Source organism: Colletotrichum acutatum (assembly GCF_030867785.1).
Source record: "Colletotrichum acutatum strain CBS 112980 chromosome Unknown BDZ83scaffold_169, whole genome shotgun sequence".
NCBI classification, from domain to species: domain Eukaryota; kingdom Fungi; phylum Ascomycota; class Sordariomycetes; order Glomerellales; family Glomerellaceae; genus Colletotrichum; species Colletotrichum acutatum.
In genome coordinates, this window is record NW_026849163.1 from 11219 (window position 1) to 72418 (window position 61200).

The 61200-nt window shown below is 51.8% G+C and overlaps 18 protein-coding genes across 18 annotated transcripts in view; 7 read left to right on the forward strand and 11 right to left on the reverse strand.

Moving 5' to 3' along the window:
* Positions 1-793, reverse strand: part of BDZ83DRAFT_591304 (steroid monooxygenase) — a gene marked incomplete at both ends in the record, with an annotated part of 1740 nt that extends 947 nt beyond the window's left edge. Inside the window, one exon of the mRNA XM_060506422.1 lies at positions 1-793. This exon is cut by the window's left edge and continues 22 nt beyond it. Coding sequence (XP_060358854.1) covers positions 1-793 — 793 coding nt within the window.
* Positions 794-6062: 5269 nt separating this feature from the next.
* Positions 6063-7588, reverse strand: BDZ83DRAFT_124733 (uncharacterized protein). Its single transcript, XM_060501174.1, has 2 exons — positions 6538-7588; positions 6063-6316 (listed from the first exon to the last, which is right to left on the reverse strand). Exons 1-2 carry the CDS (start codon positions 7217-7219, stop codon positions 6225-6227), a joined length of 774 nt encoding a protein of 257 aa, XP_060358855.1. The 5' UTR covers positions 7220-7588; the 3' UTR covers positions 6063-6224.
* A 1778-nt stretch (positions 7589-9366) lies between these two features.
* Positions 9367-10700, reverse strand: BDZ83DRAFT_640376 (S-adenosyl-L-methionine-dependent methyltransferase). The gene is made up of 6 exons (XM_060509483.1): positions 10522-10700; positions 10461-10501; positions 10315-10404; positions 9889-10231; positions 9729-9831; positions 9367-9672 (listed from the first exon to the last, which is right to left on the reverse strand). The coding sequence occupies exons 1-6, from the start codon at positions 10591-10593 to the stop codon at positions 9584-9586; spliced, it is 738 nt and encodes a 245-aa protein (XP_060358856.1). The 5' UTR covers positions 10594-10700; the 3' UTR covers positions 9367-9583.
* Positions 10572-11013, reverse strand: BDZ83DRAFT_640382 (uncharacterized protein; the record flags this gene model as incomplete). Its single annotated transcript, XM_060509484.1, has 3 exons — positions 10967-11013; positions 10772-10911; positions 10572-10720 (listed from the first exon to the last, which is right to left on the reverse strand). Coding segments are annotated over exons 2-3 (164 nt in total), but the record flags the coding sequence as incomplete, so codon positions are not given.
* A 10181-nt stretch (positions 11014-21194) lies between these two features.
* Positions 21195-23229, reverse strand: BDZ83DRAFT_124855 (uncharacterized protein). Its single transcript, XM_060501176.1, has 3 exons — positions 23079-23229; positions 22035-23014; positions 21195-21988 (listed from the first exon to the last, which is right to left on the reverse strand). The coding sequence occupies exons 1-3, from the start codon at positions 23083-23085 to the stop codon at positions 21320-21322; spliced, it is 1656 nt and encodes a 551-aa protein (XP_060358858.1). The 5' UTR covers positions 23086-23229; the 3' UTR covers positions 21195-21319.
* Positions 23230-25565: 2336 nt separating this feature from the next.
* On the reverse strand, positions 25566-27383 carry BDZ83DRAFT_724014 (uncharacterized protein; the record flags this gene model as incomplete). Its single annotated transcript, XM_060512615.1, has 5 exons — positions 25566-25623; positions 25662-26086; positions 26139-26498; positions 26556-27256; positions 27305-27383. 5 exons carry the CDS (start codon positions 27381-27383, stop codon positions 25566-25568), a joined length of 1623 nt encoding a protein of 540 aa, XP_060358859.1.
* A 326-nt stretch (positions 27384-27709) lies between these two features.
* BDZ83DRAFT_591305 (uncharacterized protein) lies at positions 27710-29500 on the reverse strand (the record flags this gene model as incomplete). Its single annotated transcript, XM_060506423.1, has 3 exons — positions 27710-28324; positions 28383-28690; positions 28828-29500. The coding sequence occupies 3 exons, from the start codon at positions 29498-29500 to the stop codon at positions 27710-27712; spliced, it is 1596 nt and encodes a 531-aa protein (XP_060358860.1).
* Positions 29501-30089: 589 nt separating this feature from the next.
* Positions 30090-31421, forward strand: BDZ83DRAFT_124832 (uncharacterized protein). Its single transcript, XM_060501175.1, has 5 exons — positions 30090-30240; positions 30303-30330; positions 30386-30724; positions 30773-30868; positions 30973-31421. The coding sequence occupies exons 1-5, from the start codon at positions 30202-30204 to the stop codon at positions 31071-31073; spliced, it is 603 nt and encodes a 200-aa protein (XP_060358861.1). The 5' UTR covers positions 30090-30201; the 3' UTR covers positions 31074-31421.
* Positions 31422-31731: 310 nt separating this feature from the next.
* On the forward strand, positions 31732-33148 carry BDZ83DRAFT_640413 (uncharacterized protein). Its single transcript, XM_060509485.1, has one exon. The coding sequence runs from the start codon at positions 31770-31772 to the stop codon at positions 32826-32828; it is 1059 nt and encodes a 352-aa protein (XP_060358862.1). The 5' UTR covers positions 31732-31769; the 3' UTR covers positions 32829-33148.
* A 7574-nt stretch (positions 33149-40722) lies between these two features.
* On the forward strand, positions 40723-41187 carry BDZ83DRAFT_657041 (uncharacterized protein; the record flags this gene model as incomplete). Its single annotated transcript, XM_060510928.1, has 2 exons — positions 40723-41006; positions 41097-41187. 2 exons carry the CDS (start codon positions 40723-40725, stop codon positions 41185-41187), a joined length of 375 nt encoding a protein of 124 aa, XP_060358863.1.
* Positions 41188-41839: 652 nt separating this feature from the next.
* BDZ83DRAFT_757523 (P-loop containing nucleoside triphosphate hydrolase protein) lies at positions 41840-44089 on the reverse strand (the record flags this gene model as incomplete). Its single annotated transcript, XM_060514909.1, has 4 exons — positions 41840-41987; positions 42038-42208; positions 42254-42445; positions 42495-44089. The coding sequence occupies 4 exons, from the start codon at positions 44087-44089 to the stop codon at positions 41840-41842; spliced, it is 2106 nt and encodes a 701-aa protein (XP_060358864.1).
* Positions 44090-44375: 286 nt separating this feature from the next.
* Positions 44376-45167, forward strand: BDZ83DRAFT_125341 (uncharacterized protein). The gene has a single exon (XM_060501177.1). It carries the CDS (start codon positions 44515-44517, stop codon positions 45103-45105), a length of 591 nt encoding a protein of 196 aa, XP_060358865.1. The 5' UTR covers positions 44376-44514; the 3' UTR covers positions 45106-45167.
* Positions 45168-46431: 1264 nt separating this feature from the next.
* On the forward strand, positions 46432-47136 carry BDZ83DRAFT_125362 (uncharacterized protein). The gene is made up of 3 exons (XM_060501178.1): positions 46432-46872; positions 46924-46949; positions 47006-47136. Exons 1-3 carry the CDS (start codon positions 46533-46535, stop codon positions 47009-47011), a joined length of 372 nt encoding a protein of 123 aa, XP_060358866.1. The 5' UTR covers positions 46432-46532; the 3' UTR covers positions 47012-47136.
* On the forward strand, positions 47019-48484 carry BDZ83DRAFT_591303 (uncharacterized protein; the record flags this gene model as incomplete). The annotated part of the gene is made up of 2 exons (XM_060506421.1): positions 47019-47974; positions 48034-48484. Coding segments are annotated over 2 exons (1407 nt in total), but the record flags the coding sequence as incomplete, so codon positions are not given.
* A 361-nt stretch (positions 48485-48845) lies between these two features.
* Positions 48846-49137, reverse strand: BDZ83DRAFT_640430 (uncharacterized protein). The gene has a single exon (XM_060509486.1). The coding sequence runs from the start codon at positions 49082-49084 to the stop codon at positions 48875-48877; it is 210 nt and encodes a 69-aa protein (XP_060358868.1). The 5' UTR covers positions 49085-49137; the 3' UTR covers positions 48846-48874.
* A 1598-nt stretch (positions 49138-50735) lies between these two features.
* Positions 50736-53100, reverse strand: BDZ83DRAFT_724017 (fungal-specific transcription factor; the record flags this gene model as incomplete). Its single annotated transcript, XM_060512616.1, is given in 9 exon segments — positions 50736-50812; positions 50822-51050; positions 51066-51377; positions 51387-51389; positions 51405-51448; positions 51464-51521; positions 51534-51743; positions 51762-51956; positions 52024-53100. Coding segments are annotated over 9 exon segments (2205 nt in total).
* A 1652-nt stretch (positions 53101-54752) lies between these two features.
* BDZ83DRAFT_657045 (uncharacterized protein) lies at positions 54753-56679 on the reverse strand (the record flags this gene model as incomplete). The annotated part of the gene is made up of 3 exons (XM_060510929.1): positions 54753-55131; positions 55238-55913; positions 55974-56679. The coding sequence occupies 3 exons, from the start codon at positions 56677-56679 to the stop codon at positions 54753-54755; spliced, it is 1761 nt and encodes a 586-aa protein (XP_060358870.1).
* Positions 56680-58164: 1485 nt separating this feature from the next.
* Positions 58165-59192, forward strand: BDZ83DRAFT_657046 (uncharacterized protein; the record flags this gene model as incomplete). Its single annotated transcript, XM_060510930.1, has 2 exons — positions 58165-58382; positions 58607-59192. The coding sequence occupies 2 exons, from the start codon at positions 58165-58167 to the stop codon at positions 59190-59192; spliced, it is 804 nt and encodes a 267-aa protein (XP_060358871.1).
* Positions 59193-61200: the final 2008 nt, after the last annotated feature.

The window sequence follows — 61200 nt, forward strand, 5'->3', positions numbered from 1 at the left end:
CGGTCTCTGTCGCGCAGCGTAGCGAGTCAGAATTTTGATTGTATGGGAGGGCCGAAGACGAGCCGAACTTGGCCTTCGCGAATATGGCATCGTAGTAGTGTTTCATCTCCTCTGACTCTCGGTATGACAGCTGTCTCTGATGCATCGGGACCGCGATACAAGGGTTGCGGACAAAAACCGTCAGCTCGCAGTCGAGTTGAGCGAGCTCCTGCACAATTTGTAGACCTGACGCACCCTGACCGATGATGCCAATCTTCTTGCCCGTCAATGAGAGATTGTCGGGCCAAGCGGACGGGTGTATGATGGGCCCATCGAACAGGTCTTGGTTTGGGACAGGTGGCATGTACGGCTTGTTCATCGAGCCGCATGCGAATATCGCATACTTGGACGTCGCGCGTAGCCCGTTAGACGTCCTAAATCGCCAACGCCCGGCCTCGGTGTCGTACTTCGCCTCGTCTACCTGGGCGTCGAAAATGGTGTCCTGGCGCAGATCCAGCGTTGCATCGACATGGCGAAAGTACCGACGGATCTCCTCGCTACCAGGAAACCGCTCCGTGAAGTGGAAATCAGCCCAGACTCTTGGCAAGCTGAACTGGTAGGCGGGCGTGTCGGAATCGACCCTGGCACCGGGATACCGATTGAAATGCCAGACACCGCCAAAGTCGTCTCCGCGTTCAAGAACCTTGGCAGAGAATCCCGCCTCCCGAATCTCGAATAAAGCATAACATCCACTAAAACCTGCGCCAATGATGATGACGTCAGCCTCGAGTGTATTTGCGCTCTGTCCCTCCATTGGCATAAGAAAGGGAGAAATTCGTGTGGTCGATGATCTAATGATTGCAGTCTCTCGAGCGGTAGTGAGGCTGTGTGAACAACGAGATGCAGTCCAATATGGTGAGAGGATCGTGGCATCGACTGCGTCATTTAAGCTCGTTTGTCTCGCACGTTCGCGTGATACTTGGCGGAGTAGCCATTGTGTAGCATGCTACGACTGAAAGCCGTTTTGGGTTCTTTCGTGTGGGGCATTCATGAGAATATCGTCACGGGGGCGTTTCGTAAAGGCACGCCTCACCAAGGACTTGTAGGCAGTTGCGATGGCCATATCTGCCGCTGAGTTGCAATTTCCGTCACTTCGGTTGATGTGGTGTATTCGTGCGTCCAAAACGCACATGTCGTTTCCTTCGCATCCTTGCTTGTTACAGGGCACATAGTCAGCAAGGTCTAGAACACGCCATATCCAAAACTCGTTCTCAAGCCTCTTTGGCAGTCCCAGCCACCGGCCAGAGAGAGGTGGATCTGTTTCCTCGTGTAGTGGGGTCATTGCGCCCAGACATAGCAATGTGGGGGACCACCCTCGAGCCGATTTCGACTGCGCAGCGCTAATGGATATCGTTGGGAGCGTTTTTGTACTGTAACGTTCTAGAATCCGTCATTCCAAGTGGAGCTTCGGACCATGTCTGCTTCCATAGTCGTCGATCTGGATAAGGAAGTCAACGAGCATCGTTAGAGGCACGCACGAGAGGCAATCGATAGCCGCACTGCTTCTTCGCTGTTGTTCTGACGGGCAAAGAACAATGGACATTGTCTCCACTCTCCTGGCGTGTTTTGGTCAGCCCCAAATTGAAACAGGAGCTCCGCGCAGACAGATCGTTGTATAGAATCGCGACCCTGAGAGTTGCGTGCACTATCTATTGCGTCCTGACGATACCGAACTGCAATTACAAAATTCTGAACTATATAACCATTACTAAAATAAACAGCACAAACGTGAGTCTTCAGTATGTATTCGGTCCACCAACCGCTATTAGGAGGAAGCGTAACGCTTCTATACACATAAGCGGACGTTACTACTTTCAAGGAAACTCCTTAACCGGCTATACAAATACTAAAAGGCTGTTTCGGTCAGAATTGTCACATCAAATCGTTTCGACGCACATGCGGCCACGTAGCGAAGACGACCGAATCTAGATTTAGTCAGAATATTCCCTACATCCATTCTCAAAAGAAGTTTTCCAGGCCATCACTAGAAGTATTTAGTACGTCTCGAGGCTATATATCAGTCACTAGGGTGAGCTAGTTTTCATAATCGCGTCGTAACTATACGATACAACTACCCGAAGAGCCTACCCGAGAAGCAAAGTCGAAGTCCGTCGAGGGCTCTTTGCCAAAGACCTAGTTTCGTTCAATCTGAACGCCTGCCACGCTTAATGATAGGGGCTAAACGAACGGAGACGGACGCATGTGATAAGTAGAAGAATTCGAGACTGTCTGCTTCCATCCCAAGCGAAAAGAGGAATCCGCAAATATGGGTCGTTTAAAGTACGCTTCTGATCCAGCTCCTTTCACGTACTTGAAATCTGACTTCTTGCCAGCCAAAAGAGGCAGAAGAAGGGTAACCCTGGCAATCCCGTTCAGCACGAGCCGATCACGCCTGGGGCCACGTTCAGCTGGGTGACGCATGGCAGACTCGTCACGGAGCTCGTCAATGGTAGAATGGTGTGCTATTTCGCGGCGGAGGATGGTCGTGTGGTGGGCGTCTATCTTGGCGTTTGGAGTTGCCCGCCTGTTTTCCAGTGGTCTCCAAATTGAAGGTCTGCATGTGGTTAATTAGCTTACATCACCAAAAGAGGTCTCTGATATGTATCAAGCGGCTCAGAGCCGCATTGCAATACTATCGGTATCTTGTATGTCATATCGATGGCAGACAAGAATATGGCTATGAATATGCTGAAGGATGTGCAAAATTCCGCATGGCTTTACGAAGATACACTCATTCTTTCAGAGCGCACATTTCTTAATTACATGTCGCCATTTCCCTTCAAGGTCCCAGACTTTAGTAAAGTGAGTGATTTTTGACATCATGGCTGAGCTACTTTGCGAAGATTTGTTTGCTTCGTCCGCCCTGTACAAACTGTGACACCTGAAGCCCGGCTCGGACCTGGTTTAATCTCCAAGTTTCTAAGACTAATCATCTGGCTTGACAACAATGTGGTGTTGACAGGATGAAATGTGCTCTCTGGGCGAAACGGTGAAGGACGGCTTTCTATGACACTGCTGTTCCTAAGTTCGTTCGTTTCTTGCGGCCTTGATTGAGATAGAGTAGGTCCGGGAATCCTCCGTGGATAAGCTGGTGACGGAGACTTCGAGAATATACTTGTGGGAGAAAGCAAAACGTTCGCATAGGCACAAGCATCGGCAAGTGCTTGTTCGTCCTGCACTAAAAGGAATTCTGACGGAGATGATGATGTCATTTTCCGAAGTTGCGAGAAGGAGAAACCGAAGGTTCTCTAGATCTTATGACGCCGGAACTATTTATATTCAAAATGCCGGTCACATCAGCCATATTTGACAGTAATCTCATCAGCTTTAACTCTCGAGACAGATGAGCTCTCGTAGTAAGCCAATACTAGGTGGACAGCCAGTTTTGGCGTCAGGTCACGAATGCGGTATATAACAGGATGGTCCATGAGTCCCTTCGCAACCTTGCGTATACGTCGCACTAAGTCACTCGCAGAACGTCACCATGGAGATCTGGGCGTTTGCCAATCTGTACACTACTTCTCCTACAGTCAGTACCGTTCAGTCGCTCTCAAGCACGGTGACCGAGCTTCCTCAAATATGCACTTGTGCCATGGAAGGGGACGTGTCAACCTTGAAAGCAACTCATACGACTACAACTCATACGACTACAACTCATACGACTAGACTTCCCGACAGGCTAGAATCCACCCATGGATTCTGGAACACTACCATCGACCGTAATACCTCAAGCATCAGCACCGCGATCAGTCTTGTTACAGCAACGTCTGGTGGTGATGTTCAACCGTCATGGACTTACCATAAACCGACGGTGCACACGACCGCGGCAATCCCCGTCAGCGCAACCGGTTCACATGGTGCCGGCTGTGACCACCTTGCAGCCTTTTTTGTCTTTTTTCTCGGTGTATACGTATGGGACCGGCTTTATTAGACCCACTTGCTGCTTTCTAGCAACCACGATTACCAGAAACTCACGCAAGATGGGGAAGTGATGGATAGTATGTAGGGTGGACGCGCCCTTTGGCTTGGTCCAATAAAAGGTGCGAGGTATTTTGTCTTGGTGCGCAACAAGATCTCTCGTGTTGGGTACTGTATCCATCGTGCGGTATCAGGTAGGGTGAAGGCTGTACGTTTTCTTTCACTTTTGTAGTTGGATGGCCACCCAGATCGACTTCTCTAATGCTCAGAGGGTGTTGCCGGCGACACCACAAGAGTCTTGATAAAGTGTCTTCGTTCCCCTTTTCCCGACCCGGAAACGCTATGACTTCCTTTATAAAACTCCCTCACATCTGAGAGACTAGTGCTCGAAGGCAAGCTCGAAGGGAACACAGGGCCTCGAAACGCACCAAATCAAAAAGATAGATCAACTTGTAGGATGCCGCGCAGCAAAGTCAGACATTAAGTAGCATTTATAAACTCCCTGCTTTCTTGTACGTAATGGAAGTAATTGATGGATTTCTGTCTATGTTGTCCTAGCAAAACTTGTTACTGACACTCCAAAACAAGCTTCTTCCCTATCGCGGCTAAGACCACCACTGCATGGTCCAAGACTATCGATTACGATGTCACATTTGCTCTCGTGCATCCAACGATGAGCTTGCGCTGTGATGCGGATTGTTAGAAGACGTAAAACATAAGACTTCCATTCGAACGGACCTCGTCGTTTCTTACCTCGGTTTTGGACATGATGTGGCGAGGGTTGACTGCGTCGAGGTTTCCTCCTTTGGCCGGCTGGTGCGTAGCTCGATCTCACATCCTTAGAGTTTGGTAGGCTATCTTTCGCCCCGACGTGAGAGCCTTCTTCATCAGATTTTACAGCATTGGGCTTGGTCCTACAAAGAGGCAGTGATCCTGCTTCATGTCAATGTATTTTACTAATGAGGTGACATGATTCCTCGTGTTGCAATGGCTACTGGTACTCGAGGTTCGATCCATGATGGATCGATTGCGATCTAATCTCCAATTACAGTATTTCTATGGACTCATTCGAAGTCCAACCTATACACATCGTGGGTGCTTTGTGGCGACATAAGAAGACCACCTTCACAGGCGCCGCTGGAATTTTTCTCTGATTGAAGCATTCTGCATCCTCGTTTTATCGCAAACCCGGCCACTTTTGGTTGTTCTGAGTGATGTGGCTAGCAATTCTTAGCGAACGGTGCGTGCTACACTCACCTCGAGCTGACCCCGCCTCTTTCTTCCCGAATCAAGTAGTTGCTTCCGGGTTGTCTTAGTCGCAGGATCGATCATGGCAAGAGTTATTGACTGACTTTGGGTCTCGTAAAGTCGGCCACTTGGCAGGGTGTTCTTCTTCTTCTTTCTTGCCGTCTTCCTGTCCGCGGGGTTCGTCAGTGTTTAGGATGTTCTAGCTTCTAGAAGTGTAGGGCCAGATACTGTAATCATCTCGTATGCATGCCAGTTGTTGGGGTGAAGTGTTTGTGCCAGGAGCAAATCAGTAATGAGACGCTGTGCAGAGATTCCACACTGTGCAACGTCGCTTCTTGGCAACTATGCAGACATCCTTAAGAATCCGAAATCAATCGGCCATCAGATGTGAACCACCGAAAGCCAATTTTGGCTCCATGCGTGGGACGAATCCAGATACAGCTATTTTACCATCCCCACTAAACACCCTGGACGTCATCAAACATGGCAATTTCGAAGTTTGCGTGTGGCCGCTTCTGACTCTGCCGGAGAAGATCGCCAGAAAGATCAGAAATCAACTGCGATGACGATTTCATTGTCCAACATGACCGGATTCCAGGGTCGGATGCGGCTGCAAAGTGCTGTTGCGGGCTTACCAGCGTTCGGCCTTTTTCGATGTGGTATGATCTGGCCACCGCACCTTATCAAGCAGAGTCGAAGCATCAGACCATTACAGTATCTTCATTGATCCAAGCACCTTTGAAACGTCCAGAATATCTCTTGGCTCAGCAGCAGGATTTAGATCTTGCAGTTGCTAATGTAGTTTTCATGGATCTGTGATGTCGCTTGAATATTTTTTTTTTCGATTGAAGTCTACATGTGACCCAACTAATCAAAATTTAACTAACCGAAAACGACTGCTCGCTTCACAGAGGCCAGCCAGATACATTGCTAGCTGCTCGAACTGTATGAGTTGTATGAAGAAGAGCAGACGTTGGTCGAAGATCAACAAAGAGCTGCGGTCTACGAACCACAAGATGTCAAATTGGCTCACTTCGAACTTCAACACAGTCTGTAATGGCCTCTATTCCATATCGTCGTACTTGAGGGCAACAGAATCCTATCTCGATAGCTATTCTCGGGCAATAGGCTGCATTAGATCATATTCGGATTGTAGATCACTCAACTCGCAACACCATGGCCTCTGTGTCGTCGGACAAGATCGTCTTCACACACGACAAAAAGGCCAAAGAGAAGGTCCGGAAGGGTGGGGCAAGCGCGAAACGAAAGGCCGTGCAGCTGGGCGAGGGAGCCCATGTGTTCTCGGCCGTCGTCCATTTCAATCCGACTTACGGTCAATTAGATGGAGCTGTCCACGTACCGGACGGCCAAAGCATTCCCGACGTGAATCGTTTTGTAGGTCTTGGCATAGATGCCTTGTGCCGTTTGCATGAATGGCTTGAACTGACGTCCATCCGAACCAGCTGGTGGAACTCGTCAAGGGGATGCACGGTATTGGACGCCGACGGCGGGTTACACGCCGTCGACGGAAGAGATCAACGTCCGAACCTGGCCAAAGCACGGCGGAGATCGGCGACCCCATTGAGGCGGGGGAGGTCGGAAGCAGCGTGCGGGGAACACCCGATAGCGTGGGGGACGAAGACGCAACGGCGAAGGAAGTCACAAGTGGGGAAGCGGATGCCCCACACGAAGTCGAGGTCGATGACGGCGGCACCGTGTCGGGCGTCCGGCAAGACGAGGCTGATATAGGCGAACCTCCCAGCAACCCAGCAGAACATGAACAACGGACGGATTTAGCACCACTCAACCACGATGCCGAGGGCATGATGGAGGAGTTTTCCATGAGCGACGCTGACACTGCGAGTGCGATCGGCGCGGCTGAAGAAGGTTCCTTCCTGGGGCTGCCTGAGATGGACTTGCGTGATATCTTCGAGATGGAAGCTTGCGCGTCTACGTTTGTGTCAGTTGGTGACAGCGAGCTGGGTACGTCGGAAGGACAGTCGAGCGATACCATTCATGGTCAAGAAAGGTGGGAGGTGGAGACAACGGGCGAAACGCGGAAGGAGGGTACGGCGGCAGCCGAAAGGGCAGCCTTAAGCCATCAGCCGAAAGTTCCACAGACGCGAACAATTGCTGCCGCACGTGCTTACCGACCTGACAGGAGTTCTTTCAAGATCCACCGGTTCTTTTGTCGGGTTTCTCAGCGGATCCGGCTTGCAAGATATGGAGGGGAACTGGACACCGGACATGTCTAATAGCTGTCGAAGCTGTTCACGCAGGTCCTGGCGACGGGGCCGTGCAGAGATCAAAGAGTGGGTCCGCGATGTATGCAGGGTGGTTTATGCAATTCTTAGTTCATTGAAACTCATCCACCTAATGGAAGAAAAACCGTACAACTATAGACCTGAGTTGCAGTGATCGTGTAAATGAACCCAAAACTGAACAAGTCAGGTTGGGGCAAAGGTACTTGGTGATCTTAGTTGAGAAAATCTCAAGCAAGCAACGTCAATGGATTCATGCGCTTGTTGCCTGCTCCTACGTTCAAGGTAGCTAAGATGTTTGTGCATATTAATCAACATGAGCGTCAATCCCGGTAGAAACCCGATTCTTCAACCTTCGAGATGACTGGCTCCTTGTCTTGGAGCATGAAACGTGTCAGCGACAGGCCGGTGCTCTGGCAGACAGCCTGGATCGCACGGCCGCTGCCACCGCCGACGTCGACCATTAGTACACGATCGGCGACTGACAGTTTCGATGCATTGGCGATCCATGAGAAATCATACACGCCGATGATGGGCGCCAACGATCCAACGCCGTCATTGCCCGCGTGAATGACCTTTTTTTACTCTGGTTGTTGTAGATGTTCCACATATCACTTTTCATCATGCCCTTAGTAAACATCAAAGGACTAGGGCCAAGGCCGTCCGGCTCTTTCCGCCCGTTGCTTCCAGAATACCGAATCACGTCACACCCAGACAGGCCATGGTTGATCCTAGTGACAATAGCCAGAGCCGGAAGTGCCGGAAGTGCCGTCGAAGGGGTTCCTATACGACCCGGTTCAGGTCTCCGTACGGATTCCCGGGCAGGAAGATAGTGAACCTAGTTGTGTACGCGACGTGTTTAGGCCCGGCTTCTCTTAGGACGCCCATGACAACGAGCATATACGGGCGATTCTCGCTGGAGAAGTCAACAGGTAATGGATGGCACAAGGGATTGGGCGATGTCACTTACTGAGAAGGGAAATATCAACGCCAACACGCTGGCCTAGCTCCACGTAGTATACCAGTTGTTTAACTGGGGTATGTTGAAACCCCTGCCATTCACCGAAGAGCTCAATGGCAACCAGTTTGTTCCTTTGGATGCTGTGCATTAACTGCTAATCCCCGGGGTGTGTAACGAGACTGCTAATGTCTCCCGTCAATTCGAGAATGCCTGACTGGAGGGAAGCCTCTCATGCTTGGTCAGTATTGCCGCGGAGCGTGAACTCCGTGATTGCCCCGAGCAGGTTTATTACCAGCTGCCGAACAGCGTGGCAATTCTCAACCGAACCAGAAGCGCCCATTACCGTGAATGAAAGGTGATGTGGTATGAAAGAGGCGACACAAACGATGGTTGAGATTTGTACTTTTGGAAGTCGACTGAACAGCTGTGTCAATATGCGCAAGATTGCACATTCGCTCATCATGAGGCGAAAAGGTGATTGACGAGGACGGTTTCAATACTGTACACAAGAATGCTTTTTGAGATGTTACGCACAATACGAACTGTAGATCAATGGAACGCGGCACCGGTCCGGATTTCTTCATGTCGAGCCGAAACTTGCTACACACGTACCCGTCTAGACTAATTGAAACCCGCTCGCCACATCATTGATCCAACCTTCTGGGCTACATCGCCTGTGGGCACGTTTCTGCTGTTGAGAAACCCGAAAAGAATTTTCTACCAGTTGCCGGCGACACTACGCTGTAACACGTTCGTCACCCTGGTGATCATCTTCTTACTTCCTGAATTCCTGGTCCTCAACCCTCGCGGACCAGACGAGTCGTGCCCCTGTGGAGCGTTCTTTACGTAGTTTCCATTTTCTAATAGTAGCTACTTCCTTTTCATCTCTTGTGAGCGGAGCAATTCCTTCTTGTTTTTATTTTATTTATGTTAAGTTTTTCATTCTTGATTGTAATATCCATAAGATTTCTGCAAGGTTGGCTCTCGACGATTTATATAACAGCTGTCTGGTTGAATGGTTCATAATGCAAAAAGACAATCTCGCTCCGAAAATGGCACCCACACGATAGGCTTTTTCAGTATGTATGTACTGCATACATACAGAACTACAGTTCAGTATCAAATGAGACTCCAGACTAGCCATTGCAACCCTACACTACTGTACAACTGAAGATGATGGCATCTTACGCCCCCAAACCTTCTTAAACCAAAACCACGGGTGCGTCAAGCCTGACCCCATCTCCGCTTTCAGGGCGGCAACGTATTTTCGATGTGTCCAATATTCCACCCAGTCGACGTACACGGACGCAGAAGAAACCCCAAGGCGTCCTTTTCTATCGCTGACTGCGCGCAGCGTCCCAGCCATTCGTATTCTTCATCTCTTGGCCACCTCCCGATCGGTATCTGAGATCAAACGTTAAACTTCTCTCCAAGCACTGGTGGTAGTAATGCAATCCATACCTTATAGTTGAGCTCCCGGATGTCACTGAAGTGTGCCTCTTCCAGAGCCCGTTTTTGTATGCCCTCTTGTACTACAGAGAACGTCTGTCCAATCTGAGCCCCGTATTGTTCGAAGACTCTCGACCACTGGTACCAGGAACTTCTCGCGTTCACTGTGCCGTCATCGCTCTGGATGAGAAACGATGGCTCTGAACTCTCGAGAATACCGCCTTCCTTCAAGCAACGATAAGCTTCGCCCACTAAAAAATTCCAATCACGAACGGAACCAGCCAGGAATCGCATGTTGATGTAGTCGAGCGAATTGTCCTTGAATGTCCACGGTTCGTTGAAGTCATCAATCTGGCTGGAAGAGGAGTCAGCATTGCTATGCAAGGAGGAGCTCTCGCAAATTCCAATTGTCGATGACAAAGGACAGGCTGGACTGACAACTCTACGTTCGGCGGAACATGTTGAGGCTGAATCGGTGATAGGTCGATTCCAACCACGAGGGCGTGTGGGTGACTTTCGCCAACTTCGCTGAGGCAAGAATGTCAGCATTACTTCCTTGACGCCTTTTATGTATACGGCCATACATAGCCCAAGCACCTGTCCCAGTCCCAACATCCAAGATTTTCTGCGAGGTAATGAGCATACTTGCGAGCGGCTTGATCCAGAGCAACAATACCTGGGCGTTCTCTGGAAGGTTGGCAAGGAAGAGCTCTCCATGCAAAGTCTCGCACAACAGGGAGTGCCTGACAGAAATTAATTAGCATCATGGTGCCCCGGGTCACACGTCTTTGACTGTCCTGACCAAAGACCCATCGCCTCACTCTGCAATTCGTCATTTGGGGCCCTGGTCAAAGTCGTTAGTTTTCAGTCACTTGTGTTTTCCGGCGGCGTGTACCAGTAAGTGGAACTAAAGATGTCACTGTGATAACTTCTGCCACGTAGATGTTCGTAGTCCAAAACGTCGGCAGTCATCGACTTAGTCGAGCAGTGGTCGTCATCAAGGCCTGGATCGGATTCGTCGTCTTGCCATTCTGTCTGATGAGCCTTCCGTTAGTATTGTCATTGGAGTAACTGGAAAGAGAGATCTTACCTCGTTTGGAGTTATAGTTGTTGTTGTTGTTGTTGTATTTAACGCCGTGGCGGCCGGGCTAGAGCCCTTACCGCAGACCTCCCGAAGGGTATATGGCGTGGAGGGCCGTGAGCCAAGGCTACCTACTCTACAGTACGTCGTCTCTTTACATCGTCCTCCAAATCATGCCTTGTGGCCACTACGCGTTCTGTCTGTCCCCGGTTCCCGCTGGTGCCCCAGTTTCATTCTTTCCCAAATCGTCCCTTGGAATCGGGAGGTTCTTTGTAGTCCGCACTCACATCTACCTAGGTGTGGATGCTGCTACTGCAGACAGATCTTCTGGAAGAAGTCCGTCACGCGGAGAAAGGCCTCGAAGCCTCGTGGGTCGGTGATTAATCTCTTGAAGTAGGCCTCGAGAGATCCCATAGGACCTATGGGCTCGGGCATACTGCGAGAGTGGAGGGTCGGCCACCGTTGCCTCCTCGCCAGCGTTAGTCGACAGTAGACCAGGTGGTCCACGTCTTTCGCCTCTCCACAAGAGCACATCATTAGAGCGTCGTCGTGGTTGAAACGTCGGTGATATTGCTCGAAGTCCCCGTGACCCGATCGTGCCGCCAGCAGGTGATGTAACGTAGCCCGCGGCAAGGCCAGTTCAGGAGGGCTGGACAGAGCTGCCTCAAGCCCCAAGTCCGCGTACCGCGGCCTTCGCTCTTTATACCACCATCTCCTGTGCTGGCTTTGTAATTTTTCCCTTGCAAGCCGCTTGATGCCCGCTAGTGTTGCCATTTGACCCATCCGCGCCGGCAGTGTCGTTCCTTCTTTGGCCAGCCGGTCCGCGGCCTCGTTTCCTTCGATGCCCTGGTGTCCCGGGGACCAGTGCGTCCGTATATCAAATATCCTGGCCGCTTCTTGGATTTCGAGGAACGCGTCTTGTGACGAGTCCGGCGCCTTGCCGCGGATGCCTTGTATAACGCTGGTGTTGTCGATACATATGTGGATTGGATGACCGCGATTGGTGAGCAGAGCCCTTCTGAGGCCGGTTCGCGCCCCTTCGACCTCGGCGTCGAACACTTCTGCTAGTCCGAGTCGGCCGCACCCTTGCGCTATGCGTTTGGAGTCTCGGTAGATGACGAAGCCGTACCCCACGGCTCCGTTCGTCGCCCTGGAGCCGTCCGAGAAGACGATCATATGGCTTTCCGGTACTGTCTTTAGCCAGCGCTCGAAAGCTTTCGCAGCCTCTTCTTTGCATTGAACTACTATCTGATCCTGTGAGCTTGGCAGGTACTGTGATTGGAGGAACGTTGGTCTTCCGCATCTTGGCAGAAGTTCAGCCGTCCGTTGTAGTCTCGTCTGTTGCTGTCCCTGCTGGGAGAGCCGCGCGACTAGCGGGTGTCGGCGATCAATCCTCTGTAGTCGGACTGCGGCCCGTAAACGGACGCCTTCTAAGGCGACTTTGGCTGACGGTAAGCCGGCGTCTCGGAGGAGGCTACTGGTTGGCGTTGTCCTCCAGACAGGTAGAACGATCCTTGCTGCCGCTGTAATGACGCTGTCGATCTTCTGCACGAGCCCCTTCTGGCCTGTGTTGACGGGTCTTCCTTGGAAAGGCGGACTCGTGTCTGTCTCCGCTTGGCGTCTCGAAGCCGGCTTCGTGATACCTGCGTACCATGTTTCGGCGCCGAAGAGCGCGATCGGCAGTACGTAGGAGACGACGGCTTTTCGCACGGCGGCCGCTGGCAGTCCTCTCTTTGTGTTTGTAAGCTGCCTCAGGTGTTGAGCTGCCTTCTTTGCCGCAGCTACTCTTGTGTCGACGTGGTGCCGGAAGGACAGTCTCTTGTCGAACCAGACACCCAGCCAGCGTACAGGATTTGTCGAGGCCTTGACCACCAAATCCCCCGCCCTGACCTCTGGCAGCTCCGCTGGCTGGCTGTGCTTCCTAGTAAAGTGGATGACCTCGCACTTGCTCGGGTCGAAGGAGACCTTGTTCTCCGAGCCCCATCTGAGAATGCCGGCTGCGCTTCGGTTGAGTATTGCGACGTTGCTCTCCAGGGAGGGGCTGATGGCCAGAGTGGCGATGTCGTCCGCGTACCCGAATCGCGCGTCCGGGTCGTCTTCAAGGATCTCCGCGATGTAGAGCAGAAAGACGATGGGAGATAGTGGCGACCCCTGAGGCAGCCCGCATGACAGAGGAAAGTATTCCGTCGTGCTTTCTTCCAGTCGGACTCTGGCGATGCGGTTGCAGCAGAAGCTGAAGATGAGTCTAATCAAGCCGTGTGGCCATCCCTGCTGACGCAGTCTAATGACGAGCCGGTTCCGAAGGACGGAGTCGAACGCCCCTTTTACGTCCATAGTCAGAAGCGTCGCCGTGAGCCCTTTTAGGAGGGCCGTTTCGATATCGTGGGCGAGGCAGGTCGTCAGATCGACGGCTGACCTGCCTTGTAGAGCTCCGATCTGTTGCGGACTGACGATGCGCTCGACAATCGCCAGAGAAGCCATCCTTCTGGCTATTAGTCTCTCGAGTCCTTTGCCCAAGCACGAGAGGAGCGCGATCGGCCGCCAGGACCCGGGCTTGGAGGCATCCCTGCCGGCCTTCTGGATCATGACCACCTCAGCTCTGCGGAAAGGCAGAGGAAAGTGGCCGGCCCGCATACAGGACTGGAATAGCTGCCTGACCGGCTCCGAGATGACGCCCCAGCAGGCCTGGAGGAGGCGCGTGGTGATCCCGTCCACACCAGGGGTCGTTGTCTTTGTTAAGGTGGCCGTCTTCACTTCTTCTCCGCTAACATTGTCCTGCCAAGTAATCGCTCGCCTTGGGACGACGGGTACGTCAAACGGATTACCCGGTGCGTCATCTTCCGCACTAAACCTGTCGAGAAGGGCTTCCCGAAGCGCTTGGGCCTTTTCGTCAGTATCCTCGATCGTCTGGTTGTCCACAACCAATGGGGGTGCTCTGGTCAGTGGGCTCGCCTTCCGCCAACCCATGATCTGGTACAGGTCCCGGTCTGAAGCGACTCCATCGATCTTTCCGGCCCAGTATGCTCGCTTAGCCTTCCTCACCGTGCTCAGGAACGCCTTTCGTTTCTCCATTAGATAAAGGTGCGCATCTTGCTCCGTCTCCCAGGCTTGTTGGTTGCGGGCAGCACGGTATGCTCTGTGGGCCTCTGCGCATTCCTCCGTCCACCAAGCCGCGCCTTTACCATGTTTTCCTCTCTTCTTGCCGACCGCCTCAATGGCTCGGGAGAAGAGCTCGACGATGTGACTTGCCTGCCCGTCCAGGTCTTCCGGAGTAGGTTGATCCCCCAGATTGGGCATCGCAGCTAGCCCCCCTTCGATCAGGTCTCTCAGCCGAGGCAGCGCCGAGTCGGGCACTGACAGTGGCCGTGGCTGCGGGTGGCCCTCTCCCTGTGACACTGGGCGTTTGAATAGTGGTATGACGGCCACGATGGCCTCGTGGTCAGCTCCCGGGTGTAGCTGTGGGCTGACCTGCGCGTGCGCAAAAGGGATATTAGAGAAAGCCAGGTCCAGGACATGTCCGCAATCCTGGGTTGCCACCCCAACTTCGCTGATAAGAGAGAGATTGTGGCCGTCTGCCCAGCCTGCAATGTCATCTCCCCGGTTCCCGTTCCTCGTCCCGGGCTCCCAAGAGTAGTGATGCGCGTTGAAGTCACCCGCGATCAAAGCTCGCTCCGGGGGTTTGAGTTCTAGCAGTATCCCTGTTGTGCGGCTGTGGGGGTCGCGGGGTTGTCTGTACACGTTGACGATAGTCGTCGTTTTGTCGACCACCAGCCACAGTACGTCTCTCGTGTGGACAGGCCTCTGCTGCTCCACCGTCATCCCTATCCCTTTGCGTGTGTAGGTCAATACTCTTGGTCTGGTTCCTTCGCTGTCCCAGAAGTCGACCGGGACGAAAGAGTCGAAACCCGGGTGCGTGTTCAGTTGCACGTTTCCGTCCTTCCAGCCCGTCCAGGGTTCCTGGACGAGGACCACATCTATCTGAGCCTCCCAGCAGAGCTGCAGGAAAGCCGTGTGCGCCGGGGAGATCTTTCCGACGTTGCCCTGCGCAACGCGTAGCATCCGTGGGGTCGCCGCTCTCGGCTTACGTCTCCGAGTCGAGTTCGAGGTGGGTGTAGGCATTCGCGACGTTGTAGTTTGGCTTCTGTGCTGCCCGTTGGCTCCTGCTTGGCATGGGTAGCACGGGACGGTCGATGGAGGTGTTGTCGGGGGAGTCTTCGCCTTCGCCTTCGTCCGCCTCGTCTTCATCCATGCTGCTGCTGTCAGTGCTTCCGTCACCGAGGCAAACGATCGAGCTTGCGGAGGGCGTTCTCGTGCGCGCGCGCTTGGCGCCGGGTTGCTGGTTCTGGCTGGTGGAGGTAGGGACGCCTGCCGCCTCCTGGCTACTGTCGGATCGAGTAGCCTTGTACAGAGTGTCCGATGCTTTCTGGCCGGCCTTCCGGATCCGAGCCCGCTCCTTTCGACCGGGAAGGGAGACGACGCCGTTTACGACCGAGGGCCTCGCTGGGCAGTCTGTGTGGCCGGCTTGGAAGGGGCCGCAGCAGTTGGGACACTGGGGCCTGGCCATGCAAGGTCCCGTTTCGTGTGAGTCGGAAGGTCTTCCGCAGTTGCTGCAAGTCGGTCGTCGTCCGCAGAACCGGTTGGCGTGGTAGCCCTGGCAGCCGGGGTCATGTCGGATGAGCGTCCTTCGTTTTTTGATGGGCAGAGATCTGCCGCTTTGGTTGAAGAGCCTGAAGGGCGTGACCTCTGATGTGAATGATATGAGCCAAGATATTTCGTTCGTGACTGGGTTGGGCCCAAGGCGGGACGGTCGAGCAAGGACAGGCTTCTGTCCTGTCTGTGCGAAGACCTCATCTTCAACGAGTGTGGCTGGGTCCAGGACGTCCCCGCCAATGCTGTGTAGTTTTGTTGGGCATCGCGGCACAACGTATGTGTGCCACTTGATAGGCGTCTCGACTTGGTGGGCGCCGAGGCATTCCGCCAGCTTTGCCTTACTTGTAAGTAGTCTTTCCTGTATTTGCTTGTTTCGCGGCTTCAGAGAGTAACCTGTGCTGATATGGTAGACGTGGGGAAGGTCCGCTAGCCCCAGGCCAACGGCCTTACAGACGATCTGTCGTACGGCGAACGGTGCGATCTTCCGAGCGGCCGCTAAGCTTTCTTCCGGGACGCGGGCAAAGATGCGGAGGTCCTCCTTCGGCTGCGCCTGCGGCTGATCCTCGGCGGGGAGTGTGGCCTTCGGGCGGGCAGAGCTCTGGCAGCTCTGGCCGCTCCGGGTCGCCGCAGTGGTGTTGCCCGCCATCGGTGCGACGACAGCCGCCCAACTCCGGGCCGCTATTGGGCTTGTCTCGTGATTGATCAGTCTCTTGAGGGTTTGAATGACATAGGCAGTGGCTTCTTTCGCGATCTGCTTTCTAGAACCGTCAAAGCTGGCGACAACGCTGTCGACGGACCGTGCAATGGTCAGAAAGACGTCTTTCCGTGCCTCGTACTGTCTAGCTTCTTCTGCAAGGGCTGTCAAGACGGACCCTGTGGCAGATCCGCTCGGAGCAGATGCGGTAGAGGCTGCGGGCCCCTCGGCCGAGGTAGGGGCGTCGGTGGTGGCATCAAGCTGGCTTCCCGTTAGGCTGGGCCGGGTCGGCTGTGCCTCGGCGTCGCGGCGTCGCTTAGCTCTTGAGGTGGGGTTCGGCTCCGGAGGTGTCCCGGAGCCTGGTTCGGGGTCGGCTTGGTCGGCCGACATCAGTCCGGTGCCCGACGGCGGCTGTGAGGCCATCGCGGATGCGGGCTCCGGCAAGGGGAGGTGAAGAGTTTTCGGCTGTTAGTAATTTGGTGGTAGGCTCACTCATTCACTAACAGCAGATGCCAAGAAAAATTAGGCGAGAGGGAAGTTGTTTGGAGTTATAGATCCCATTTCTTGTGTAATGGAGGTCGAAGACAAGAGACCTGGTTGCCAACCACCCGGCCCATCCACAATCAACGGGGATGAGGACCTCGACCCCGAGGATACCTCTGTCATCTTTGAAGAACTCAAGATATGCAAGGGATTCTGAGAGACAGCACCGAATCACGTCTGTTCGGGGATGCACCCTACTTATATGCTCAGGATCTGGTGGGGCTGGCGTTGCTTGGATGGCTGGTCTGGCTAGGTCAGGGAGGGTCGATTCTTGGTATCACCACGTTGCCAGCAACTGCGGGTACGCATGAAGCTCGCTAGAGGAGAAAATCAAAGGGGATTAGCGCCGTCAGATCAGGAGACGCTTCGGAAATTGAAAAACCTACATAGATGCCACATGGACTCGGGACAAACCTAGGCTGCCGCTTGTAAGATACTGAGTAACAACGGTACATGTAAGGGGAAGGAAATCAGGATGAGTGAACGGAAGCGAAGTGAGCCCAGCTTGATCTATTGAATGCCTGGACCGACCGAGTCAACAACCGCAGCAGCTTTAGTGTGAGACCAGAAAATCCGTGACATATCAAGGATCTGGAGGAGAAAGTTGCAATGGGAATAAGCGTGACAGCATAACCGTATCTTCCTCGCCGTCCTCGCCGTATGGAGACAGGCGAAGGAAACCAGGTGCCTTCCAAGAGTGTGCCAGCTACGGCAGATCCGTCAAAGAGCCCCGTATGAGTAGAAGGGCCGTGTCTTCCCCGTTGGGTGTCTATCAAGCCTTTCCCACAAGTTGGAAATCCGATCGCAGGTTGTTCAGAGCGCGGCTTTCATTGGATTCCCTCACTCATCCAACTACCCAAAGACGACGCTACCTTAGGCTACGACGCAGACTGGTAGAAATGTTCGCCGTCTACGTCGTCGAACCCACAATCGATTTCATGAAGGCTGCTTCGCTAGCGGTCTCGTCTTCGCATCCAACAACGCGGCGTGCACTGTGCATACCATCGCGAACTGTAGCGTGGTAGACATTATGCTTCGCAGTGACCATAATCTCATTGAAACCCACATTTCACGCATCATGTGCCAATGATTTGCGAGGAGGCCGAAGGTAATCATTACAACGTACGCGGCGTGAAAGCGAATGAAGTTTTGCTTGGTGCGCTGTTGAAATTCTTTGACACTGGTAGGGAGGTTCAGACAGGCTGAGTCAATCAAATCAAACAGAGGACTACTTGCTGAATTTCCAAGTGTGCGACCGATGTAAGGCCAGTAGGTGTTTTTCAACGCAGAGAGAGCGACCTGAAGGGCTTCAACAGACATGATCTCAGACTGGCAGACTTGGGGAAAAAGACAAAAGTTGGGGATTGTGAGTTTCCAATTCTATGAGGAGATCCTACAATCTTAAATGTTGTCCAGCTGCGGCCTGAAGCGTCTCGATCCCTTTCAGCCCTACAGCAACTATTGTCTCTGTCACTTGAGCTTGCATTGGCTAGCTGTGGGAAGCTGCAATCGTCAATAGTGTGTGTTCATGCAAGTGGTCTTACAAACTCGCCTAGCTCGACAACACGGACGGCGAGTGTGATGGCCCGAGGAGCCTACGAAGACTGCCGTTTCATGGCGCAGAAAAGAAGCGAAGTCGAACCCAGTCTCGACGTACGCGGTAGCAACTGGTCATGGATGCACTGCGTGAGTGTTCAATTCATGTGGACTCAGGAAGCGGAGCTACAAATGAATCTCACAAGCTTTTGGCGATGCGGCCAAGTCTGCTTCTTGCAACCAGATCAAAGGAAACGCGGAGACAAAAGCAAGGCTAGAGAAGCTATAAAAGAAATTGGCTTACTTGTGAAGCGACTCTGGCGGCGTCTAGCACTATAGCAGATATCCCGGAGCCCGGGTTGACTCGAACATGCCGTCATACCAGTTCAGCTTATAATACCAAAGGTTTGGGAAAACTCCAATCTCAAAGGGAGATCTTCCGGGCACGAGGAGGTCCGATAATACTTCTCTCACCTTGACGCCATCCTCGGGCTGCGGGTGGAAGCCAGATTCACGCCTGAGTAGACGACGTGAAGTACGACGCGAGCAGCGCGCGATGGATCTTGCATACGGAAAGAGGTCTTCGCATCTCGTCAATATTCGCCAAACCACCACGTGGTGGAACTAATGCAAACATTTCCGGGAAGATAGTCGAGCCTCTTGTTTTTTCCGTGGGGTTTAGGTATGGTAACAGGAGTGTTAACGCGCGTTGGACGACTGGTCCAGCTTCCGTGACTCTAGAGCGTAGTACGCATCAATCCCATGGTGTTGTGGTCCGTCTTCTCGGGTTCATGAAACAGTGACTAGATAGCCTTAAATATTCCTATGGAAGGCTTTGAGTGCGTTTCCCTGTTTCAATCAGGTTAAACCGCAGATTCCACACCTGTGGTGCCTTCTCCTCAATTACTTTTACGTATTGACCACATGCCATCCTCGACATTGCAGCCTACATGGCGCGAACGGCGTCCCTCTCGCACTGCAGCGTGACAGACTGCTTCAGGCAACCAACTTGGATATCCACCTGACTCCACGTAACTCGCTCAAGCATCAGGTTTGGGCCATTGAATGCGCTTCCCGTTGCATTGCATCAGCCATTTGTAGGTGTAGCATGAATGTTCTTGAGTTACACGACAATCAGTACGCTTTGTCGTCCTGCGGCGTCTGTGTGTAGCACTCTGCGTAGCAGTACAGTACAGATGAAAGAGTAATAAGACATTATTTCCAAGACTTTTTCTGGTTACTGTTGGCTGACCTTATCCAGACGTCGGGCCTGCGGGGATTGAAGGCCTGCTGAGGTGATTTTCGGAAGGTACAAGCTCTGCATTGCGTCGGAAATCGAGTTGACTGTAACATCACCATTCTCTCTATTGTTCTCATAGCCCTTAACACCTCGGCGATCGTTTAACATCTCAAAGAGCCGGTTTGTGATTTGCCATGTAGCGGTGTGTTCACCGTGACGATCGGCGCCATGCGTCCAGCTTGTATCCCCGAAGCCAGAAAGAAGACTGCGGCAAGGCCGTGGCTGAAGGATTTCCATGGGTTCGTTGGATCAACGACAACGGGTTCGTATCTCCTCATAGGCTGGTCAGACAATCAGTAAAGCGTGCCCGCACCATGCTGCTCGTGTACCGAACAGTGCCGACGCTGGCTATACATAGCCGTGATGCACCCGGCCTCCTTCAAGGCCGACACGCCCATAACGGACAATGACAATGTCCCACGGAAACGTAGTGGATCTAGTCCAGGAACTCAGCCCGGTCATCGTTAGCTTTTGCGGGCGAGCCAAGTAGCGCTTTGGCAGGAAGCTCGACGTTTTTGAATGTCGTGATAAAATGGTCCAACAGTTTCATGCTGAGCCAGACCGGCAGGGCTCGCGACACGCCGACACGATTCCGGGGCGCATTCGGGTCGAGTCGTTGATAGAAACGATGAAGGGCTTGACGCTCTAGCTCTCGCCCTTGACCAGGAGACGCGCAAAAACCACTACTACACGAGGGATCCCTGCCAAAGGGGTGGTTGGTAGCATCATAAACTACCTTGCGATTGAAGGTGACGTACTATCGAAGTCAAGACGCCAGAAATTGGGTGAGAGGTGGAGGGTGTCGTGGACCGTCAAACCTATGGCTGATTATACGACATCGGTTTGCATCGTTCCCTCTGTGTGCTCACGACTTCTCCGACAGAGGCCTCTCGCTCGCTCATAGTAGAGCTGAATGGTATCCTCCGTGACTTCGTGCCGCGATTCGCCTGCTGCGTTCCACAAATCGCATCGGTTGTCGAAAGGTGTTGATAACATCTCGTAAGTTGTTGGACGATAGGATTGGAGATGTCGGTGCCAGGAGGACGATAAGCCTATACGGGGCGTCGCTCCGATACTCTACGCTTCTGCTTACGTGTGTGAGAAAACTCTTGACTTTCAATTCACGCGTTTGTTGCCATAGGTGGTGTATATAGACAGTAACATTCTGTTCTTCCTTCGGGTCCGGCGCCGCGGCACGGCCTTCCTTACAGCCTTGGGCCACTCCGCGGCGTCTTTCGGCGACGAATTCGAAAGTAGGTTGCGCTAAAAGAATTTGTGTTGACCAGCTTGAATGTTTTTACGTTCGGGACGTCGAACTTCAATTTTGTCGTCCTAATTTACAGAAAAGAGTCTCGGTAGTAGCATCCCCTTTTTGCCACATATATAAGTAACTGGATAATGCTAGCATGGGATCTAGTCTGCTTCAATATCTCCTCCTAGAAGCTAGAGGCAGAATCTACACCGATCTAAACACTATCGCACTGAAACCCATTAATACATAGGTTCCAGGCCATCTACGGAGTCATATCCGCTTAGTCATCGGCAACATGTACGATCAGCAAGACCATGAGCCACAATATCCACTAGCACCTGCGTGGAGGTGTACAGCTACCAGCTTTGCTCTATTGACTATCTCTGACTATGATGTGATACTTCTAAGAAGATCATTCACCGTACTCATTTTGTATCCAGCGCTACGCACTGCTTCCGCATGGGAAATCTCGACGTCTGATTCGAACAATGAGTGCATTCTCTGAAGAAAATACTGTGTTATCAGGGAGTTTGGGCTGGACTTTCCAAGAGTCCATGTCTGAGTCTTCTCCAGGTATGTCCAGTGTGAGACCAAAAGCTCCTGATTGGGAAGTCGTCGAAGCGCCAATCTCATAGGATGGATCATCTTCTCCAGCAACGAGAGTCGTGTATCAGCGCTGCCATCAGTCATGATATCCTCAAAAGCGGTAAGCATTACCTCATTAGTATGATCCTCCACAGCGACAGGATCAAGATGTCGGGCCACACCGAGCAGTGCAAAGAAACTCCAGAAGAATTGCAAACCAGTTTGTGGACCGCGCAAATTCAGGTGAAGCTTCTCGCGGAACGCGGTTCCATCTGGGGATCTCAACCACGTGCAAAACCCGGATCTAAGCCTGCAGCCAACTCCCTCCACCACTAGCCCAGCTGATAGGCCCGCAACGTCGTCGGTCTGGTTCGGCTTATTGGAGCATGAGCTTGTTTGTTCCAGATAGGGTATCAGTATGGTGGTGTCACGGGGGCTCATTTGCGATATCAAAGAGCCAGGCAATCCTTCCTGCAAGAGTCAGCAACCGGCCCATCACGCGAGAAGTAAGTCATACTAGGATTCTTAATGGTAAAATATGAAGGTATCTCAGGTCCTCGACGCCTGGTATATCGTACGAAGCCTCGATAGCTGCAGTAGCAACGTCTATTCCGCCAAGGTCTAGATGTTCTTGGACGGTACCGCATAGTAGCAAGTTCATGGGATAAGGAACGGCTGAGTCGAAATGGTTGAACGATGCTTGATCCAAGTTGGCGCCGCCCACAGACTCCAGAATTATATGGAGAAGGGAGCAACAATGAAGCTCACTAAGGTCCTCATATAATGGAACAAGAGCTCTGTTCTGGAGCGACAGATAGACGTTCTTTTCAAGAATCGGTATGGCGATCATGCTACTATCGAGCAGTTTCCTGCATAACGCGAGGACTCCATAGAAGCGGCAGCGGGTGTCAAGTGAGGATCCCTGCTCACAGCCAGGATGAGCCGGCTCAAAGGAGTGTGCTTTCGGCTTTGGTGTCCTTACCCAGAGACGGTATGCTAGCATTGCCCACTTCATCGGCGTGGCTAAGCATTGTGAACGTCTTTCAAGAAACGATGTAAGCGCGGGAACCTGTTCGGTGGCAACACTCTGGAAAGTCCCGCGGATAAAACGAGCTCGGGCCAGCATCACTGCTCTGTCATGACCCAGCTCTAGACTGTCGGCAGGATGAGGTACGAAAAGCTCGTATTGCAGATTCATCTCAAAATGGACGTTCTTGAGAAGGAGAATTTGCAGTGACTCCGGTGGGGCAGCAACCTCCCAGTATTGGCGGTCAGCCGTCAGGCCAATGACAAAGAACCGTTCATGGGCGAGTGCATAGATGAGATCTTGAGCAGAGTTGAAATATAATTGAGGCACGTAGATAGGCACAAGAGCATGAGAAGCCATGTGTTCAATCTTCAACATTATCAGCTTGTTTTCGAATTTCGCAGCATCCTCGATACATGCTGATATGACGCTCCTAGGCGAATTATTTATGTGAAGTTGTTGTAACAAGCCTAGCAAAGGACCTGCGTCAGTCTGATGACCAGTTCGCTGAACACCAAGGTATTGATCACTTACGAAACATGAAAAAGAAAACGCACCGAAAACAAAGCCAGGCGTGGAAGAGAAGATCAACTAGTGGCCGGACCCCTTCTACCCATTTCTCAACCTATTCACCCTCAAAGGGATCCTTTTTGGGTGTACGTCCAGGGACGAGGGTACCGGAAGGGGGGTTCGAACGGCTAGCGCCCTGCAGTGCTCAAGCAGCTAAAGTACTGACGCCCAAGCAACTCCGTTGTCAGAAATATTCGGGGTCATCACTGGCAGCGCGCAGATTACCTGCAGCTACCAGAGAGCGCTGCCCCTTCAATAGTCAAGGCACGCCTGCGTGGTTGTATCCGGCCGGTCGCCCCCAGATGAGACCGCTGCAGCCGGAATCCCTACGTCTCTGCATGGAGGCCACAGCTTGCAGGTCAACGGGGGAGACGTGGCTTGTACACAACTTGAAGAGGCACACAGGCGTGACTCTGTTCGCAAGACGAAGTCTGCTGCGGCCCACCTTGCTCCTGTTCCGTGCACCACCGACAAGGATGGAAAGAGCACACCCCAGGATCTTTGGGACGAATTGAAGTGCAGGGGCGCAGGCACACGTCTCCCTGGTCCTGAAGCTAGCTACAAGCATGGGCAGGTACTCCGTACTGCATGGATACTTCACCCAACTGGAGGGGGCGTGTCTGAGTTACATTTTTATCATAGAAGTGACTTTGATTCGTGTCGTAGCCAACCTGGCGTGCCCCGCCTTCCCCTCTGATCCCACGCCCCGCTCGATGTTCAGCCTCCATGGATGATGAACAGCCTTCCTCAAGGAATTCGGTCCTTCACCTGGAGTTGTCGTGTGATTCTCGCTTTGCCGTGTAGAGTAAAGCAGGAGAGTCGGGGTCAGGATGGCTCAAAGGGTGGTTGGCGTTTGTAAGATGAAGAAGGAGCATCGGGCTATGACCTGATTGCCGCGGGTACAAAAACTATGCATTAGATACTGTTCTCATTGGCGGAGGCTGTGAAGCTGGGAAATTCCCTGGGATGTCCTGCTCATATACTGCTCAATCGTGCCCTTTCCCAACGCAGTGTCACCTTCGTGGCTACATGTCAAAGATACTCAACTTTTCCATTACCTCTTGGGGGAACCGAGCCCCCCTTTTCAAGCTGTCACCAAATGCACTTTAGCACCTTGTGTCCAGAAGAAAGCGAACACCTAGCAAGTCGACACATAGGTTACTATTTCCATCTGTGCTCAATTACATAACAAAGGAGCTTTGCGACAATGCTCAAAATGAATTTAAGATTTTCTCAATGTTTTCTACAGTTGAAGTCTTGTCATCTTGAATAGTCATCAACATAGCATAAATAGTAAAAGGTTGGGAGGAAGATAGTAACGAGGTGTTGCTCTGTCTACAGTGTTGGCTTTTTCCTGGTCATAGGGAGCCTAGCAACTCGCACAAGAACTGTGAGTGCGCGCCCGCTCCGCCCTCATCTATTACCGACCACCGGCACTGGGTCATGTAGACGGCCCAGTCTCACGATGTGTTCCGGATCCCGGAGGTCAACTGTATCGAAAAACCTCACGGTCCGATGAGCTGGTTCTGAAAGATCGAAAACCCTGGATCACTGCATCCTGTCGTTTGGTGGGACATGAGTGATCGGCGCCGTGCGGACTCACAGATGCAAGGCAGGCATTCTCATCGTGTGTCCCGAGCTGAGTATTACAGGCCGACGAAGCTATGCAAAGAGGGGCGGAAGTTCATCACCGTAATGAATCACACGCGATTGCCAGCAAGGGGACCTGGCCTAGCCATTTCTTACATCAATAAATACTGATTCGAAATCGACTCGGAGTATCGTGATTGTTGACATGGCGATTCTTCCAAACACCTGGAAGGCTGGTTCTCCTGGACATGGTTCTTTCCTAAATGTGCTCCAAGCAGGATGAAAACCGTCAGCTATGGCAATCAGGGCCGGTCACAGCTAACCCATAACACTGTCCGGCTGCCGGCGGAAACAGACCTCATCCAGGACACGGGGCCAATTCGACTCACAGCATGCTCGGACGCAGTCGGCAAGCGGCCCCTTCGATTAATAGACAAGAGTCAGACATGGGAATAGATTGATGTAGCCGAATTCGGAATCTATTCATCTAGGAAGCAACTGCCGCAAGCTCTTAAGTGTGCTCGAACCAGCTGGAAGTCAGGTGATCCGTCCGCTGGGTCACATGAACCGGCTATGAAATGGTCACCATCCTAGCTTCAACGGCTTTGGGTCTCGAATCTCAGACATTGAATCCTTTAACTACCTCGAAATGGATTACGGACCCTTGAACGGATCTGTAGAACGGACTATCCCAGCTTACCTGGTTGATTAGTACAAACCAGGGATGGGGCTCCCCAGGTCCATCGCTTTCAACGAGAGATCCTCCATCACTTAGTGGTCTTAGGGCTGAGACGCCCTTGGTGGGACAGTCGGCATTTCTTGTTGGAAAACCACCACTGAAGGTCGTCGCGCCACTCCACCTCAAACCAAGTTTCGCAAGCTGGTACGACTGGTTGTTCTTTGGCCAAGATGGCGCTCCCTATGCAAGGCCCGTCGCCAGTCAACCAGAACCCTAACCACAGCGTAGAAGTCGGGTCGACAGTCATAGCTCTTTGTAAGCAGTCAAGTCTGATTTGACCGACACAAGCTGAGGTTCCGTCGGCATAGCGAAGGAGAAGTCCAATAATGATTGGTTTGCCCATGCGTTGGCGATTGCACGGGACAATCTCAACCACGTGCTTAAGCCTGGCTCTGTTCCAGGCGTAATACTCGTCATGACGAGAGAGAGGATATGGGGTGGGCCACTCGACTGCTGGTCTCCGACCTCGATATCTAGGTCGAGGTGATTGGAATCCTAGTCTTCGCACGCCACAAGTCGTCGTCTCAGCGTAAATGTGACTTGTGGCCTTGCCAGGCAGGTCAAGAAGTGTCCACTTAGATCGGCCCCAGTTTGGCCGTGGCTGCACTCCTAGAAAGGTGGAACGTCCTTGATCCGTTACGAGCTGTGCATTGTGAGCAGACTTCAACATGGAACATGAACGGATCACTACATACTAGTAAGCCAATTGCAGTCCTTAGCTCGCCCTCGAATTTCCAAATTTGCGTCAGTACTTCGCCTTCGTGAAGTGGCATGTAAAGCCACATCGCAGCTTCATCCATTGTCCGTAAGGCCTGATAAAAGTCGAGACTCTCTCCGACACGGTGCGCATGGAGCATCAGAATCTCCCAATTCCAACAAAGTGAGTACGCTGTGGTCTGTGGATCGTTACAGGACACTACGGACATGTAATTACTTGGTTCTGCACCACAAATGTCTTCGAATCGGCTGCACACGGACGAGAGATGCGGGAGGCCCCAGTACATTTCTTGCAAGACTATTGTGTCGTCGACGACAAGCTCACGCAGTTTCAAACCCTGAAAGCTCTGAATTAGCACGCTCGACTAGAATCGCTACAGTACACTAAAGCTCACATCACTGCGGATCCGAATGAGGCCACCAACGTCTTCCAGTTTCACGGCTTTCCACCATATGCCAATTTCTTGTTCAATCGCGCATGGTTTCGATGAGTCAGCGAACAGCAAGCGCCGGATACCGAGGTGATCGCTCGCAATGTACAAGCTGTCGATGAATGTTGAGAGACTTGGGTCAAACAAGAGGAAATCCTGGTTACCACCGGGCGTGTTTCTCAGATGGCCGATGTACTGAACACCTTCGAATTCGACGTGCCTAGCATAGATCTTCTCCGAAAGCTGGACAGAAGCGTTGCTCTCGGTCTTGGCACATGTTTGGTTGGCAAAGTAGACGGCCAAGTGGTGACAAGTCGATCGATCGTCAAGAGCCCAGGCTGCGATGTTAGAAAGGACTTCTCTGGGCAAACTTAAGATGTGGCGACTAGCTGTTCGAATGACATCAGCTAGATAGAACTCAAACCAGCAAATACGCCGTTGATCCGCAATTGCTGGAGGCTCGAATGCATGTGCTGCAGCATCAAGAATATTTGTGAATGTTTCCGGAGACGTAACTTCGATGCAGATAACATGGCACCCAATCCGTTGCTCATCATGGTCGCATCGTCCACGACACTGGACATAATCGACATTCAGATTGCTATCGATAAAACCACCAATGCTATACTTGTACGATGGAGACATGTCCCTATCGGATCGCCGTACTAAGGGAGTCAGAGGACTGGGACTGAAAAGGGTTGTGGAAGACTTGCCTGCCACTATGTCATCTCCAAGCTGGAGTTCAAAGCGGCAAAGTCCGCAGAGCCGTGGTACACAGATAGATCTCGTCATGGTGTTGACTGGCTAACGATGAACGCTTGATTGAGGTAAAAGAGCTCGTATGGGAAGATTTGTTCAATACGGAGTCAGCTGGTGGCTTGACTATAAGCCTCTTCAAAATGTTTTGCCGGGTCGGCTGACAGAGCCTAGGATACATACTCCCGCTTGGGTGAAACTCACCGTATACGGTCATCACTCGGTTAATTGCATAGTCGAGCCAGCATTGCTCTACAAGGGATGGTTTCCACTCGTTTAGATAGATCTACTGCAGGCCTAGCGGGTACTCTAAGCAGTACGACCATACTTATCCCCCTTGCCCGAACATTGCTCTTCTGGTACTACTGCATTGTTTCGGGGCTTAGGCGTCCCTGGTGGGATAGTTGACATTGTCTTTTAGAATACCACCACTCCAGGTCACCGCGCCAATCCACCCGAAACCAGTTTTCGCCTTTCGATAGCGATGGTGCTTCCCGTGACTGCTCGATACCAGATACGATAGGCCCATCGCTCGTTAGAGAGAATTCGAACCACATCTTACAATCACGATCAACGCAAATAGGGTTTTGCAGTTGATCTAGCCTTATTTGTCCGACACATGCTTGCTGTCCGTCAATATAACGAAGTAGAAGCCCGCTGATGGTTTTACTTCCTTGCCGGTAGCGTCGACATGGAATGATATCCACGACGTCGTCGAGCTTCGCACTGGTCCAAGCGAAGTATTCATGGCGGCGGGACTTTGGATATGACGAGGTTGGCCACCCAACTCTAGGGCTTGGATTATGATCATCAGGCTTGGGTGACTCGAAGCCCAGTAAACTACCCAGTGCCGTTTTCATCAGATATATCGTGCTAGGGCTTTTGGTGGGCCGGTCAAGCAGAGTCCATTTCGAGCGGCTCCAGCCTTGCTGTGGCTGCACCCCTAAATAACTCGAGCGCTCCCGATTTGTGACCAACTCCACGATGTCAGGAATTCGTCATCATGCAATATTAACATCGTAGGCCGAGACGTACCAACAAAGCGATTGCGCTGCGAAGAGAACCATCACACTTCCAGATTTCCGTCACCACTTCACCCACGCGAAGTGGCATATAGAACCATAGAGCAGATTCGTCCATGGTTCTCAGCTCATGATAACAGTCGAAATTCTCGCCGGCAGTGTGTGCGTGCAGTGTCAAAATACTTTGGTTCCAGCAAAGCGAATAGGCCGTGGTAGTAGGATGATTGCATGGCACTACCGACATGCGATAGGTTAATTCGGCGTTGCAAAGGGGTTCTAGGCGAACGTGTTTATACACTGCTTGAGGTAAGCCCCAGGCAACTTGTGGTAATTGCAAGCTCTCGCCTGCAAGTACACGCATTTTCGAGCCCTAGCCACCCAAGTTAGATACTGTCAAGAATTTCCTTATCCCGAATGCTTGCGCACATCGCCTCGGGTTCGAATGAACCTGCCCAGACTGCCAAGGCATATTGTTTTCCACCAGACATCCGGCTCTTGGATGATCGCAGGTTTGCTTGACGAATTGACAAATAACAACTGTCGAATGCCAAGGTGATCACTAGAAACGTACAACCTTGCAGCTGGTGTCTGCGACAGTGGATCAAACACCAGTATATCTCTATTGTTGGTGGCTGCATTTGTCAATCGCGCAATGTATCGGGTGCCCTCGAAGTATGCGTATCGAACATATATTTTCTTTGAAAGGGCGACTTGTGATACGTTTCTCGCAAACTCACCGCACTTTCTCTCGGCATACCAAACGGCCATTCGACGGCTGGTCTGTTGATCAAGAGCCCGAACTGCGATGTCGCTGCAGACTTCCAAAGGAAGGCGGGAGTGCGTCGCCCTTCTGATTATCGAGGCGAGCCAGGACCGTAACCAGCGGGAACGCTGGCAGTTCGCTATATGTGATGGTTCGAAGTCGGGTGCAGTCACTTCGTAGGTCTGCGAAAAGGTCTCAATGGATATTGAACTGTAGCAGTCAAGGTGACAGCCAATCCTCTTCTCGTCGTGCTGGCATCTCCCGCGACACTGAACATACTCAATTTCTTGAGAGCTGTCGAGGAAGCCTACTACACTGTATGAGTACGGCTGAGATCGCTCAGCGCCGTCTCTCCGCACTAGATCCATTAGAACTATGATACAGAAGATAAAAGAGCTACCTTACCGGCGACGATTGTGTCGCCTAGGGCGATCTGGCATCGACAAAGGCCACAGGATTGCGGAACACAGACAGACTTCATTGGGGTCTTGAGGCGTGTATACGCTGATGAGTTGTGCAAAATGAGAACAGGGATTCAGCAGAATGTGGGACACCTCGTTGTCTTCATGACCGTCGCGGATTTTCTGCCGGTCCGAAGACGTCATGCATGCATGTAAAGCCGGATCGGGGTCACCCGACAGATACTCCACTTTTCCTTACTCCTCTTTTCCTTTCCCTTCCTTTCCCTTCCTTTCCCTTCCTTTCCCTTCCTTTTCCTTCCTTTCCCTTCCTTTCCCTTCCTTTCCCTTCCTTTCTTCCTCAAAGTCGTCCGTCGCTAATTGCACAGGCATGGAACCTTCCACGTCTGCGACACAACTTTCGGCCCAGCTCCTCACGTCTTTGAGCGACCAGCTAAGCAAATTGACCCGAGAATTGTCCCCCAAACAAGAAAACAATCTTCAAAAGAATCTCAATTTGTTACAGCTTCAGACCGTTTTCAAGAACTCTGTCGACAAGACAAGGTACCACAAGAGGCGCACAACACTGCTCGACATCTACAAGACGCATGGCTTCAATGGTCTGTTCTTATGTGCTTTTGGATTAGCTCCAACCACATTCGCCAAGTCAGATGGCCCATCGTTTGTCGCTGGATTCAACACTTGGTGGGGTCAGACCTGTCCACCCACCGATTTTGACAGCCTCATTGCAGAGCTGAAGGAAAAGCACCAGCATACAATCAGGGCCTTTTTGCCGTCGGGTAAGTGCTTCCACCTTGTTCATCGCGGCTACGACTGACTTGAGCCATGACGTAGCTGATCACACCGCTGATGAGGGCTGCGAATCAACGCACAGCTCAAATCAGCCATCGACCCATGCGCCAACCCATCGATCAGCCGATGACAGTACCCATACTGCAGTTGTTGAGTCGAATCACGAACAAATTCACAACGTCGGTGTTACGGTCCCGGCATCGCAATACATTACCGCTGCAGGGTCTGATAGCCGTGCCGCAAGCAAGCTCGCTGACATCCGTGATGAAGCTGCGATTAGCGGTCGCAAGCGAAGTCACGGCCAAGCCTTCCAAAACGCAGACCACGATCACGATATTGCTAAGGAGATCGACCACGATTTTTTGTACCCACCCGTAGAAGGTGTGTCATTTTGAATTGCATGGCCCGTCAGTCTCTAACATTCCGCAGGGCCCATGGGTGGACTCGTCTATAAATTGGAGCCCATGGACGGCATAAAAATCATTGCGAACGGCGACATAGACATTTTTTTGACCATGCCATTTAGTAGTGCAGCCCCATTTGTCACTGTGAGGATCTCGGCCGGCGTTGCGAGAGATCTGATCACCAAGCGGCCAAACATTATGTATACAATTTCTGACCCATCATAGTCTACGTAGCTTTCCGCACGATTCCAATTTTGCACTTTCCAAAACAGGTGTATTTAAGATCCTTTCCTGGTAGTAGAATCACAGCGCGTCTCGTATTTTGAGCAGAATCCTTTGCCACAAACATCTCCACTTCTTGGTTCTGCGCATTAAAGGTACGCAGTTGCCCATTTGAGGAAACTACATCCAATACGATGGCAACGACATCTTCTCCTGTTGCGTCGATGTCTTGGTTTTGAAGTTCGCACCATTCGGGCGGCTGGCAGGGGCTCCCGACCTGATTGAAACTGATAAGCAGCAAGGAGAATTGGTCTTCTTCGGTACTTACCTCTTTCTCGCATAATGTGACGATATTCTCAAGTGAGGTGTTGACATGGAGGGAGATTTCGCGTCTCATGGTACACTAGACCCAACTCGAAATTTGCGGAATGGATGACAGGGGTGCGATGTGAGTATTGAGGGATGTGAGATGTAGAAATTTACCAGACCGCCGAAAGTGGTTTTGAAGGAGAGGAAACATGCTCCAAAAGTGAATCCCCTATGTGGTAAGGCACGCCTGAAGGTGGATGTGGAGCTTTGGGCTTGAAACGCCCGGAAAGGGAAAGTGAAAGGAAAGTAAAGGAAACGGGGAGGAAGAGGAAAGCGGAAAGGAAAGCGGAAAGGAAAAGGAAAAAGGAAAGGGAAAGGGAAAGGGAAAGGGATTCAGAAATTCTCTATAAGTTACAGAGCAACCTCTGCTCAATCATCTTCCATAAGCCATCTGTTCACATTCATTCACCTTTGATTTATCTCTATTTGAAATGGCACACGCTTCGAAGCAGACAAATAGGCAATGGCTCTATTCCAACGTCTATTTGGATGACGCCGAACGCAACACGAACAATTTCTGGGCATCCGAGTTCCGGAAAATGTTTCCAGAAGCTAACGACGAATTCATAAACACCCAGGAAGAATCTCCAGATGGTGGAAGGCTGAAATTTGACAGGGTTGTTTGGGAAAACTCATCTTCCGGCCTGGTGAGAAAAGTGGTGGCGGGGGAGGACAAGAAGATAGGAGTCAGCAAGGGAGACATCGTTACAGCGGAAAACGACGTCGAGAAGAAAGCATTGCTTGCTATGGACAAGGATGGACTCGACGCTTTGTACTGCCACACAACTAGAGGAACGATGTTCCGAACCTGGATTATCCGGAATCCGACACGTCAACTCGAACCGCTTTTCGGCACCGACACACGAGGAGACATGGACCAGTACGTTGAATATCGGACTGTACCCGGACAATACCATTTGCATAGACTTGGAAGTCTGGTCAAAAACGAGCCAGAGCCTATACTAGACGATTTCAAATTCCTTTACGATTTGGGTGCGGGTATCGTGTGGGACCACAGGCATATGCAGATGCAACTTGATTTCGAGCACAGGCACTCGGACGCCATGGCAGCTCTACTTCCCCAACAAGAGGGATTTAATGCGGCATCCATCCCACAAGCTGCAGAGGGTCTCGAGCTGCCATCGGCGATGCAGGCTGATAACGAAGGTTTCGAGGAGGAAACCAGCGAAATGTCCGAAACGCCAACTTTTGGACAAGAACAAACCGATGACAGCTATCGTGGTCAAAGCTCCCAGACTCAGGAACAGACTCAAGTTCAAGCCTCAAGCAGTCTCGCGGTTTACCACGAGGTCCGACTTTCCGTCGAAAGGAAAAAGAAAGGGACTTACATCGTCTTCAATCACGGAGGAAGGTCATTCAGAACGACGGGGGATCAGTGGATGAGTGCTCGCGACGAGAACAACCGACAGTGTTACCAATGGTACAGCAACAGTGCCAAGCTATTCTTCAGAGCTTATCAGTGGCCTTGACCTTGATAGTTACTTCTAGGGGGGTATGTCTCAGTCGCATTTCTGTCTTTTCCTTCCATTTTCTGAGTTTCGATGGGGCTTGGGCGAGGCAAAGAGGCCGAGATTCAACACTCGGGTCTCCATGGTTACATGTGTCAGACCGCCCCAGCACATTCGCTACGGTAATTGTTTCACCTCGAGCGACCTGACTTATGCTTAGCCAGAGGTATGAGTAAGGCCAGCAAGGGTATCCTTATACAAGGGGGTCGTACACTCATTATATAGATATGGGGTTTTCTTTCCATAGCCATTCATTCGTCATACTCATGAATACACACACAATGACCCCTGCCTGTCTAACTGCTGCTCGATAGTTATGAGCCCAGTAGACTCGTACGGCCTCTGTGGACTCTGAATAGCTCCATAACTGCCACTATACTCCTGAACTATCCTCACATTAGCCAAGCAGGAACTAGTCATTCCACGAGTATCAAACCATCAACAGTGCTATTTCATCATGGCATCTCGACATTCTTCAATCCACCTTCAGGGACAAGGGGACTGGTCCAACTGGTATACCTTCATAAGGATGAACGCCAAGGCCAATGGAGTCTGGGATTTCTGTGATCCAGATAAGACAACCCAACCCATTGAGCCTATCCGACCAACTCTTCCAGATCAACCAACTGCCCAGCAGCTCTCAATATACGAAGCACAGAGCAGGATCTACCCTGAAGAACTGAAGCGTCACGAAAGACGGATTCATGCTCTTCAGAAGACAATGAGGGACATAACCACCACGGTCGAACCATCAATGCTATCATGGCTTGGTGAAGCAGACACACCACGGGAAATCTTAACGATCCTTAAGAAGAGGTATCAACGAACTCCTGAGGCCGAGAAGATCTTAGCGTATAAGAACTATCGAGATCACCTCATCCGAATCAAGCGGTCCAACACCACAGAATGGATCCAGACGTGTGAGACCTACCTCACAAAGGCTGTCAGACTTGGCTGCGAAGAGATGAGCGTTACACACCAACAAGTGACCCTTCTCACCACCTTGAAGACAGTCTACCCAGACTTCGCTGCTCCGCTGGCTAGAGAAACTACCAAGGAAGCAGTCGACAACGTTGACACAGAACATAGACTCTCTGGCATTACCATTCTTCATCAGTTCAGAGCCTGGCTTGAAGCTGGCTATGGTGAAGACCACACTACAAAAGGAGGAGCCTACGCGACGTGGCAGCAGAAGAACGAGGAGCAATCTTCTCGGACCTCTCCTGAGGCTGCTACTACCTCCATTAACACGTCGCCACCTAACAAAGTAAGGGGCACATCAAGACAAACAATCCCAACTTGTCATATTGATGGCAAGAAGCACTGGTATGTCGAATGTTGGTATCTGAATCCTCAAATCCTGCCAGTAGGACGCAAGCTTGACCCTACAAAGGAGGCTCAGGCTACAGCCTATCTCAATAAGAATCCCTGGCTAGTAGAAAAGATTAAGAGGCATAACGAAACCAATAACCTTTCAGTACAACAATCAACCCAGCCAACCACATCAACCGGAAAAGCTCACCACATACGAGCAATCACACCTTCAGACTCTGACACCGACTGGTCAGACTCCGTCTCCACACCAGAAGAGCCTAATGGCAGCTGTCAGCACGTTGCAGATGGAGAGGAAGTCAGGAACGCAGTTCTCGTCGATACTGGCGCTTCCGATCCTCTATCATGGGACAGATCACGATTCCGATATCTTCAGCCAGTCAATAAGGCATTTGATACACCCAACGGACCAATTCAAGCAGTCGCCAAGGGCTCTCTCATCGTCACAGCTTTCAGCCCTACCGACATAGCATCAGAGCTTGCTATTCCCAACGCATACCTGATTCCACAGGCATCTACGACTTTGATCAGTACTATCAAGCTAGAAGAACAAGATCTTTGGTTTTCAGCGAGAAAACGATGCTTCGAGGACGGTGACGGTAACTCTATATACAGAGTTTGGTCAACCAATTCACAGTATCACCTTGAACGCCCACAAGAGCAGTCTGGGAATTCCTTCTTCACGTCAAGCAAGGAACCAAGAGCTCAGAGCACTACAACGGGTCGTCTTTGGCATCAGAGATTAGGACACCCAAGCAAGGAGGCTCTACAGCATCTCAACAAGGCATGCACCGGTGCTGGCGTTGAGAATCCACACACCGACGATTGCGAGGCTTGCCACTTAGCAAGAGCAAAACGAATAGTCTCACGACGCTCTCCAACATACAAGACCACTTATCCTTATGAGAGGATAAATGTGGACTTCTTTTTGATGGAAGAAGCCTACAATGGTGCAAGGGTCAATATCATTGCCACCTGTGGTCACACCAAGCACAAGCTCACGAGAGCCCTAGCCCATCGACGTCTCCTAGGCCTCCAATTCATCAAGCAGTTGGTCAAGTTCCTCAACACTCAATACGGAATCATCGTCAGGTTTATTCGTTTAGATGGAGACGTGGCTCTTCAAACGAACATAGATACTTTTACTGCAGACGAAGGGATCATGCTAGAGCGAACAGCACCATACACATCTGCCCAGAATGGACAAGGGGAAAGGGCTGGAGGAGTCGTGTTTAACGATTCGAGAGCAATGCGGATCGAATCCAACTTTCCGCCAGACTTATGGCCGGAGATTACAGCAGCATCAGTATATGTTGGTAACCTGACTCCGCGAAGGAAGATACATTGGAAGACACCACAAGGCGTTCTCAACATGTGGCTCAATGCCAACAGAGGAATGGACAGGCTGGAGAAACCCTCAATTGTACACCTAAAGAGGTATGGATGCAGGGCCTACCCTCTGACAAAAGATTACCTCGCTAGCCGCCAGCGAACGGCCAAAATGCTACCAAGAGCGCACATTGGCTATCTATGTGGCTACGACAGTACCAACATCTATCGAATCTGGATCCCAGCCTTACAACAGGTATTCCGGACAAGAGATGTTGCATTTGACGAAACAATCGTCTACGACCCAGCGACAGAAGCTCCACCAAATGACTTGGAACACCTTAGAGCACAGGCTATCCAGCTAGATCTAGCTGATCTCAACCATGATATTGACCTCACGATCGAGGCAGTCATGAGTGATTCAGCCTATCTAGGGAGCAGTACGAACTCACCAATAGCATCAGCTTCGGAATCCCAACAAGCACGATGCGATAACTCGACAGACAGTTGTCCAGATCAACAACAACACAACTACGGATCTGATGGCTCTGATACCAGCTTGGATATCTCTGCAGCTGGGGGGGTGGAAGCCACAGAACCCACCACAGACTCAAGTTCTAAGTTCTATCCTTCGTCATCACCTAACGTTACTAGGGGAGGCCAGGAATCAGATCATTTTTCAGACAATCAAAATTCCCAAGAGGAGATTCTTGATACTATCATTGTCAGAGCTGACAGCGACACCTCACAAGATGAACAAGAAACTCAACAGGCAATCCAGGACGCTCAACCAGACAGTGATCCAGGCCAGTTGCCCAGGAGGGTGCTCGACACAGTAGAGGACTCCAACGAATTGCCCAGTTCAACGCCGGACGCCACTTCATCTGGGACATTCACCAACACTACCGGAAAACGACAACAATATGACACAACGCAAGGAGTTGATCTAGCGAACATTATCCAAGCCCCACTCGAAAACCTAGCAGAAAAGCAGAGTCGAGCAACGATAGCGTCTACCAGAAGGGATATATGGCATATATCACCACTAATGGGTCTGCATACCATTCTGCAAGCCTGAATCACAGCAACAAACGACATAAGAGAGATCTTCCTCCACCACCCAGGAACTGGAAGGAAGCTCAACGACACCCGTACTTTCCTGACTGGAAGAAAGCCTGTGAGAACGAGCTCCAGCACCACTGGAACATCAGTACATGGAAGAAGATCCAGTCTAGCAAGGTCAACACGGAGCAACACTTCATCATACCGTTGTTATGGGTATTCACATACAAATTCGACAAGCATGGGTACTTGCAAAAGTTCAAAGCAAGGATTTGCGTCCAAGGCAACCTTCAACCTCCTAGCGATCTAGATACATCAGCCTCAACACTCGCGTCAAGGACTTTCAGGACTATGATGGCACTCGGAGCCAGGTTCGGTCTGAGATTCTGGCAGAAAGATGCTGTCAACGCTTTCACAAACGCATGGCTAGATGAACTGGTCTATGTCCGCTATCCACCCGGTTTTGAGGAATATGGACAAGTTCTACTACTTCTTAGGGCTCTTTATGGCCTCAGAAGGTCACCCCTTCTCTGGCAACGCCACATCACAAAGACGATGAAAGAAATCGGTTTCACACAGCTTCAAGAGGATGAATGCGTCTTCATCAGAAACGGGATTCTCATCTTCGTCTTCGTGGACGACATTGTGATTGCATTCTTACCGAGCAAGGAGGAAGAGGCAAGAACACTCACTAACAAACTTCACTCTCATTATGAGCTGAGAGACATGGGAGATCTTCGATGGTTCCTAGGCATCAGGATCATTCGCGACCTCAACGCTAGAAAGATATGGCTCAGCCTTGACAGCTATATTGACTCGCTAGTCACTAAGTACAGGACCTGCCCTCAGGGTGGATGGCCTCAGACACCTATGGATCTTGAGCAGCTAGTCAAATACAACGGCCAAGCTTCCAAACAAACGATCAACGACTATCAGAGCAAAGTCGGCTCACTCAACTACGCCGCGGTGATTGGGAGACCAGACATTTCATACACCACATCGCGACTCTCTGAATACCTTCAGAACCCGGGCCCAGACCACATCGCAGCAGCAGACAGATGCCTAGCATATCTGGCTCGGACGAAAGGACTTGCAATCGAGTACGATGGATCGGCTGAAGGAAGACTTTACTGCTCTTCGGACGCAGCCTTCGCAGACGACCTCGACACTCGAAGGAGCAGTCAAGGGTATGTTACAATGCTGTTTGGAGGTCCTATCGACTGGAAAGCCACCAAACAGAAGTGTGTCGTCACCTCATCAACTGAAGCAGAGTTGATTGCTCTCACTCAGGCAACAAGAGAGTATATCGCTACGCTCAGGTTGATGAAGGAGTTAGAGATCCAACCGGACGGATTTCCAACCATACTCTGCGACAACCAACAAACTCTTCGTCTCCTAACTGCCGAGAAGCCTCATCGGGTCTCAAAGTTGAAGCATATCGATATTCAGAACCTGTGGGCAAGGCAAGTATGTCAGAAAGGAGAGATTAACTTCCGCTGGATGGATACCAACCACACCATTGCTGATGGGCTCACAAAGCCTCTCAACCGCGTTAAACACGGCGATTTCGTTCGTTCACTTCGTCTCGTTGACATCACTCACCTGCTGGGACAGGAAGAGGAGTGAAAGAGCAGACATAGCTTCAGGCAAAGCCTGAACCTAGGGGGGTGTGTCAGACCGCCCCAGCACATTCGCTACGGTAATTGTTTCACCTCGAGCGACCTGACTTATGCTTAGCCAGAGGTATGAGTAAGGCCAGCAAGGGTATCCTTATACAAGGGGGTCGTACACTCATTATATAGATATGGGGTTTTCTTTCCATAGCCATTCATTCGTCATACTCATGAATACACACACAATGACCCCTGCCTGTCTAACTGCTGCTCGATAACATGATATCGCTATGGGGCCGATACCCCCCAGCAACAGTTCTATCTGTCATCTCTTGTAGCTCCTACTATTATGTTATCAGCAGGCACATTGGGCTGGTCAGCTAGACCAATACACCTTTATATTCCATGAAATGCTCGATGACCCCAGTATAAACAACTTCATGTTCTCTCCAAAACTGATCCCTTTGGAAATTCTGGATCAGGTGCGCTGAAACCTCAAAACTTTCGCATGCGCTTCCGCTTCAGCAGCGACGTTGCTCGTCGTCCCCATTACTGCTCTCTCGAAGCAATCTTTACAGCGCGTTTCATGCAGCAAAGCGATACAGTCTCCAAGATCCTGAAGGTTACCAGACCGGTCTGAAACTTCCCTTGCCGAATCGATGAATCCTCTTACGGCCTAGGACAGGGCCGGTCATGGTGTCGTACTTCGCACACCGCTTAATCAGCACGAAATCGGGATCGCGAAGCTCAGGCCTGAATCGACCTATTCATTCTGGTTTCATTAGATCGGTCGTCTTCGGCGGCGACGAGGCGGACAATTTGCGGCAATTCGTCTCAATTATCAATCGGGCGGGCGGGCGGCCATCCGGTAAGGTAGTCGGCCGATACGACGGCGGGTGGGGAAGAAAGTATGTGCAATGTCGACACGAGCGCCCACTACGGTGAGTCGGCGTGGTTTGTGGACAACATAGGCTGTGGTGAAGGTCGGGCGAAAAAGGAGAAAGCGTTTGTTGAATTGCAAACTGTGCTTTGCGTGAGTGGTGAGAAGTGGGATCCCGGGTTCGAGTAGAATGCCAAGATCGGCAACAATGGACGAGGCGGGTCTAGGCGCCGACGTCCGCGCCCATTAGGCGCCGTGCCCCAGTTCAATACGAAGTCTCATGCACCCATGAAAGCGTGCTACTTGAATGATACTCATCCCCTTAGCCTACTGTATTTGAGGGACAACACAGTCTTTCGCTTGAGGAGTTGATATTTCGACCCTTCCCAGCAAGTTCGCACACGTTGAAAAGCCAGTGCAGGATTTCAGCGATCCGGCAGGGTGGCAGCACCGCGTAGAGCAAATTATAGAATTATAGCAACCGAAGGCCGATCATTTGAGCAAACCTTCGCCGCGGTTGCGTCTACATCGCCAACGCCCGCCACCCTCCATGTCGATGACCTGGTCAACATTTATTCAAAAATGTGCATCTCGCATCATTACCGAATGCTCGCATTCTTTTCCCTCTCGCTTGCCTGCCAGTCGACACCGAATCTACTGCCGTTTCCCTTCCACACACTATTGGTGGCGGGAACGTGTTTGGTGTAGTCTAGCGACCGGAGAGCATGGGTTATGCTCATTATCAACCCTTCTATGGCCGGTCTTGCAATTCGCCGACAACCCGCCGACAACCCGCCCGATGTTACTCCAACTCCATTGTGAGGATCATTCCACTTCCGTTGAGGATGCCTGTCTTTTGGTCGATAAGTCGTACGTGGATGTCTGCCTCTCGGGCTTAGACAGAGGAAATGATACGTCTGTCAAACGATCAGACCAGAACAGTGGGACCAAAGCTGTGGAGGATCTCGGTGGACTCTAAAACCGACAAGACCACGCAACATGTCACGAGTTATGGCACACAGCAATGGGCATACGGAGTGTGGTAAAGTGGCCTAACCTATCAAAGTAGAAATAGACAAAAGAGAAAGGTCTATATGCAGGATGTAAGTGAGATACACGTGATACAGCACGTGACAGGCACTTTGTGGATTGCGGTCCCTATCCTTGTTACGTGACACAACACCTCGTCTACTTCTCGTTTCTCCCAAGGTAGTTCGCCGTGGCTTTTCGAGACAGTGGCCAAGAAACACAGAACGGATAGTGCATCACTTCTTAGACTCCGAGACGAGGAAATGGCTACTGTCATCACAGAGCAGTCTGAGAAAGTCGTAGTACTCCATAGTGATCACAGAAATCGGGTGCCGGCAACCCGGCCACCTATACGCTTGGTCGACTTTGTCAAATCGCCGAGCCTTCGTCAGCCGGCCTTTACATCGTTTGCCGCTAGGAGCTTCAGGGTACCGCTGTGGCTGAAGTGGACAAGTTCATGCCGACAAAAGCCACGGCTTGATGAGAAGTGCGATGAATTGGAAAAGACAAGCGCTTTTCCTCCAGTGTTTACACCATATAAGTTTCACGCCATCGCCGAACTCCACAAGGTAGTTTGCTCGCAGACTTGTCTAATGGCCAGCAGCCAAACATGGTATTAATACTGGCCTTTGACGGCCGTCTAGGCTTGATGATTCTCCCGCATCTTCCCTCAAGCCCGGGTCACCGCAAACCATCCTCTTTCACACCAACCGATGTCCACGCAATATTTTGGCAGTCTTCATCTGCCCTGAGGTATCTCCACAACAAGAAGGCTCACCATAACGACATTGAGCCGGCAAACATCACCTATTCGCCTTCCCGCGGTGTCACGTTGATAAATTTCGGGCTAGCCACAAACGCTGATGAACAGATGATGACGGGAGGTACTCCATGGTATGTCCCGCCTGACCTCATAACGGAACGGCATCGAGACGCGCTGGGGGGATATATGGGCACTAGGGGTCACTATGCTCTTCGTATTAGGACGATTACCCCTTCCGGAGAAAACGACGAAAGTTTGGCTTATCCGCGCTGTGGTAGAACAAAGGAGGTGATGCTCGGGGACAGACGATAGCATGGCTCAAAATTATCGACGAACCAGAAAGACGCTGCATCATGACGATCTTATCGAGAGACCCGTGTCTCGGATGTTACAGCCGGAGCGAAGTCTGCGAATTCGGTCCAAGCCGATTGTCGACGCGTTCCAAGTGCCACCGAGAGGATTGTTGCAATACACCTAGCTGTCTAACACTCACTGAATTCGAATTCATCACACTTGTCAAAATTCTTCCCTCGCGGACAAAAGAGTAATGTGAAATCAAACAAAAGTAGGCATATCAGAGAGAAGATGTCCTAGTTATCAGGCCCCTCCGTCCATCCATCCATGAGACTCACCAAAGATGCGTTGGCCAGTTGTTCACCCATTGCCCGGGTAAGTCAAAGACTGGCTGGCTCTTAGCTCATCTCAACGTCCCGACCATGGAAAACTAGGCACCTGCACTCAATCAGAGCTTTTAGCTCAGAAAGATCGAAATAGAATCGAATACAATGGTCAATCTACTAGCTGACCATCTATGTGAGTCTGCTGGGATTAGGTGGAACTCCTTTCACTCGTCCTACGGTTTTATTGGCCCAGGACTGAGGGCATAAACACTTCGGAGCAACCACTCAAGGGAGTGTTGAAGCCATCGTACTGTACCGTATGCCATTGCCGTTCTAGTCTGGGTCTACTTTCCGAGATGATTTTGCCAGTATTCCCAGTATTTCCCGCCCTTCAACGCCAAGAGTTCATCATGACTGCCTCTCTGTAGGATGGATCCTTTCTTTCCGAGGACGATAATCTCCTCTGCACCCATGATTGAGGAAAATCGGTGCCTGTTGTTGTTAGGGTGGGACGGACTATTATGGAGCGTAAGGTCGCTTACCCCGTAAAGAACACAGTCATTTCTCCAAATTCTTCCGAAAAACTTTTCTTGATGAGGCTTTCAGTGATTGCATCCTGAAAGCTGGTACCTTCATCCACCAAAACAATTCTTGGCCTTCGTAGTAACAGCCGCGCAATTGACAACCGCTGGCCCTGCCCTCCAGAGAAGTTCCTAGACAAGTCAGCTTGCACCATACCGTTGGCATGTGATTCATACCTTCCATCAACCCCGCAAGGGGTTTCATAGCCCATCTCTCGTCTGGAAATGTCATCGTGTATATGCGCTTTCTTGCAGGCGTCTTCGATCTCACCCATCGTGGCTTCTCGTTTCCCAATGAGGATATTCTCTTTAACGGTAGTATTATAGATGTGGGGTCTTTGTTCAAGAATACCTATATGGTCCGGGATCCTGGCGTTGTGTTAGCTGGAGGTAACGTTTGAAGCTTTGGGTGACTTACGAGTGGCGGTCGATCTCTCTAAGATCCTGGCCGTCCACTAGAACCTTACCACTATCAGGTTCAATTTGACCTGCTATCAGACCGAGTATCGTTGATTTTCCCACACCTGAAGGCCCAACAAGGGCCACTTTCTTTTTCGACGGAATCTCCAGGTTGAAGCAATCGAGCACCACCTGGCCACCAAGGCTAACACTGACATCCCGTAACTCTATTCTACCCTCTATGGACCTTAATCGATTGACTAGCCTCTTCGAGTCCATGTCCATGATTCCCGCTACTTCAGCAGCGTCCTGTAAGTTCTTCATAATCCCTTCCAGGCCCTGTAACAGCAACGTTGCCGGAGTCGTAATCTGTTCCCAATGCAAATTGAAGACTGCAAGGTCTCCTGGGGTCGACGTCCCAAGAAAAACCTGCGCACAAACGACCAACACGCTGATCACGTGTCCGGCGTCTTCGGCCATGATTCTGTAAGCCCAACATGTGAGCGCCTCCCTTTGAAACTGGGATACTGATCGGTGAAGGCGCTCGACACTTTTGTCGTTCTCGGCAATCTGATGCGCGAGCTGGCCAAAGACAGCCGCCGTCCTCCAGCCTCTGATTTTGTCCTCTCGATGCTCCTTGTGGAATTTCTGAGTAGCCAACAATTGCCCATTGGCGCGATGAGATCTTGCTGTCCCTCGTCTGAAGTTGATGAACAGCACAATCAGACGTATGGCCATGACGGCCATTACGTGTCGTCCGAACTTACGTGCTGCAGCCGGAATAGTGACGCACGTTGCAAACAAAGCATCGACAGAGGCCTCTACGAGAGCGTCAAAGGATGACCTAACGCCTTGCGCATTGTCCACTGCATTGTGTAGCCTCGCCGGGTTGTTCAGCGTATGGAAAGTGGCATCCGCGCTCATGATTTTGGCAAAAATAGCTTTGTCTAAATTTTCTTCGCTATAGGCACGCAGTAGGAGCCACATCCACTGTTTCGGCACGCGTACCAAGAGCACGCAAAACCGCGAGATGGCCCACGTCACCAGAAGCATGCTTCCGGGAGACCATACATCGCTATCTGCGAGGGCATCGATGATTCGACCAAAGGTTTGCGAAGCCCAATGCTCGAGTCCCTTGCGGCCCAGAGTCAGCATCACGATGAAGAGAAGACGCACTTTCATCGGGGCATTGTCACTTGGCCAGATAAACCGCTTGAAGGTACGAAACGAGTCCGTCCATCGTCCCAGATCGAACCTTATTCCGTGGATATTCTCGATATTGCCCTTGCCGGGCATAGTGCTCTGGGTTTTGCTCTGAGCTGGAGGTGTCTGACTGCTCCCTTTTCCGGGCCGAATGGAATAGTGCAGAATGGCGTAGAGAACGAGCATCCAGGAAGCTAGAAACAGACTCAGGCATGATGAAGCGCTGGATTCTCGTGCCATAACGAGCTGCGCAATGTCGATACATTCTCTGATCAACCCTAAGTACCAAGCCCATCGATAGGGTGCCCAGAGACGGGTCGAGTCGTCGTAGAGCCTGTCTACCTGGAAAACCCCTGAGGCCGCGAAGAGAACAGCGCACCAGACAGGAACACTGTCGGTATCTCGTCTCATGATAGATAAAGCCAACAAATGCAACATGTTGATCCATGTTATCGCCAGTTGCGCGCAGGAGGTCCGAAGAAAGAGTGCCGGAGGCGAGATACGGTGCTCCGGTGTTAAGGGCGCTATCAGTGAGAGTACAGCAGCCAGGAGTGAGCATGAAAGCCGCGCATGGTTGAGCATAATATGAGACATTTTTGTGATGGTGTGAGCAGATAGAAAGGAGGTATAGATCGAGTAAGAGGGATTGTTCTGAGTGAAGTAGCAGTATCTGGACATGCAGACTTCAGTTGGGTAGCCAAGGATAAACACGAGCGCCTCAAACTGTGAGCCTGATTCGCGTCCGAGGCATCGGAACGCGTCTAGTCCGACAGGCAAGGTTCTTTGCTTGCCATACACAATTCTCCTGGCTACCGTGACGGAGGAAGAGTGGGCGAATGCAACTATCGACTGGTGCTGCAACGTGCCAACACCTGGTGATCGGCGTGGTATCAGCGGCGATAGCCTTCGTTGGCAGGTGCTCTGAGAATGGCCTTGGGTTTGCCGTGGGTCATTATTATGCACGAGTGAGCTTTAGGTGGTGTTCTGCGGCGTACGTAGACCCCGGACTGAAATCATGTACGTATATCGAGTGTGTGTTGTGGCGCATTGAGACTCGGCTGCGTAGTCCAGGGGAAAGTGGTGACGATACTCGGCAATCCAAAGCCACCGGCCCGGCTCCCTCTCAATTTCTTGTCATGCAAACGTCCCTGGACTCCATCGGACAGGTCTTTGCCTTCGTTCAGGCGGCTGGGCTACTCCATCAACCTGATCAACTGTTCGTGTTTCGACGAAGCCTTTGGTGGTTTGACTGCCCTTTCGTGGAAAGGTTCGTTTCTGGTACTCTTAATCAGGTTACTGGTGGGCTCCTATATGCGCATCTCAGACACAACGCGTTGGACTGGTTGGTATGTCAGACGATGGCCACGGCTAGACGCCATCGTAGATTTCTGCTTTGCGCCGGGCTGAACTTCCCGTGTCAACGTTAGACTACCACTTTCTCGCTGAACTCTCGAAGGAGACAAGAGCGCAGGGCCGGTTCCTTGGATCCTCCCGTCGTGTGGAGGCTGCCATGGCGGATACGGTCTAAGAAGGACCTTTCCAGGAGACGCTTCATATTCCGGACGTACAGGTGTTCGTCGGATGCCCCGCGATTGGACAAAATAAGCCATGGACAACACCGGACACGACCCGAAAAGATACCGCCAATTCCTCCTTGAAAGAAAGGAGGTTATCCTTGTTCTTGTCGTCCGTCGGCGAAGGACAAGGCTCCAACGGCCGGCCTACAGACCCTGGCACGTTGCGACAAATCCGCTGCGGCTCGTCTGCAGCCCACCCAATGAGGAACGTAGCATGCACACTGGCGCGATTCCAACAGTCACCAGGAATACGCTGATCAGATGAAGAGGGGTGGGTGTACGGGAAGAGGGGGCGTCAGAGGAGACCACTCGCAGTGACGAAAAAGTACTTGACAGGGATCGCGGTCATGGACCCGGAAGCAGGGGGGCAAGGTCAGAGGCAGCAGGCCAAGGCGAGTCGGGGCGTGAGGTACCCAGCGGAGCACTTACGCTATGTTGCAGTGTTAGCCGAGAGATGTATCGTCTACAAGACCAGCGAGTCACAGCCTGCAGCCCTGCGGGGATTATCCTCTAAGAAGGCGGAAAGCTCAAGGCCTGTTCCAGCCGCGTATCCAGCCGCATATCCAGTAGTGTAGTATGGCGGGGAAGATCTCCGTGTCTATTATCGAAAATCCGGTCTCTGCAGATCGTCCGAGACCGACTCCACCTTAGTAGCACGCCTGCCTCAGCTATTGATTCGTCCCGAACGGGCTAGCACGGCGTCACACAGCAATGTTGGCATCTTTGCGAAGTATGTGGTTGCCGTCTCCAGGAGACAGATTTGCAAAGCGAGGCGAGCTACGACCTCGGTGACCTGAGCATGCTGCTAAGACCTGTCCGACCAAGGGGGTGACGCGAGGTATCTCTACATGGCTTCCAGATGGACTGTCCCTGGTGGGATACAACCTTGACGAGCGGCCTGAGGACGAGCCCCATTGGTGCTGCTGATCAAACGTTGTCGACCCGGCTTGAAGTCAAAGACTACATGGCCATGCTTTTTACCGCCCTACGGAACATCGCAGCAGCACCGCGGCGCCAGGCTCAGAGCCTAGAACCATTCTCGGCTTGCACTGATCCCTGCTCTCACTCAAAGTGAAGTCGACGGCCATCGTCACCCACGGCGTCTTTGACGACTACTCTGCCTTCGGACGCCTCTCGTATCAGACCGCGATCACTATAGGTATCTCCTAGCCCTACGCCCACGACGCTCGCGCTTCCGTCACTCTCAACTTGAGTGTCACCGCTCCGGCTGATACCTCAACTCTCAGTTGGGAAGTGCTCAAAGACGAACCGATATCATGGAGGCATATTCGAGAGGCGATGAGACGGCAGATCCTCCTAGTATCTTGGAACAATCAAGCCTAGAACGCTCAGGGAGATTCGTCCCTGGCATTAATTCTTTTTCTGTCACCACTTCCGGTTCTGGAGACGTGATGAACGCATCGCGGCCCTTACCACTACCACAACTCCCCTTCGGCAATCTTTACGCGTATCACCAAGAGCCCGGACAACCACAACCCTATTGCAATCCATACAGCCTCAGGGAGTACAGTTATCGTGACAGCTTAGGAGGTTCGCATTACAGTTCACCATACACGAAGCCCGCTTATAGGAATGATGAGGGTTATCTCGGCACAGGTTCGTCTTCAGCTTCGGCTTCAACAAGGTTCGAGACGCTAACTTTCCTTTGTTGCCTCATTTGGTTCCAAGAAATGGTGAAGCTCTTAGAATATCGAGAGCTGGTGCCCATCTGACTATTCTGCTTCCATAGACCTAACTACCACCTGCCCAGCATCTCGGCCGGGTTTGGTCTGCACCATAACCAGTTCCAGCTCCATTCTAGCGCCGACGCCTTCTTTGATGTGGAGAATAAGCTTCCGCTTGTGAAAAGGTTCGATACTAAGGGGCCTGGTCCACACCTTAATGCGTCAAGCACATCGTCAACTAGCGACACCTTCTCGAAGCTGTCCGACGACGTTCGCGTCCCGCCACTTTCCGTGCCCACCAGTCTGTCGTTGCACCTCAAAATGTCGAACCTCCTAGATACGCAGACTCCCAGCTCTGCCCTCTCAGAGCCAGCCATTGCATCTCGGTCAGGAATATCACTCGCCGCCAGCTCGAGAAGGAACAACAGCGACAATGCCTTACCGCACAACCACGAGGCGTATGAGATGGAGATGAAGGAGAACAACCCTGCGAAGAGATTGCAGATAGAGGACCCCATGAGGGCGCACTACGACGGTACTAGGGCGAAGCGCCGTACATCTATGAATCCTCATAACACCGTATCACTTGCCGTCACACTTCCAAGTGACTCGCTACATCGCCACGACAAAAGCCAAAGAAGATCACCTACGCGTCAACTAAGCGTCATTCCTCAACAATCGGCCTTTTCAGTGCCGTCGTGTTGCACGGCGTCTCACAGCTCGGATTCACACCTGCATACGAGGAGCATTGCCAGCAAAGGTTTGTCATATGGCCAAATTTCTCCAGGCGAACCGTCTCCGGGAGCCATTTCGTCCGGCAGAAATGATGCAATGATGTCATTGAACGCCTCGCTTCGCGGTTCCATTCCCAGAGTAACCTACCAGCGGACCACTAGCAATGACAGGCCTCCAGCTTCTCCGCGCAAGCCCACAGAAGCGAGCAAGCCTGATGAGCACAAGATCTTGGGGGGATTCTTCTTATGCGACTGTTGCCCGAAGAAACCCAAGAAATTCACTTCGGCCGCGGAATTAGCGTCAGTAAAAAGCTTTCAGACATTGCGAGATCATTTGATCATGAGCTGATTATGTGCAGGTCTCATGAAGCCGAAAAGCAGTATGAGTGTTCGTTCTGCGGAAATCGATTCAAGAACAAGAACGAGGCCGAACGCCATCAAAAGAGTCTTCATGTTCGGGACAAAAGTTGGAGTTGCTCGGCTCTGAATGACTATGATCAAGCTTTCCACGATAGTAAGGATCGCCCCGGTGAAGCAGACTCTTGTGGTTACTGCGGTGAGGAGTTTCTCAGAAATGGGAGAGGTTCAGGGGATCCCGCCTCGCATCGCGGCACTGAGCAGGACTGGGATAAGCGTGTCCGCCATCTTCAAGAAATCCACAAGTTCCGAGAGTGTAACATGAGCAAGAAATTCTTCCGTGCGGACCATTTCCGTCAGCACCTTAAACACAGCCACGCAGGCACAAGCGGTACATGGACGAATGCGCTAGAGAACGCCTGCATACTGATAGAGGACTCAGCTGCGAGATGAACCTAGATGTCCCAGGCGTGACTTATCAACAAGAACTAGCTAGAAACTATCATTACATTCACACGGTCATACACCGGATTCAAAACCTCGGGACATAGAACCGCGACTTGGTGTCGACGCGCCCAGCTCATACGTCTGCCCATGGCGGAACGATCAAGGCTAAGCTCTAATTTTTCTTGTCGGCTTATAGGCATCACAAGTTTCAAGAGCGTTCTGTTGAGGCATGCGGGCGGTATTCACAAGTTTAATGTGCTGGCCGGTTGACATCCATGTCTAAGACACCGACTGGTCTCCATTGGGGGCTTCTAATATGAGTTTAACATAATCACCGAAGGAATCGACGGCACGGCCGGGTGCGAACGGCTGCTATTTTTGGGACGAACTTTTTGATTACCAACAACAGTTCGATGATACTAGGCAATAGTCCTCGTTGGAAAGAATTTCGCTCACAGACACGATTGTCTGCCCTAACCGTCCATACTGTTCTGGGCTCGCTTCCCATACGGACCTGCAAGCTCTCGGGCCTGACCCGCGCCCCACACCGGAACTGCATTTCGCTGACCTCCTCTGCACTACCTTACCTTCCGGCCGGGTCAGCATTATCGTCCGAACCCACCGCGCGGTTCGGACCGGGAGTAACAGGAACCACCCCCCCCCCCCTTTCCCAACGCACATATACGAAAAAGGCAAGTTGCACAAACCGCACAAACCGCACGCTGGCATTTGGTGACGATCACACGTCCGTCTGATGAGACAGCAGAATTCCATTCAACAAGATTAAACAATCTTAAGCTCGGGAGACGTAAAAGGGGGGGAAAGAAAAAGAAAAGAAAAAAAAGTGTGCGTGGTACAAAGATATAACCCAGAAGCCAGGTGAGAGACTGGAAAGCAGCTTCTTACCGGGCCGGTGTGAGGGAGCGGAAAAAAAAAAGAAGTGGGAGTTTGATGGAGTTTTCCGTAAGCCCAATAGCCTACCTTAGACACACTAAAGGTACCAGAAAACAAAAGGTCTCAGGATTCGAGTGATCCCACATCAACCACGGCTTCCCGGAGCGCCGGTCTACGTGGCTTTTTCCCTTTGTGTAAATAACGTTGCCGGCGCATGATTACTTTTTTCTCCACCTCGGGAGTCGGGGGGACTGAGTGACTGACATCGGTAGTCGTCGTCAACATGAATCGTAGAGTACAACACACACTCGAGAGTATTCCCAGCCGGCCGAGCCTTCAACAAATAGCGCCGCATGCGAGCAAGGTGAGATGCAAAATCCATTTAAGAAAAAAAAAGGCCGGCTGGTCGGCGCGTCATCGAGAGAGCCCCTAAACATCGACGCCGCAACCTTCTCAACTCTGGATTCTGTGTGGCTGGCTAGAGCTCGGGGGTGTTCTCTAGTGGGCTAGAACTAGGTACCTTACGGGCCTTCCTACCCTCCAAGGGTTAGGTCGGGGTTGGCGGATGGATTGGAATGCACTCCCTTTCGATCAACTTTTGTGCAAAAAGGCTGTGCAACGCAAGGCAACGCAACCACCGTGCCACCCACCACCAAACGCAACGCATACCTGGGAATCGGTCAACCTTCATTCAGAAAACCAGTTCAAGACATTGTTCCAAGGCCGAAACATGTTAGGAGCAGCGGACATGGCCGACGTCTTACAGACCTCTTTGACTGACATTTGACCCTGACGTTACCTGACAAGACTGACTTGACTTGTTCCTCCTTTTTTGACTCGAACTCAAATCAAGTTTCGACTCGAACTCGACTACTGACACGCTTCCCCCAAGTGAACGAAAAACTGCAAGCAAGAAAAAACGAGGAAATTGCGTGGCGCGGACGTGACGAGAACGTGGCTCAACGTCCGCGGCAGGCAGCGCCAAGGGAGAGGACTCCCGTCAGTTGACTTTTGTCATGTGTTAGTGTTGGTCTTGTCGGAGCCCTTCCCTCATGTAGCGCAACTAATTGCATCGCGCAACAAATCTTCGTAAATATGGTGATGATTATCTTTTTCTTTTGTCTAACGCTCTCTCATGCTGATTATGCCCGGTCGACATTTTGCTGTGACTGTTCGCTCCGCGGTGGGGAGGAATCGTCATAGCTTCATACCCAAGATTATAACGCACTCGTAAGTTGTGTCTGAAAATCCCACACGCGCTTAAATGTAGTTCCCTGACACAACGTTCCCATACATCATCTCCATGTAACCATGTCTCGGGTTGGGGGCCTAGAAGCCTGTTCCACCTGCTCATCTGACCCCTTCAAGAATAACTCCCGCTGAACTGGGGCAACGGGTTGCCACCGGCCATCTGCGTATAGAAGAGGGGCTTGAGCATGTCTCAGTCACCGATATTGGGCGCGCAGACCATCCCGCCCGTCGTAAATTTCTGAATGTCCTCAAGCATGGTGCCGAATCGCTGACCCTGGTTCTGCTGTACATAAGTATCGATACTGGCTGTCTCGGCATTGAGATTAGCCATCGCGGCCTTGTTTGGCAGGGAGCTGGGAGTTGGCGGGAAGTCCTGAGTTGGTGAGCGATGTGGACTGCCTCCCGAAGAGCCTTCGTGGCTGGCTTGCTGGTGAAATGCGACAGCGTTGATGGCGGTAAATGACGACGCTTGACGAGAATCCCTTCGGCTGTCCGAACCGCTCCCACCCAAATGGGAATACTCATGTCCAAGGGAAGGGCTCTTTTCCAGTGTGCTAGCCCGCGATCCATCAGAGCCGTCGTACGCTGTTGGCCGGTTGTCGTCCATGATGATGCAGTTGCTCGTAATCTTGTCGTCCTTTGCCCTCCACTCTTCCAGTCCGCCGCCACCTCCACCCAGTCGAATGGTAAGCGAACCATCCCCGCTCTTTTTCGAATCTCGATTTGTGTAGTGTGAGTAGACCTTGGTGAGATGCTGATCAACGTCCTTGAAATACGTGACGTAGTTGGAGGCCATGCTGAAGTAGGGTGCAACCTTGGTCAATGCTTGGAAGGCGATACCGGTGTTCCCCGTCTGCGTGTTCTCAGACATGGCTCCTGAATTCCGTTCTTCGATCTCCTGTTTGCTGACCATGTGGTTTTGAGTATCCATGTGGGGATAGTGCCGTGCGTATGTTCCAACAAACGCTGCTTGCCAAATTGCGAATATGACTAGTGACGAATGAGGAAGCTTGTCTCGGCATGTCGAGATGAGGTCGATGATTTCCCTTCCAGCCTCGAAAACCTGCTCTGCGCTGCGCTCCCAGAAGTGGTCGGGAACAGCTTCGGGGTCAAAGACGGGCTCGTCCAGAGGACCAACCGGCTCGGAACATTTGATGGCGAAGAACGGGATGTATTCGCGATGCAGCATGATTTTGCATAGGGCACCTAGCATGTGAAGTGACACATACATGCTGTTGTCGTGTTTCCAGAAGTTCGAGCTAGACCAGGTGAACTCTTCCTGAAGGTGAGCGTAAAAGGCATCTACCTTCTTATTCAATTGATAGAAAGTCGACTCTTGGTCGGCGGCCGCCCGCGAAACTGTACTTGGTGATATCGCCCCAGAAATCTGCTAGTTGCACGAATCGACTCAGGACACTGTCATCGATTGGTGGCTCCATTCCATGTCCCACCTGTCGTAAGAATCCGGTATAGACAACGCGGCCTACGTCGAAGGCGTGTTCAGTGCATGGCAGCTGGATTTGAAGATCGTCGGACCGAACCATAGAAACCCGATCAGATCCGCAGGATAGGAGACAATCCAGTATCAAGCAACTGAACATGGTACGACGCCTGATCTCCTGGTCTTTCCAAAAGTCGGAGGGTAGTTGGGCAGACTTACTTGACCGAGGAGACAAGGCCAGAGTTCTCTTGCCGCCCAAAGGCTTGTCTTCAAACCCCAATTTCAAGCCTTGAGCCATCTGTATGGCAACGCCAACGTACATCCATGCAGCCAAGCCGCCATTCGGCTGACTCCATTTGTACAAGCTGAGCATGAGAAAAGCTTGAACACGGACGACAGTAGCTGATGTCAAGGCTGATTCGAGTTCTCCCAGTGCCTTTGTCAGAGCGTTTGCGAAGTACTCTGAGGCTATTGACGGCTCCGAACTGGGTGGAATACCGCGAGGGTTGGGATCCGCGACTTTTTCGTGTGTGATATGCGCCAAATATCTAATCAAGTCGGGATGAAATCTCGCAGTAAGAGCCAGAATACCCGTTAGGATCAGATTTGATTCGTTTGACAGCTTCTTGATGTCTTTGTCGTGAATGATGCCCTTGAGAGTTGGGAGATGCAAAAACGGGAGTTCGGTAGCGAAGTGCAGCTTATATATGTCGAAGAGTTGATGCCACAAGTCGACGGTAAGATAGGGTGCCGAAAGCACTTCCTGAGCAAGCGCGGCGATAGTACGTCCATCAGAGGACGTTGCATCTTCGAGCTTCTTCACTCGCTTCCGGGCATGCCCGATCTCCCTTACCTGCCTCGGCGCAGTCGGCGGCTTTGATCGTTTCGCCGGAAGAGGCGTTGAATCAGGAAACTCGCACTTATGTGCTGCCTTGATGCATGTGTCACAAGGTGATCCAGTGTTGTCGTTGTCGCATTTGGTTTTGGATTTCCTGCATCTCAAACAAGCTATGCTAGATCTCATTGGCGGCTTCATAGCTCTAGAGGGTCTTTGAGCACTTGAGCCTCTCGCCGAGGTCGCCTTCGAGTCATCGCCGTCGGGCACGATGGAACCCTGAGGTATGGCTATTTCTGGAGCTTGCTTGCCTGCCGGCTTTGCTACGGCGAGAGTTGTAGAGGTATTCCCCTGTCGGTTAAAGGGTTTGTAACATCTTTCCTTTAGCGTGGCCTGAGTAGGAAGCGCTGTGAGTGCGTCATCGGAGTCCGAAGCAGGAGAGAGCAAAGACTGAATGCGAAGTTGGGAAGAAATTGTAACGGTTCGGGTCTGTTGTGGACCCGTGGAGCCAGCAAGGGGAGCAGACGACTGGGCGCATGAATGATAGAGATGGTAAGATACGCAGAGCTGGAGGACGATGGCCACTATCTGTCGAGGCAAAGCTCAAAGTATTTCAGATAGCACAGTCAAGTGAACACTGGCTGCTGATAGGACGCAACGGACAGGTGGTTGCTTCGAGTGATACACAATGAGTTTCTAAGCGATATTAGGATTTCCAGAGGGCCAAAGGGACTGCAGCTGAACAAACGTCTTCTTTTTACTTCTGGAGATGAAGAGCACAAGCTCTAGCGATAGTAGTTGGCGCCAAGAAGTCGACGTCGATCATTTATGTGGGGATGAAGAGAGTTGACCTGCTGGAAATTTCTAAGGGCAAAACGAAATAACCAAGGATGTGGGATCGGAAACTCAAAGGAAGTGGAGTGTGGCTTTCTAAACACTAGCAATTATTCTGACGCTTACGTGCCCGCGACACAGGCTGGGGAGGGTGGGAACGTGGTTTGTTATTAACCACTGTGCCGTCGGCCTCCGGATTGAGTGTATGCCCATCCTTAATGGCTATCGCTGCTTGCTCACCCTTCTTTGCCTGTTCTCCCTCGTTTTTAGCCAGGGATCCTGTGGAATGTTTTGGCTCTCGGTGGACATGATCGATGATGTGGTTTCAGGAAGGTAAAGCTGTTGTGAGCGAGGATGTCTCCACAGCCCAACACACATCTAGCCGGCCTCTTCCGCTTCTCAGCTACTGACACCCCCTGGTATCGGCTTTTTTTTTTTTTTTTTTAAAAGAGCCTGGGATCAGGATGTTCTTATGACTTTCCCGACGCCTTCGTCCAGGGCGCTGGATGATATATCTTCCCCTTTCACATTCTCCTACGATTTCCGACATGAACACGCAGTCAAAAACACCTATCCTCGCCAATAGTGGAGCATATAAAAGCTTTGAGGGACCGTTTGGGCTTTACCATCGTGGTTCAGCCTAAGGAGGTGCCGTACTTTACTTCGACGAGTTGGCCGAGGAGAAACACTGGCTTGGGCCTAAAGATCACGATTACGGTGGTCGACAGGTCTGAATGAGTGATAAGGCATGTGTCACCGAGGAGCCTCAAGTTCTATATAATGGCAATCTAACGCTATATCAACTCCCCGTCCAAGACGTATTACATTAGGAGTAGACACTGTCAGATCGGCTTTGACACACGAGATAATCGTATCAATTTTCCGCAATAAACCGTGATAGTGATTGAATGAGTCAGGAAGGAAAGAATACAGAAAAGGATGGGAGACAAACTCTTAAGTCAATGCAATCAGTTTGCTTTCTATCTTTCCGAAATGACCGCCCCCTCCCTCTGTAGATATCAGCCCATACAACAGGTATGCCTGAATGGTTCACTGACACCGGAAGAGGGTCGAATGACGGTGAGCGTCAGGCTTGACGCTCTAACTTTATCCACATTTAACTGTCCCAACAATCCCATATCCTCGTCTTGAAACGCCCGCTTGACACAGCTCACGTCTTCATCGACTTTAGTAGGTGCATCAATCATGCAACCCTCCATGACGGCACTTTCCCTGCAGATTCGTATTGCCTCGTCAGAATTCCATATGTCTATTTGAGATTGAGCACCGGGGTAGGCCTTAACAGCGGAGTTACGGTGGAGGTATAGTTGCTCCTGCGCAGTGTTATGAATCAGGCATGCCAGGTTCAATGGTGAGCCGCCAAAGATAATCAGTGTACTTTGTCACAGCTATTGAAGTCCGGTGCTGAGGTGAGCTTTGTAAGGCCACCAGAATCTTCAACATGGCTAGAGCCTGAAGTTTCTCCAGGTATGGGTCACTGTACTTCGAGGTATTTGCGCCAGCGTCGCAACTCTGTTGTTTGCTCACCAAGTCGGCTGAGGGCACCAGATCACGAGCTATTTCGGACCCAAGGAAATTTGTCAGGTCGCGCACGTGATGTGGTTGGATAAGGGCAGAGTAGTAGGCACCCAAGCAGCACATGCCCACCAACAAGCCAGTGTAGGCATCCACGATACAGAACGCGGATGTATGGAGAATAGGCCATCTGACACTGACTTCAGTGTACTTTTTCAGTAGGGTGCGAACATTCCCAGCGGAGAAGTACCGGTTGAAGTTGGTGCGTTTGTTGGTTATCGGGGAATCTGTAGAATAGAGGAAGCTGAGGATCCGGTCGGAAAGGAGTGCAAAAGGATCTTCGATCGATTGCGGCACGTTCCAGGTCGAAAAGAAAAGGGAATCGCGGTGTTCCAAGGGCCCAGAGGGTCCACTTGAGCACTGGACGCCAGTAGTAGGGACCGGGTCGGGTGCGATCAGTGTCTGTACGGGACGACCAAGAGAAGATTGAGTATGATTTTCACGGGCCTGTTGCGACCCAGCCTGGCGGATCCGAGTCCGATCAAGGTTTGATAGCTGGTCTGAGTTGGGCTCGCCATTCGGAAACATCTTATCTTTACGCGAAGTCATGTTGTCACCTCGTTCATACAAGTGGCCGCCCGTGTCTACAGATCAACTTTGTCAGCAAGGCAATAAAATGCGCGGCTTAGCGAGTCATTACTCACGGCGTACAGGGTGACTCTTCTGGCGCTTCGCTTGCGAGTAGGTTTTGTCGTAGTGAGGGTCAGGGATCTTGCTGTCAGCTTTGACTGGTATCACAGTGCTCTTGGTGTTGCCAGTGCCAGCAGGAGTAGCGGCAAGTCCGCCAGAAGCGCCGGTGAGAGGTCCACGGCGACTAGAAGAGACGATGACGTGTTTAGTCTGATCGACATCATCCATACCACCGGACATGACACAGCCAGTGCCGCGGGCAGAGGTCATCCCAGACCGAGGCCTGGCAACATTAGCGGGCATAGAATGCAGAACAGAAGAAACATGTCCAGACGCCGGGGCAGGCGCGATGGGCTGAAGGTGAGAAGTGCCCATCGTGGTCAGGGGCAGCATGGACTGAGTGTCGTACGTCTGGAGCAGGGGAGGGCGCTCGCCTATGTGCTGGTAAGGATTGTGAGGCGGCTGCTGCTGATGCTGGAACGGCATCATGTCGGTCTGGGAATCCGGCGTGCTGGGAGTCGCGGAAGTGCTAGGAGTGTGGGGGTTACTGCGGTTCATCGGGTCTATGGCGGCGAGGGTCTGCGGCTGCAGAGGCGTCAGAGTCTGGTGAGGCAGCAGACGTTTGATTTGCTGAGGTTGACAAGGTATGATGGCGGGACGCGACGGGTAAAAGACAGAGTTCGTGTCTATACCATCGGTAAGGTACTGAGAAGCGTCCATGCTATCCGCAGTAGGCCTGTCGGATTTTTGTCGAGACAAAGCTCCGCAGCACAGCTTGCTTGCTGTGAGATCAAGACGCGTTCTTACGTCTTTACGGGATCGTTGGAAGTGTCGTGTAATACTGAGCGACGAAAATAGTCACGTCGTTGATCCAGTTGAAGATGTCGCTGCCAGGTGGAAAGCAAGATATGCTCCAGGTATCTGGTGAAGCCCAGTTGGGAACTTATTCAGGATAGGCTTTTTGTCAGACGAAGGGCGGATGTTCTGTGATGATGAAATAAGGCTACAGTTAACCCCGTGAGAAGTTCTTCCAGGAAGGACTGGGAAAAGAACTTATATGGACGGATGCTTCTTGGTTCCACAATTCTCTTCGCGGTTTTCTTCGCGCAGAAAAAAGGCTGCCAAGTGTCTGATAAGGGGGATTATGAAGCGTGTGCTTGAGAAAGGAAACCTCGACCTTGCTAGGGTGGTGTCGGAGATATATGGTGAAGGAATTATCGAGGGATGGCCAATCCAGCACTAGCCCGAGAACCAGATCTCGGTCCGTACAGTGTGCCCGGTAGCGGATCTGCCCTCCTGGCGTCCAATGGGCGCACAGAGGTTTCTGCGGACAGCACAGGCCAACAAGACAAGGATGACAGAGTGGTTTCCGGATTGGTGACCGGAACAAATAACTGAAGCTCCCATCACCGACGAAAAGCGTAGATGTTTCATCGGGTGTTCTGTTGGATGGAGTCTAAGGCGGGCTGCTCGCACTGCTCAGCGGATGGCGGAGAACGGCGTACCGGCGCAGGGGACGACGAGTACCTGACTGTGACGACCAGCCACCTTGGTTCGTCGCCATACGACGCTAGCGTGAGACAAACCATACCCAGCAGGAGATGAGTCTGGGGGTCGAAGCTTCCCTGCACAGATGGGCGTGGGCGCGAATGATGGTGGTGGTAACACCGTGCAAACACCCACCCCCTTGGCCTTCTTTCCAGGGCAGGGACACTAACACGACTGGTGTCGGCCTATTACTCCACCTATCTAACAAGGGCCTAGTATGAAGCACGAATGGCCTTCCAGACAGCGCTACTTCCTAGCGCGCGGATCATTGGCCATGGCGACGACACATCAAATTGGCGAGCGCGCTGAGGTGACAAGCACGATGAGCAAGACTCGGGGTTGATGGTAACGGCCAGCTGGGCATGACAGCCATGCAGATAAGAGGTGTTGCCCGTTCTCTTGTCTTCCTAGGCTCCGATGGAACCCCGCCGACGCACGATCATCAGCCCTTCGGCCAGTTGGTCATCTGCCAGGGTCTAACAACCAGCTAGGCGCGGATGCTTCTGCGGAGCTGCTGCTCCCAAGCGGTAGAGCTGGCACTGCCTTGCGCAACATGTGTCTTTAGGTGCGATGCGTGGAATCACTGCAGACGATCACCCTGTTAATGAATCCACCCATGTCGGATGCCCTTGAGGGATATAGCGAGGCACCCAACACATGCAAACCATCAAGTTGCCTGACAATGCCACTCCTACCAATAATGACCAATTGACGGGACATGCCGCTGGGGGCACAAGTGGCCGCGCCACTACTCAGATGCGCGATAGCCTTGCAGAGTTCTTGGCTGTCCCGAATACCTGCCCAGTCCGCGACTCTTGCTCCTCGTCGCGGTTCATCGAAAAGACTGCAGTCATGTTCGTAGCTATTCTGGCTCTGTGCGTTTCGATTACGACCCTTGTATGGGCTCTGCTCAGGATAATTGCTAAGATGGTCAAATGCGTGAGCGCAACTCAGGTACTTCCATTTGCAAACCTGTCTGGACACAGATTCAAGACAGACCATGCTGATCTGCTCCCAGAGTACATTGGCTGTTCGCGCTACCTGCATGGTCATCTTCGGAGGCGTGGTGCTGGCGTCGTCAATGCATTTGACGACTTAGTGTCCCTCATACCACCGATCCATCCGCGTGCTCACCCTCGCTGGCGGTGCGCTTGTTCCACGCCTCCTTTCGCGATGTTCAAGACCACTCAGAATATCAAGGCTCGGTGCGAAGGAGGACCACTTCGATCCTGTCCTCGCTGTCTTGCGCTACTGTAGCAGTGGTGGCCGGCATCTCGAACATTTCTGACCTGTCCATGGTGTGGTCTCCTTTATCTTCTCAGAACGGCTGGCTAAGAGAAAGGTCAGCCTGTGCTTTCCAGCGCCGAGATCGTATCTTTGGTCATATTGCAGGGCATTCGGGCTGCGTCGAATTTGACACCGCAGCAACAAAGGCATGTCTGTTAGCCAAGATAGCAGTCAATCAAATCAGTCAAGCCCCGGTCTTGATAACCATATTCCCGCATACTAGTCCGCCTGATCCCAGGTCAAAATCCGTCTTCAAGCCTGCTTGCTGTCCCAGCCATGTCGTCGAAGACGGCAACGAAAACGCATCCCATGTCATGAATCATGCTCGTACACGAATAGGTCTCAGACTGTTTCTGCAGAACTCATCGAGCAGTCCTTTCTTCACTTTCAGCGGCTAAGAAACCTGGTGTCCGTGGTATATAGCGATGCGGACGGCTCCCGGCCTGCTCTCCAACAATTGTTATAGGGGGGTGCCGCGGCCGTCCGCACCCTATAAACCGAGTTTTGCCGCTATTTCGCCTAGAAAGAAGAATGTTTGGCGTCCTCCAGCCACGCAGGAAATATCGACATCGCGAGTCGAGCGGCAATTGATGGTTCGCGGGACCTGGCCTCCAAAGCACGACCAATTATCGTCAGGGGTGGTAATCCAAAACCATTTCTGAGAGATATTGGTGATGCGCTCCCCAGATAGGAACTTGTAAGAGAATTACTTGAATCAGTCCAGGAGATTTTCGAACGCTCTGGGCCATTCAGGCGAGCAAAATCACGATCAGCTCTGTGAGAATAGAATAAGAGATTGTTGCTACACTGACTAATTACTGGCTCTGCCGCGTGTTGTGAGTCGAACGATGCACGCAGTCCTAAACTATATCTGCCGCAGAAGTCTTGGATGTTGTTGTTGTTGTTGTTGTTGTTGTTGTATTTAACGCCGTGGCGGCCGGGCTAGAGCCCTTACCGCAGACCTCCCGAAGGGTATATGGCGTGGAGGGCCGTGAGCCAAGGCTACCTACTCTACAGTACGTCGTCTCTTTACATCGTCCTCCAAATCATGCCTTGTGGCCACTACGCGTTCTGTCTGTCCCCGGTTCCCGCTGGTGCCCCAGTTTCATTCTTTCCCAAATCGTCCCTTGGAATCGGGAGGTTCTTTGTAGTCCGCACTCACATCTACCTAGGTGTGGATGCTGCTACCGCAGACAGATCTTCTGGAAGAAGTCCGTCACGCGGAGAAAGGCCTCGAAGCCTCGTGGGTCGGTGATTAATCTCTTGAAGTAGGCCTCGAGAGATCCCATAGGACCTATGGGCTCGGGCATACTGCGAGAGTGGAGGGTCGGCCACCGTTGCCTCCTCGCCAGCGTTAGTCGACAGTAGACCAGGTGGTCCACGTCTTTCGCCTCTCCACAAGAGCACATCATTAGAGCGTCGTCGTGGTTGAAACGTCGGTGATATTGCTCGAAGTCCCCGTGACCCGATCGTGCCGCCAGCAGGTGATGTAACGTAGCCCGCGGCAAGGCCAGTTCAGGAGGGCTGGACAGAGCTGCCTCAAGCCCCAAGTCCGCGTACCGCGGCCTTCGCTCTTTATACCACCATCTCCTGTGCTGGCTTTGTAATTTTTCCCTTGCAAGCCGCTTGATGCCCGCTAGTGTTGCCATTTGACCCATCCGCGCCGGCAGTGTCGTTCCTTCTTTGGCCAGCCGGTCCGCGGCCTCGTTTCCTTCGATGCCCTGGTGTCCCGGGGACCAGTGCGTCCGTATATCAAATATCCTGGCCGCTTCTTGGATTTCGAGGAACGCGTCTTGTGACGAGTCCGGCGCCTTGCCGCGGATGCCTTGTATAACGCTGGTGTTGTCGATACATATGTGGATTGGATGACCGCGATTGGTGAGCAGAGCCCTTCTGAGGCCGGTTCGCGCCCCTTCGACCTCGGCGTCGAACACTTCTGCTAGTCCGAGTCGGCCGCACCCTTGCGCTATGCGTTTGGAGTCTCGGTAGATGACGAAGCCGTACCCCACGGCTCCGTTCGTCGCCCTGGAGCCGTCCGAGAAGACGATCATATGGCTTTCCGGTACTGTCTTTAGCCAGCGCTCGAAAGCTTTCGCAGCCTCTTCTTTGCATTGAACTACTATCTGATCCTGTGAGCTTGGCAGGTACTGTGATTGGAGGAACGTTGGTCTTCCGCATCTTGGCAGAAGTTCAGCCGTCCGTTGTAGTCTCGTCTGTTGCTGTCCCTGCTGGGAGAGCCGCGCGACTAGCGGGTGTCGGCGATCAATCCTCTGTAGTCGGACTGCGGCCCGTAAACGGACGCCTTCTAAGGCGACTTTGGCTGACGGTAAGCCGGCGTCTCGGAGGAGGCTACTGGTTGGCGTTGTCCTCCAGACAGGTAGAACGATCCTTGCTGCCGCTGTAATG

Bases quoted from the DNA above. Each gene is read 5' to 3' on its own strand.
- BDZ83DRAFT_124733 (XM_060501174.1), bottom strand. From the start codon at position 7,219: ATGGTATCGCTCGACTGTCCTTCCGACGTACCCAGCTCGCTGTCACCA. The intron at 6,317-6,537 runs GTAAGTCGGATT...GCCCGAGAATAG, and splicing joins ACAGCTCCATCTAATTGACC to CTATCGAGATAGGATTCTGT.
- BDZ83DRAFT_640376 (XM_060509483.1), bottom strand. From the start codon at position 10,593: ATGGAGAGCTCTTCCTTGCCAACCTTCCAGAGAACGCCCAGGTATTGT. The intron at 10,405-10,460 runs GTATGGCCGTAT...TTCTTGCCTCAG, and splicing joins GGGACAGGTGCTTGGGCTAT to CGAAGTTGGCGAAAGTCACC. The intron at 10,232-10,314 runs GTCAGTCCAGCC...CTCCTCTTCCAG, and splicing joins GTTCCGCCGAACGTAGAGTT to CCAGATTGATGACTTCAACG.
- BDZ83DRAFT_124855 (XM_060501176.1), bottom strand. The intron at 21,989-22,034 runs GTATGACTTACT...TGACTCTTGCAG, and splicing joins TTTTACCATTAAGAATCCTA to GAAGGATTGCCTGGCTCTTT.
- BDZ83DRAFT_124832 (XM_060501175.1), top strand. From the start codon at position 30,202: ATGGCCCATCGTTTGTCGCTGGATTCAACACTTGGTGGG. The intron at 30,241-30,302 runs GTCAGACCTGTC...GAAAAGCACCAG, and splicing joins TGGATTCAACACTTGGTGGG to CATACAATCAGGGCCTTTTT. The intron at 30,725-30,772 runs GTGTGTCATTTT...AACATTCCGCAG, and splicing joins TTTGTACCCACCCGTAGAAG to GGCCCATGGGTGGACTCGTC.
- BDZ83DRAFT_640413 (XM_060509485.1), top strand. From the start codon at position 31,770: ATGGCACACGCTTCGAAGCAGACAAATAGGCAATGGCTCTATTCCAAC.
- BDZ83DRAFT_125341 (XM_060501177.1), top strand. From the start codon at position 44,515: ATGCAACTATCGACTGGTGCTGCAACGTGCCAACACCTGGTGATCGGC.
- BDZ83DRAFT_125362 (XM_060501178.1), top strand. From the start codon at position 46,533: ATGGAGGCATATTCGAGAGGCGATGAGACGGCAGATCCTCCTAGTATC. The intron at 46,873-46,923 runs GTTCGTCTTCAG...TAACTTTCCTTT, and splicing joins TGAGGGTTATCTCGGCACAG to GTTGCCTCATTTGGTTCCAA.
- BDZ83DRAFT_640430 (XM_060509486.1), bottom strand. From the start codon at position 49,084: ATGCTGACCCGGCCGGAAGGTAAGGTAGTGCAGAGGAGGTCAGCGAAA.